We start from the raw sequence: 57842 nt of genomic DNA on the forward strand, positions 1-57842 counted from the left end.
ACCACTTCCTTCTTTTCCAACAGTTCAATAACTCGGCCAAAAGTCTTGTTTCCATTTGAACCTTCGAAACAGACAACAAGGTCAGCTTATCACGCATACAGTATCTGTTAAAATATTATTTATGGTACAAAGACAAAAAATAGAATAGAATTAGGCCTACGCTGTTTTTGAGAGCTAATAGGCTTAGTATTTATAGCAGAAGGACACAAAAGGTTACTTTTATTATAATTATTATTTAATACTTTATTATTATTACTATTCAGAATTATTAAAAATAATAAATTGTAACAGATTGCCGTCTCCCCTTAAAATATGAGTGCGCCCGCTCCGTCCTGCACCCCAGACATCCTGTCTCTTCAACTATTCCTTTGAATGAAGACGTCAGTGGAGGTCAGCACTTATTAATAACAGCACCTTGTAAATTATATTAATAACATATGTCAGGGCTCGAAATTACCATTTGCCCATCACTGTATGGAAGTCAGGAGAGTAGAGCTGCACAGTTCTGGATAAATTGACAATCACAATTTTCTTTTTTCTTTTTTTAAATATCATGATTCTAAACAGACAACTAAATAAAATAGCATGTAATTTAATGTTCTGACAAAATGATAATTGCTGCAGTCTATTTATTTATTTATTTTGAATTGTTTATTGCAAAATCTGCACCTCTTCTGTGGCTACTGGATAATAATAATTTCATAATGATCCTTACTCTGTGAAGTCAAGCAGAAGTTAAGTGACAGGGTGCAAACACTTCTTACCCATTTTAGGTGAACTAAATATGCAAGATTAGTCTTACATGTCCCTGTTTATAACACAGGGTGTTTATACTTTGCTTGGCCGATTAAAATAAAAATAGAGAATTAGGCATACATTAAGAAAATGCTAAAACCCAGCTAAAGCAATTTTTGTTATTTACTTGCTTTTGTGTGTGTGATTTTTCTACATAAAATCATATAGTGACATTAATGGTTGAAATCAAACTTTGATGCTTGTCATTTCATAATTACATTTTGAGACTTTAGCCTGGATTTTACAGAGGGTCACATCTAGGTTACCCACTTCCAGACACCACTACACCTCATATCCATATAACGTTAATTAACATTCGTTGGGTCAAATAAAAAGAACCAGCCTCAGACCACAGTCTCTCATATCCATAAAATTACTTTCATTGGGTCAAATAAAAAGGAACCAGTATTAGATCACAGTCTTGATGATAGAGTTTAGAGTTACTATAGACCTGTAAATTTTGTAAAGTAATTTCAAGTGTAGCCTACATCTTGCCGCCTGATAATACCAGCCCTTCAACAGTGCCATATTCAGAAAGCTAGAAAGCAGGGTTGCCATGTTTTCACAACAAAACCCTCCCAATTGCTACTCACAAGTAGACCAATCTCTTCGAGGGAGATACCCCGTTAAAAATCGCATTCCTGGGTGGGGGGTGGCTGGGGTAAAATAAAGTTTTTTGCTAGGATTCCCCAGTAAATTTCTCCTTTCATGGGCTAAATATCGTATGATTGGGGTCGCTTCAACCCGCGAACATGAAAAACAACCCGAGGCAACATTGTAGCCCATTTCATGATTATGAGAACATGATTATGACAAATGTACAGAGACAAATGATATAAAATGCTGTTATTGTGGTGGTCCACATAGCGCAGCATATGGAGGATGTCCCACAAGTTAAAGCAAGAGAAATCCAGAAATACAAGGCTGTGCATAACGTTATCTATGCTGAAGCAGTGAAGGTTTGTGACAAGGACAGGAGGAAAGAAATTAGTGTAAAAACCAAACAAGATTCAAGGAACAGACAAAAAGAAGGAACAAAAGAGTACCAATGTAAACATCAGTGTGTCCTAAAAGAGAATTCTCTAATAATGACAAAAGAGAACTTTTTAGCCTTTATTGTCAAGGTGATTAATAACAGCTGTGTTACCAAGTAGATCAGCTAAGATCAAGACAATCTTAGAAGCTGCATCAGAGTTTCTCTGGTATCTATGGAATTTTAGCAAACATGATACATGATATCCTCAATCGAGCAGCTTCAGTAGAAACTTCCCAGGTACAGTATCTGAATAGATATATGGGGATAAGCTTTATGCAGTGCAATGCAAGGAGCCTTGTAGCAAATGGACAAGAATTTTGACAAGTTTGTTTTAGATTTAGAATATAAACCAAATGTTATCTGTGTTCAAGAATCATGGCTCAAGCTAAATATTAAATTTGTATTACCAGGATACAGTAGTTCTGTCCGGAAAGATAGAGAGATGTCACCAGGGATGTGGAGTAGTTACTTTTTTTAAAAGAAGGAACTGTATATAGGGAAATAAAAGAGGGAACAGATATAGAATGTGTGGTGATGGAATTGTTTTATCAAGAAGAATCAATTGTTATATATAATTTTTATAATCCATGTAAAAAGATTTCTCTAAATTTGCTTAAAATAATTGTAAAAAAGAATAAGGAATTATGGTGTAGTGATTTTAACGCACACAGTTGGTTATGGGGGAGTAAAAACGTTTATCACAATGGGGAAATAATATAACAATTTATGGATAATAGGTCATTAGTATGCTTAAACACAAGAGAAGGTACAAGGTTTAACTTAGTAGTATGTTATCACGTATATAGATCTAACTTTAATTACAAATGGAATGGAATAAAATTGTGAATGGAAAGTATTTAGTGAGAGTAATATTGGAAACGATCATTTTCCAATTTTTGGTAAATTAAATGTAAATAGTAATGGTAGTAATAGGGAGTGGTTATTGCAATGGAAATGGAGGTATGAGAAAGCAGATTGGAATTAATTGACTCCACAACAGCAATGTACTGTAGGTGGCGCTATACATTTAGACTGTTTAGCGCCAAAAAACTAAAGAAGAAGAAGTGTGTGCGTGCTGACTTCTTTTACCGTCTATGGCTGACTTGCACCGGTGCTGTGGCGAACGAGCGCGAGGTGCTCATAAAGGAAACACAAATTCGCATTTACAAGTACCGACAGCGAAACGTACAAAGGAGGGAAAATTTATTAAAAGGAGCAGGTTTCTCAATTAAAAGTAAGTACTTTGCGTTTTTGTAAACCATTACGTTTTAGCGTTTATGAATGAGCAGGATGGCCTGCACTGTGACAGCTCAGTGATAATGTCACGCTGTCAATAAACTTCACTCCATGCTGTGGGTTAATAAATAATTTAAATTAATTAAATAAATAAATAATCTCATTGCTGTTTAAGGATATTTTGCTATAATGGTAATACGAGCAACATGCACATTACTTATGTGGTTAAATCTAAAAATATCCATTGACCGTCACCTTGCAGATAATTATGTAGGCGTAAATGAATATACTTTGTCCAAAACTGAAGTTCAGTTTTATGTTAAATGAATGTCTATCTTAGCATGACATAATCTGAATTGATTGTTATTTGTGCTAGAGTTTATACGAATTATTTCTCAATAAGAAAAAGAAAAAAAGGATTTCGCCACGTGCGTGTGAACAGGAAGTGCTAAAGATCTTTGACCTTCAGGTGTTCTCTAAATGGTTCGAAATAATTTTTTTTTTTAGCTTTTTATTGATATGAGAGCTACTTTAAATATAAGTTACAAATATTTAAATTGTAATTTGTCCTTGCTGTGTTACAAAATGTAACTTCCTTGTAAGTAACCTTGTGTTTTGGAAATAAGAATAACATTGAAATATTTAATAAAATTTCAGTGCTCTGCAAGAAGTGGTTTATAACTTGATTTACAATGGAAATCATTATGAACCAGCTTCCAAATCCGTGTCTGATGCTGGTTGTGACTCTCACATGGTCTTCATCAGTCACAGCACACCCTCCTCTTTAGTGTGATGCTCTCGGGGGACTTGACCATGTGCTTGGGGAAAAGATCTTCATTCATCTGTTTAATCAAGCTTGAAATGCATTTATGCTTTCGCGACACAACAATAAGCCCCCCCCCCCAATCACTGGGCCATATCAATATCACATATCCAACAAAGTACTCAAAGTATTTCAGCATCCCCCTGTTATCAGATACCTTTGCTTGCAGAAGAAATGAATAAGGGCTGACTTTGCATTAAAAGGTTTGAATTTCAGGTTTTTCATTTCAAACTTATGTATAATTTTTTTTCCTCTTAAATTTTTTATTAATTTTTTTGAAACGTGATGAATGAATGCTGGTTTGTGTTCAACAAGCTTCAAGTATCATCACAGACAGATCAAGCGTAATCAATGACACAATATAAAAAAAAAAAACGGTTGTGTTTTAGGTGTCCATTCATCTCAAATTGTATTTATTCGGAATTGTCCTGTTATTGTTTAAGGAAGTCTTAACTGAAAAACTGTCCAGTGGATCCGCATACCATTGTAGTGTTGCAAGACTGAAAATGCCACCAATTGTAAAATCAGGTTGTAGGAAGTGGCTAGTCTAAACATGCATACAAACACTTCCTGTAACGCAAGAATTGAGGAAAAAAAGGTACGTAATAAACCCTCAAAGTGGCATTATGAGGAAATATGTCATAAAACTGTTTTGTGGAAAGGTTTCACTAGTTTTTTTTTTTTTTTTACAAAGATTGCCGCAAAAAGTATGCTTTGTTTTTCCCTCCCTTTAAAATCGTTCAGTAGGCCACTACTTTTAAAGTACACCATATTTCACAATTAGTAAATATTTGTGGTGCACATGTTGCATTATCAACATTGTATAATCTCTGTATTGATTCTTACCACCGCTTTAACTAGCTGTGGAGCCTTGGTAGAGGGTGGTTCTGGCTTTTGGATGGTGTTCAGCGAATCAAAAGACTGTCTTTTTTTCAGTGGATAAAAACATTTTTGGACTTTGAACAAGGATGACTGTGTTTATGAATTCAGAGACTTCAAAAAGAGCACTTCGACTGAGTAGGAGCCTGTGTTGATTAAGATATTTTATCTCTTTCATTTCAGATTCCATGGAAGGAGCAATTGATCAGGCCAAAATGAAGTTTTCGAGAATAGTAAGTGCTGTTTTTAACAAACGTGTTGTCTTTAAAATTATTATATTTTTAGTACTTTAATACTGTACTGTATAAATTTCTCTGGAATTTGGATTCTCTTTTTCTCCCTCTCTGTTAATAGGTAAACAGTCGCTCGTACACCCGTTTCAATCAATCTCAGAATCCTGATGGAGAGAGCAGCCATGTGGAGGTGAAGCTTGCTGTGGATGGTGAGGAGGAAATGGATGGAATGGAACAAGAACAGATGCAACGTGATACGTACACAAGACCCAGTCGTTCTGGGCCATGGAACAAGTGGAGGATTCTGGTTTGGGTGGGTGTAGTGCTGTTCATCTTCTGTGTAGGTGAGTGTTTTTGCAGTTTATCCGAATGTATATCATGCAGTCATTATTATGTATTAATGGCCCCTTTGACATCCATTTTAGTTTGTCCCAAATTCTGCTTTCACATTTAAATGGCAGTCCTTTCTCCTTTTCTACGTCACCGTTTGATTTAATGTTTCAAATTTTGTATGTAAATATTAAGAAACTCAAAATGAAATCTATATATGACTAGAAATGATTTTCTGTTAAAAGAGAGAATGCATTGGATGCTATGGACAGTGGTCAGTTTGAAACCCCTGTGAATTATCAAATAAAATCAAATGTTTCAATTAGCCATCTAATAAGTTGGTTTTAGAAGATGTAACCAGTTTCTAGTAGTGCTTATGTGAGAAACCACACATAGTTTTCCTTCTACTTTTTCCCTGTCCCAGGTTTGCTCATTGGATACTCTGTCCACCGCAAGTCTGAGCCTGCTACCTGCTCTCCAGGAGATGGTGAGATCAAGCATGACCCTGAAGATTCACCTTATCAAGAAATTCCACCATTTTATCCACCGGCTTTGGATTGGAGTGACCTTGTTAAACTTCTGAATGATAAACTGTCATCTACAGCCATTAAAGATAAATTAAGGTAACTGTAAGTCATTGAATATTATTGCTCTTGTGAGCATTGTTGATATTAATGTAAAAACAATTATGATTGTATAACTTTAAATATGCACACCTGTTATTGAACTTCGCTGACTTTCTGTTCCTCTCCCATTAAATTCAATTAAATGTATGCATTTAGCAGACGCTTTTATCCAAAGTGACTTACATTGCATTCAAGCTAACAATTTTCTCCTAACATGTGTTCCCTTAAGAGAGTATTCCCAGGTCGAGCGTATAGCAGGATCACCTGCAGATAATAAGATAGCTGATAATATCCATGATATTTTCAAGCAACTGAATATGGACCCCTGGGTTGATGAGCACTATGTGAAGCTACAGTTTCCTAACAGGTCAGTATCAGTTACATTACAGCTAAATCAAACCTCTCAGAACACCACTAGAACACTCTACACACTGCACAGCACAGCCACATGCTAACATGCACTTAACACTCTAAAAACATCTCTGAATACAGTAAAAGCTGCATAGCAGCATGCAAATAATTGTGTAACTCTCTAGAAATCTCTATTATAAACATATCATGACATGCTAACAAATGCATAACACTAAAAGACGTTCTGAACACAATAAAAGCCGCATAGCAACATGCTGAGAACACCATAAAACGCATGGCAACAAGCTAACAGGCATATAACTAATTATAGAAACTCCAAACCGTAAAAAACCTAATAGAAACTCGCTTACAAATTCAAATCATGCTAAAAACTGTCAGAACACCTATTAAAAACTGTATAGCAGCATGCTAACAATCATATAACATGCTTAAACCACACTGAATACAATAAAAAAAAACACATGAATTTGCACATAACTTGCTAAAAACACAGTAAAAAACTAATTCAGCATGCTAACAATTGCACAACACAACTAAAAATCACTCTAAACACAATAAAAGTGTAAAAAATTTATAATATTCTGAAATCTCACTGAACACTAAACCTCGAGACAACAGTGAAAACCACTCTGAACACCTTAGCAAACGAAATCATGGTTTTTACATCTTTCTTTGGATATGTTATTTGTAATTTGGACTGTATGTAACCCTAACAGCTCCAATCCAAACAAAGTGTTCTTTGGTGAAGTGGAGATCGGAATTCCAAAAGGGTTCCTGGCTTACAGTGAAACAGGACGTAGAGAGGTGAGCCTTCCTCTTCCTCTGCAGGAAAAGCTTACCTTTCTTAAAAAAATTTTTTTTGTTAGTCAGCTTAGTGCAATGGTTGTTCCATAATTGCAATTTTTTTTTTTTTAACAATTATGTTCACAGGGCAGAGTGGTGTACGCCAACTATGGTGAGCTTTCTGACCTGCAGAATAAAGAATACAAACTGAATATAAATGGATCTGTTGTACTGATGAGAGCTGGAAAAATCAGCATGGCTCAGAAGGTGATTCATGATTAACGATTCATCTGATCTTGTAGTGTTTTCCTAGAGACTCAAGGCCAAATATCTTTAATAGTAAAAATCTGGTACTTTTTGCTAGTGCTGATCAAATTATGTTTGTTACCGTTGTAGGTTATGAATGCAGCTAAAATGGGTGCCGTAGCAGCTCTGATCTACCCAGACCCAGCTGACTATAAAACTATGTCTTTGGATGCTGATCTTTATGGACATGTAAGTTCCGCCCAAATAATGATATTCATTTGTTTGAGTTTAGGTTGTTTATATTGATTTTGAGTTGAGCTGTTATATTTTATATTTTTTAAAATGCAATTTATTTACTTTATAATATTTTCTAATGTAAATATTATATATATATATATACATACATACATACATACATGCATGCATACATACCGTATTTCCGGACTATAAGTCGCACTTTTCATAGTTTGGCTGGTCCTGCGACTTATAGTCAGGTGCGACATATTTATCAAAATTAATTTGACATGAACCAAGAGGAAACATTACTGTCTACTGCCGCCAGAGGGCGCTCTATGCTGCTCATTGCTCCTGTAGCCTACCACTGAGCAGCATATAGCGCCCTCTTGCGGCTGTAGACGGTAATGTTTTCTCTTGGTTCTAAATAAATGCGACTTATGTTTTTTTTCCTCATCATGATGTATTTTTGGACTGATGCGACTTATACTTAGGTGCGACTTATAGTCCGAAAAATACGGTACATACATACATGCATACATTAAGATGAAGGCAATTTCTAAATGTGGAAAACTGAATGTAAATTTATTCTCATATTCCGGTCTTTAATTATAGGTCCACCTAGGATCAGGTGATCCTTACACACCAGGATTCCCATCCTTTATTCACACACAATTTCCTCCTGCCAAATCCTCTGGTCTTCCAGGAATACTTGCCCAGACAATCACTGCTAACATGGCACAATCAATCTTTGAGTATGATATAGGTTTACCATAATCTTATTTTTAAACATATTTTGAGAAACAAAGCTTGATTGATATTCTCAAATTTCTCACAGAAAAATGAAAGGAGAAGAAGCTCCTGCTAGATTTAAGGGTGCCCTCTCCAGTTACAAGTTGGGAAGTGAGAGTGACAAAGTAGCCGTAGCAGTCTATAATAATCTTGCAGACACCAAGATCCATAATGTGTTTGGAGTCATCAAAGGTTATGTGGACCCTGGTGAGTTTGTGCATTTTTCTTAAAAGTATCTATGGAATTAAATATCTGTGATCTAACTGTGGTGGTGTGAATCCGGCAGATCGTTATGTCGTGATTGGAGCGCAGAGAGACTCCATGACTTTGGGATATGCCAAGTCTGCAGTTGGCACTAGTCTTCTGCTGGAGCTTGCGAAAGTTTTCACAGAGTTAAAAAAAGGTATGACCTTACCAGAGGACGTGTTAACCAAAAATTTTCCGTCATTTACAGAATTTATTTATTTTTTTGTAGCAGTGACAGGAAAATCTGAAGGCTGTCCTTCACTTTGATCGATTACACTAAGGGTGATCTATTGTAAATTGTAACTGTAATTCCCACCCCTGTCCATTTGGTTGTGAGTGCACTCCAGTGTGGCATGAGAGTGAGGGATCATCAGCCTCCAGAACAAAAATTTTTTTGATTATGCACAGGCGAGTACCCAGTTTACGCTACAGCGTTCTATCTCGCCACATTAAAAAAACGCCAAAACGGTATTTAATGCTTGAATTTTCTAATGAAAGTGACAGAGTTTGAAATCAGAAACTTTGTTTTATAAGTAACAAACCACAAAAGTAACAAAGCTTAACCTATTGTGATTTATTGGATGGACGGTGCACTATGTACTGTTTATTCAACAACTGAAAACAGCATAGACCAAAACATAGATTGGAATTTAAGAATTAGTATTTTTTTTCTTTTTCTTTTTTTTTTCTTTTTTTTAAATCTATTAAAATCAAGATTTTTTTTCAAGCTGTTTAAGGGCACTTAATGGGTGTTGCAGTGCTTCAGTCCAAAAAGTTAAATAAAGCACATCCATCCATGATAAAAAAAGTGCCTCGCAAGCCCCGGTGAACAAAGGCCTCGTGTAGCAAATAGTTTTTGTAAGAAAAATATCTATATTCAAAACTAAATAATCAGTTTAATGTAGCTTGCACCAGCAGTTGTACAAAAAGGAAGCAGCTCCAGACTGATGACGTATGAGTCTCATAAAAAACCAACATTCATTAACAGGAGCAAAGGGAGCAAATTTTCCTTAATTTAGCAAAGGAAAACCAGTCTCCTCTTGGCTTATATCGAAAAACATTCTTCTTTACAAATCACGTTTTGTATTTCTAATTCGTGACGTGTTTTGTTTTGATCTCTCCACTGCGTTTCCGCATTCATCACTTCTAAGCGGCACGTGTGCAACACCAACCTCATATGCCATCAACCCGGAGCTGCTTCTGTGTACAAATGTTGGTGCAAACTATACTTTTTGACTATTGATATTTTTCCTACAAAAATGCATTGATTCACTACAGGAGTTCTTTGTTCACCCTTCGTGCTTTTTCACTTCTTTTGGACTGATAACTGTACCTCCTGCTGACTGCCATTTAAACAGTTTGGAAAATCAAAGACAATTTTTGATACAACTCTGATTGGAATTGTCTGAAAGAAGAAAGGCATATATACCTAGGATGCCTTGAGGCTGAGTAATTCGTGGAAAAATTTACTTTTTTGGTGAACTAATCTTTTGAAGTCTATGGCATGGGCTCACTCCTCAACTTCTTTACCACAGAAGGTTACAGACCTAAAAGGAGTATTGTGTTTGCCAGCTGGACTGCAGGAGATTTTGGAAATGTCGGAGTTACTGAATGGCTTGAGGTTTGTGTGCTGATGTCATCTGTGATTGGTTTGAATATTGGCACATAGTTTGAAATGCAGGTTTTGTAACGTGAGGTCTGTGTTTTACAGGGATACTGGTCGTCACTGGACAAAAAAGCCTTTACTTACATTAGTTTGGATGGTGTTGTTACTGGTAAGTTTGTGTTCAAGTGTCAGACATTTTTTATTGTCCTCTGTTCCACCAATTACAGTTTGTTTTTTAAATGACAAAATTTGAGTTGTATTTAGGGTTTTCACAATAAATTAATAGTGTGTTAATGTACCAAGTAGTATCAATTATATTTCAAGTTGAGACTTTTTCTTTTTCTCCTATTCCACTTTATTTATTTATTTATTTATTTGGCAATAAGTTATATAAGAATTTGAGACCATAAATTGATGGGTCCCCAAGATTGGCAGGATTGTCCCAAATATCCAAATCAACTCATGCAAATTCTGATGCACACCAAGTTGTATGAAAATTGCACTTACTTGATATGGGATGCTACAACTGAAAATCCTTAATAATGGCATAACCATATGATCTCCAAAGTTGAAACTTTGGCACATAACAGATAAGGCTGAACTGGTTACATTAAACATATCTGCCAGTAGACAGTCGGATTCCACTGGTTAATAATTTCAAATCTGAATTTCCAACCATTATTAAAATGCAAACATTCATGTATTGTGTGAAAACAAATGTATAACCAATTTTGTGAAAACATTCCAGTACATTACTTGGGTCTGGCCCACTATGACTAATAGATAAATGCGTGTGTATATAAATTTTCTCTGTTGTGCTTTTCCAGAATGGCATTTATTTCTGTGTTTATTAAACCTCTCCATATCAACTGGAAATTCCAAGATTGTTGAGCTTGCTGTAGGCAGAGATAAATTGCACTACTATCATTTAATCTTTCACATGGGACATTGGTTACTGGACATATTGCCCACCGTTTTCCAGAGGCCTAAGGTAGAGGTGGCTCTGGGTGCAAGGGCCCTTTCAATGCTGCTTGCAGCTTTAAGTAACCGTTATTATTTGAATTAATAGCCTAATGTAATTCTATCCTTATTCCTTTTTAAAATCACAGTCCCATTTCCTACTTTTCTCACTATTCGTTGAAATTTTTAGATGTGTTTCGCTTTAAACTACAGGTGCCGATTCCTTTAAAGCTTCTGCCAGTCCTTTGTTGCACACACTTCTGCAAAAGACCCTGGGAAAGGTCAAAAGCCTAAGGTCAAATTCAAGCCTTCTCCAGGTTTATGGTCCTCGTTTTCCATCACTGTGAGTAAATCTGCTTTGATTTGTGTTTTAATAATGGGAATATCAATATAATTGTGATCGTTTCTGTGGCTATGATAAATAGATACATAAATCTATTTTTGTGCTCAGTCTGACACCCATGCAGATGGATGATGGTGCATATCCTTTCCTGGCCCTCTCTGGAATCCCATCTGTTTCTTTCAGTTTCGTCTCTCCTTCGGTAAGCTTTTTATCTGCATAATGTAATAAAAAAAAAAAATAAAGCTTTTAATAATGCGTCCCAACCCTTAAATAAATTCCACAAGCCATTTTCTTACCATTCAAGGACATCACCCATTGTTTTGTTTTGAGACTGCCAGCCCAAAATGTTGCTCTATTCATAAGTGTCATAAACAAAGAGTCATCCAAATGTTTGCATACTCATTTTATTATGTTTTTTTTTTCACCAGAATGAACAGTTCTTAGACACAAGCCTGGATGAAGAAGAGCATCTGAACCGCATCACTGAGCAGAAAGTGGTTGAGTTGTCTGTGAAAGCTGCTCAGGTTGCTGGGCAGATGGCCCTTCGGCTCATCCATGACCACATCATCAAACTAGATGTTAGCAAGTATTCTGATGTGATCGCCGACCACGTGAGCCGCATCATCCAGCGCGTTGACACTCTCAAAAATGACAGGGTAATGCTTTTTGTCATATGAATTGTTTTTGCAATGAGAAACAATTAAAAAATAAAAACTTGATTGTCAATGTTCTTTTAACAGGTCAGTAAAATTGAGCTTTTGTCAACTAAGTGGCTGAATGCGGCAAAGAATTCCTACAGTCGTGCTGCAGCCTCTCTAAATGTTGACATAAGCAATACCGACCTGAATGACTTTGAGATGTGTCGTATAATCAATAACCGCATAATGAAGGTGAAGTTATTCTCTTGGTCTTTCTAGGCTCATCTTGTATTGTTGCTTGATACTAACTGGCCAATTTCTCATGTCTTTGTTGTTTTCTCCTTTTAAGGTGGAGCATAATTTTCTCTCTCCTTACTTCTCTTTGAGAGACGTCCCATTCCGCCATATTTTCTTTGGTAATGGCTGGCAAACCAGCACAGACCTGGAAAACTACTTGGGTGATGTACATGAAAATAAATCAAGCTTGAACATAGACGAGGTCCTAAACAAGTTCGCTCTACTCACCTGGACCATCCAGGGCTGTGCTAATGACCTGGCTGGCGATATCTGGTCTTTGGACAACGAGATATAATGTTTTTCACTGTTGCATCAACCAACTTGTCATCGGCTTTGCTTGAAAATATTTCTAGATGCACAAATATAATCCTGTCACTATGAAGTAGATCTGATTTGATTTGGAACAATGAAATTTCACCAAGCATATCTTCAAATTTAATGATATGACAGCTTTATATTAATCTTTGGAAGAACTTTAATCATATTAAGAACTATAGTGAGATATTGAATGTTATTGCATTATATTATTCTTGCAGGACTAGGGATAAATAATACAATATTTAATCGTTAAAGAAATCAGAGCACAAGGTCATTAACTTTGCTCCTCTGCGTATTGTTCTTAGGTGCATGTCATTTCTGGATTACATTGAAAATGTTTTACTCATCCATGCCTTGTTATTAAGTTGCACATTGTGTGTATTGAGTAAATCTTGTCCTCGGCTGCTACTTGGGAATTTTGGTCCCTTTTGCACTTCATATAAAACCCCAACTCAGCCTCTCTGATCAACTGAGGACAATACTGTATTTATTTCTTATTTATCAGTGACAGTGTTCACTATAAAAGTGTCTCTTTTTTTAATTATCGGAAGCAGTGCCTTCCATAATTGTGGCGGTTATACTGTCAGTTCTTAAAAGCAGCATCTGCTAACAGAAATACATGTTACCAACAGCTAGCATTAGAAATGTCTCTTGTTACAGGTGCTTGAGGAAATAAGCTCAAAAGCACCTGTTTTAATATTACGGAGCAGTTCCTCTTCTTTAAAAAAAATAAAAATAAATTTTTTTGTGTTTTTTTTAAGAAAAGCCCCAAATTTGTCAAATTGAAACCAGAGCATAAAGCCATTTAACAACATGGGCTGGTTAAAGGATGGTTTTATAAATTTTCTTGTATTAAAGTATCTCTTTTGATGATGATGGTGATGTTCTCATTTGTCTGAAATAATTTGATAAATTGGCAAGGCTAGTTTCTATTTTGGCTGAACTTGTGGGCTCGAGCATTTTTGTGACAACAGCATTTCTCTGTAACATTTATATTTCAATTCTAAATCCATTATCGGGAGCAGTGTCTTCCATAATGTGGAGTGTTTGAAGGTAGTTTTTGCCTACCGACGTGTATATATCGAGGACAGTGATCCTCATATTTCACTGTAGGGTGGATCAAATTATCGGGAACAGTGTTTCCCATAGTTTTGTAAATATTTATTTTTCATTGTGTTTTGTGTGGCTTTTTTCCTGCTTTGTTATAACTGTAATCTGAACAACTTGAAGATGCTTTTTACATTTAGTCATGCCGGTTTTGTTTTTCAAGTTCAGTTTCTTTTCAATGTTTCACTGGGTTTTCCCTTTTCTGGCCTGTTTCCAAAAAATTATATTCATTGTGTAATTTATAGAGATGCTCTTTCAGGTGTTTGATTTTTGGTTGCTTATTTCTGAACCTGTTTTTTTTTTTTTCCTTTTAGCCAGGTGTTTGAAAAGAGGATATGGTCGTAATACATAATGATTAGGGTATGATGTATGACTGATTAGCTTACTGCTGATTTTACATAAGGGTTTCATGTTTAAAGGCACAAGTTTTGCTAGTGTGTCTTGCATACTAGTGTGCTTAGTCTTTTTTTTCTCCTCGTGGCACTTAGCAGAAAGTTACAGAATGTGTTTGGTCTTTCATAGCATGTAGATGTGCATGAAATCTAAACATCACAGGTTGTTAAAAACAAAGTGTGTTTCAAGCTGATTGTGATGGTGAAATAAAGTTACTAGACATTTCGATTTGTGTGAATCAACGGTTACTTCTAGATAAGCAGGGTTTGATTTATCTTTATTAAAATGACTAGGCAGTAAAATTGATAACTGAGATATGTCTAGATGTGTTGGGTTTGATTGCGGTTGATTGTTAGAATTGACGTTTGAATCCAATATCTGTCAACCTTTGCTCTGTAATAAATTTAGCTTTGAAAGTATGTTTATTGTTGTGTAAGTCTTCATGAATATTTTCTCACCTCATAGGACAATTTGTTTATGTGACTTTCAAGACTAGAGGAACAGATCTGTAATCATCTAAAATCTTCAATCTAAACGGGTGTATTTGTATTTGGAATAGTTTTAGGACTAATTTAGTGTAATGCAGTTTGTACACCATAATGTTGTGAGAAATATCAACATTGCACCATGAAAACCAATGAGTGTCAGTTGCTGAATGTGTTAACTGCTTTAAGCCTTCTGAAGCGTGTAACAAAACATACCATGGATATCAGTTGGCGATATTGTAGTAAATCATCTTACAATGTGCCAGTTACCGTGAAGAACAGCTTCAATGGACAATATAATGGTATAGTTCACATGTTTAGATTCAGTTCCCAAGAAGAAACTGTCTCCCCCGCACACTTATCTGTGTAAATTGTTTTGTCCCTTTAAGAAAGAGATCAATCCGTTTACTGCGGAAGGGTGTTCCTGCACACAACAACTGGACGCTGCAGTTTCAGGACCACATTTCTAGGACCCTATTTGTTTGTAACAGCGCCACCTACCGAATTGGATGAGACACAAGTGCTGGTCATATAATTAGAATATCTTTATTATATATTGATGAGCTAATTAACTCAAAACCTCGGCATTTAAATGGTCTCTCAGTCCAGTGTTGTAGGCTACACAATCATGGGGAAGACTGCTGATTTGACAGTTGTCCAAAAGACGACCATTGGCAACTTGCACAAGGAGGGCAAGACACAAAAGGTCATTGCAAAAGAGGCTGGCTGTTCACAGAGCTCTGTGTCCAAGCACATTAATAGAGAGGTGCACCCTGGAGAGGATTGTGAAACAAAACTCATTCAAAAATGTGGGGGAGATTCACAAAGAGTGGACTGCAGCTGGAGTCAGTGCTTCAAGAACCAATACGTACAGGCGTATGCCAGACATGGGTTTCAGCTGTCGCATTCCTTGTGTTAAGCCACTCTTGAACAACAGACAGCGTCTAAAGCGTTTCGCTTCAAAAAGGACTGGACTGCTGCTGTGTGGTCCACAGTTATGTTCTCTGATGAAAGTAAATTTTGCATTTCCTTTGGAAATCAGGGTCCCAGAGTATGGAGGAAGAGAGCAGAGGCACACAATCCACGTTGCTTGAGGTCCAGTGTAAAGTTTCCACTGTCAGTGATGGTTTGGGGTGCCATGTCATCTGCTGGTGTTGGTTCACTGTGATTTCTGAGGTCCAAGGTCAACGCAGCCGTATACCAGGAAGTTTTAGAGCAATTCAACTTTATGGAGATGCATATTTTATTTTCCAACAGGACTTGGCACCTGCACACAGTGCCAAAGCTACCAGTGCCTGGTTTAAGGACCATGGTATCCCTGTTCTTAATTGGCCAGCTAATTCGCCTGACCTTAACCCCATAGAAAATCTATGTTTTTTAAAGTGGAAGATGCAATATGCCAGACCCAAGACCCTGGGCTCTCATAACACCTGAGCAGTGCCACAGACTGATTGACTCCATGCCATGCCGCATTGCTGCAGTAATTCAGGCAAAAGGAGCCCCAAACTAAGTATTGAGTGCTGTTCATGCTCATACTTTTCATGTTCATACCTGTACTTTTCAGTTGGCCAAGTTTTCTAAAAATCCTTTTTTTGTGTGTTGGTCTGAAGTAATATTCGACTTTTCTGAGATACTGAATTTGGGATTTTCCTTACACTGTAAACCCTAATAAGTTCACAGAACTCAAAAAAATATTTTGTAATTACACAAAAACATTTAAGTGTTGTTTTTAAATGTTTTAAGTTTACATATAATTAAAAATTAAAATTCCAGTTGCCTTAAATTATGTCAGTTATCTTATAAATATTGATATTTCTCAACTTGTAATTAGAGAGTAATTCACTCAAAATTTTCTCTATTTTTCAACTCATATAATGTGGGAAATATTTTTGTCTAAACCTAACTAAAGGCTCTACTCTTCATGACAATGGTAACACTACAAAACCAACATTTGTCATTTCTAACATAACACAACATTTAAGTACTAACTTATGTCCCTTTATGTTAATCTTGTGTAAAAACACACAAAATAACAATAAATATCTACATTTATTTGCCTTTTTTTCTGATGCAAAGCATGCTGGGAACTAGAAAACGCAATCATTTTAAGTTCACCTTACTACAACAAAATTTTGAGTTTACAGAACTTATTTAAATTAAGTCCAATGAACTTTCATTATTATTTGAGTGCAATTAACTAATTTCATTTGATTAATTTCACTATTCGGTTTTACAGTGTGTCAATTATAATTATCAAAAGTAAAAGAAATAAACATTTGAAATATATCAGCCTGTGTGTAATGAATGAATATAATATACAAGTTTCACTTTTTGAATGGAATTAGTGAAATAAATCAACTTTTTGATGATAGTCTAATTATATGACCAGCACCTGGAGGTTGCAGTTTCAGGACCGCTTTTCTAGGACCCTGGTGGTTTAGTATGTAGTAATATAACTCTGTAATATATATTTCTGATTTACAGAGGTGGAAAGTAACGAATTACATTTACTCGCGTTACTGTAATTGAGTAGCTTTTTTGTGTACTAATACTTTTCAAAGTAATTTTTAAAATCTGTAATTTTACTTTTACTTAAGTATATTTTGTTTAAAATATTGTACTTCGCTACATTTTAAAACACATTAATTACTGAGTAAAAAAAATAAATAAATAAAATAAATCGCTCCCTGGAAACTACGTCAGTAAATAATGGGCAGGAGGGCAAACTGGCGCTAAAATCACAAGAAAGATGCAGACGGTCAAAACAGGTGTTAGTGGTGCAGACACCGCTGAAAACGAAACCCCGTCATATTCTGAAGTTGAACTCGAAGGAAATGAAGTGAACCCCTGGCCATATGTATGCTCTATTATGTAGTGTAAGCTGTACTTGCCTAGGAAGACCAGCAGCTTATAAAATCTCGACAAGACATCAACCCTTCGCAAGAATATAGAGGTAAGCTAAGTAATTGCATCGTTGCATTGGTGGTTAAAATGAAGCTGTGACATTTTAGCAAGAGGTTTTGCATAAATTAGCCAAAAAGACAGTAGTGAGGAGTGTGCTATATATATCATCTGCGATAATATCATGTTTTTTGTTTTAATGATGTGCGCGCGCATTTATAGTGCGTTCTTTCACTGTGTCTCCTAAAGTGCATTTAGAATGATCACAAAATTTAAGATATAGGGGCAGAAAATTCACATATTTATATAATTTCATATATTAAATCAAAATCACACAAAGAATGCCGTCTTTTCCACCAAAAATCATCATGAATATATACATACATATATATAACAGTTCAGTTAAAAAGTTAATTAAGAGACTTGCGTTCAGACACAATATTGCCTTTTTTAGCTCTATTTCTACAACAGAAAATAATTCCAAACACAGCCACCAAAGCACAGTTTTGCGTCTCTGAGCAACGTGACACTGTTTCGTTCCTGAATGAATCAACCGTTTAAATGATTCGGTTCAGTCGCAATGACTCACTTATTAACAGTGACTTGCTGACACATACTGGCCATTTTAATTTCACATTTAAAGTATCTTTTGATTTTTTTAAAATAATTAATTTCTTATCATTTCAAATGAGTATTCAACATTTTATGTCTTGTATATCAAAACATTATTCATGCATTTGTAACTGCAGGTTAAATGTATTCTTGTCCTGCACTAAACAGTGTAATACATCTAAATGCCACTTCCAATGAATCTTCTGCATTTCCTCTGCATTAAAAGATGAGTTTGTTGATACTGATTTGCCTGGTAACAGCCCAAATTTTTTATTATTCTAAATAACTGATTCCTTTAATTAAAAACAACTAGTTTGAGATTAATAGACCTATCCCAGGGGTGTCAAACTCAGTTCCTGGAGGGCCATAGCCCTGCAGAGTTTAGTTCTAACCCTGCTCCAGCACACATATCATGTAGTTTTCAAATAAACCTAAATTATTAGATTAGCTGGATCAGGTGTGTTTAATTAGGGTTAAATCTAAACTGTGCAGGACTGTGGCCCTCCAGGAACTGAGTTTGACACCCTTGGCCTGTCCCATTATTGACTCCCTCCCACTGTTAAAATGTAACTAAGTAATTTTTACTCTGAGTAAATTTTAAATGAGCTACTTTTTACTTTTACTTGAGTTGATTTTTAGACTGGTACTTTTACTTGTACTTAAGTAAAATTTCATTAATGTAATGGTACTTTTACTTGAGTAGAATATTTTTGTACTCTTTCCACCTCTGCTGATTTAACACTTATGCACTACTGGGGTTGTAGAGAGAGAACCAAACAGAATTAAAGCTGCAAGCAGCGATGAACGGGCCCTCGCACCTGGGCTCACTGCCATCGTGTGGCTTTAGTAAAAAGGTGAACGGTGAGAAATACGCATTTAAAGTCATAAATATAAGTGGAATATGTCAGTCATTTATATGTGCCAATTTTCCTGTTGCCAGCAGGTGGCGCTATCATTATAATAAAAAAATTGGCCTTCAGCTGTGTTCAAGCCAGGACTCTTATCGACTGACTCTTAAAGACTGACCAGAAAAAAAAGTTGATGTCATAAAATTTCTAAGAGTAGTTCGTTACAGCGTAAAACATGACACTTCCTGTTGCCAGCAGGTAGCGCTATGACTATAACTGAATACGGGCATGAAAATCTGTTCAGGGCAGAAGTCTTATCTAACATGTGAAGTTTGGGGCAGATTGGACATTGTATGTCTGAGTTACAGCAACTTCCTTTTTCATGGCGAAACATCGAAATTTGTCAGGCCGCCATTGACAAGCCCTTTAACGAAACCTGAAGTCCTTCGCAATTTAACATTGCAAAGGGCTTTATATTATACTGAGCAAGTTTGGTGTTGATCTGAGTAAATCTCTAGGAGGAGTTCGTTAAAGTACAACCCCTGAAAATGGCAAAAACAACACCAATTTTGCAGAGAAAATTAAAAATAACTGACTTCCTGTTGGGATTCGGATTTTGTACCAAGATAATTTTTCGTAGGTAATGGTGTGTTACATATGTGTACCGATTTTCGTACATGTACATGAAACAAAGCTCGAGGCGCACTCCGTTGAAACTGTATAGGTGGCGCTATTGAGCCATTTTGCAACACCTGATGGAATATTGGCCTTCAGATTTGTTCAGGCCTGGAATCTTATCAAACATGTGAAGTTTGGGGAAGATTGGATATTTTATTCTTGAGTTACAACCTTTTTTATTCCCATGGCGAGACTTTGAACTTTGTCACAACGCCATGGACACGCCCTTTCACGAAAACTCAAGATCTTCACAATTAAACATCTCGCAGGCCTTAAGATAAGACTGAACACAAAAAAGACATTGATGTCAAAAATTTCTAGGAGTAGTTTGTCACAGCGTAAAATATGTCACTTCCTGTTGCCAATTGGTGGCGCTATGACTATAACTGAATATGGGCATGTCAATCTGTTCAGGTTAGGAGTCTTATCAAACATGTGAAGTTTGGGGCAGATTGGACATTGTATGTCTGAGTTATAGCAACTTCATTTTTCATGGCGAATCATCGAAATTCGCTAGGCCACCACGGACACGCCCTTCAACGAAAACTCAAGATCTTCGCAATTTAATATCGCAAAGGCCTTTAGATTAGGCATACCAAATTTGGTGTTGATCTGAATAAATCTCTAGGAGTTCGTTAAAATACAATGCATGGAAATGACAAAAATTACACACAATTTGCTCATAATATTAAAAATAACCGACTTCCTATTGGGTTTAGAATTTTGGTCCAAGAGTCTTTTTGTAGGTATTGGTGTGTTACATGTGTGTGCCAATTTTCGTGCATGTACGTGAAACATAGCTTGAGGCGCACACCATTGAACGTCTATAAGTGGCGCTGTTGAGCCATTTTGCCACACCCTCTTCTGAATCCTATATCAGACGAAAATTTTCACCAGGTTTGACGTGTGTGCAAAGTTTCATGACTTTTTGAGCATGTTTAAGCCCTCAAAATGTGATTCATTTTGGGGAAGCGGAAGAATAAGAATCAGAGCAGAGACAATAGGGTCCTCACACCATCGGTGCTCGGGCCCTAATAATCATATAACTGACATCTAACTCCAAACTCTAAATGCCAAATTTATATAAGAGCCAACCCCACCAACTGAATGTTCTCCCTTTTTTCATTTTGGAATGTTTTCATGTTATTTTACATTAAAGACACTAATAAGATGTACTACGTTATTGTGCAGATCTTAAACAATGGTAAGATATAATACATTATAACTTAATTGGATTCAACGTGTTTGTGTTATAAATCATTATACACATAACCACAAATAAGTATTAACTGTCCTTATGATTCTTTATAAGATGCCAAAACAGTTATTTTAAGGAAACTGATATATTTAAGATAAAAATACAAGAATTTGCATCATAGTTAAAAGATATTGTTATTAATTTTATTCTTAAGACCCTCGAAATGTGACACACAGCCAAGTACAGTGACCCATACTCAGAATTCATGCTTAGGAGTCAAACTCTCTAACCACTAGGCCATGACTTGGTGTTACCTTAATGCGTTAGTCTGTAATGATTAATACATGTGAACATTGTTAAAGTACCACTAGATGCTCCTCAGATCCTTAATTCTTTTCACTGAAGTCCAGCAGTCTCTTTACCTCTACGGTGCGGTCATCGACAGATGGCCTGAATGTGGATTTCCTCAGAGATAGCACTCTGTACTGCTGAAGATTTCCTTGAAGCAAGTTTCTGGCCTCATCAGTCCAGAATGCATGCTGACTAAGCCTTTGAAACATCAACAAGATTAAAGTACTGTACTGCCAAAACGACAGGCTAATAACACATATTGTGGTGCAACCAAGCAGTAAGCCTAGTTAAATTATCAAAAAATGATTTAAATGCTATTTAACTAATATGCTAAAACAATGAGTATTAAACAAGTTTTCACACTAATTCAGTAAGCTACAGCCTACAGGTATGACACATCTCACATCAACATGCTTTTATCATCTTTTTAAGTTTAATGAATATTCTGGCTAGATTTACTTATTATAGTCATCATGTCAACAAGGTTTAGCCTAATTAAATCATGGCCACGAGGTAATTATTATTTCTTAGCAGTTCTCTCGTTGGCTACGTAAACATTGCATCGTTTTAATGTTATAAAACAACGAAACGTAATTGAAAATCGGTAAATTTAAGTGATCCAATTCGGTAGGTGGCGCTGTTAGAAAAGAATAGGGTCCTAGCACTGCGGTCCTGAAACTGCAGCCTACGGTTTTGCAGGAACATATTATTTGTCCGAGGTGGAAGAAGGATTACCATCGCCGAGCAGCTAATTCACTTTCTCTAAAATGACTGTTTAAGATGTAAGTAACTAATTTGACTGTATCTGATATATCAAAATGAGCTCGGACCGCGGTACTGAATGTCCGGGAATCTTTGCACCTCTGCGCTGCTTTAGCCATCCTAATGACTGCATCACTACAGAGCCTCTGATCAGTACCAGCCTTTGATGCCTATTTGGTTGTTTATATATAGAGAGGTTACTTACGCTTGTTTGAATTAGCTTGTTATATATGTCCGATTCTGTATCTGAATATTTAAGAACACAGTGGATGCGTCTCAAACCCTAGCGCGCTGCCTACCTAGACAGCATGCCCCGAGCGGACTCAAAAACGCTAATGGGAAAATAAAAACGATTCTGTATTACGATATTATATTTTTAGATCGGTTCTGATTTTTTTTTTCTTTTGTGGAAGCTCTAAGCTTAATTTCTCTTGATGCTATAATAAAAGAAATAGGCTAGTGGTATCACATCAATATGGCAAAAACGCGGCTGTTAAGTAAATAATGTAATTTATTAATTGTTTTGTTACATACAATAAACAATTAACAGTTATAGCCGCAGCTCATTACCCCAATTATCTGGTTGGAGGTGTATTAATATCTAATCTGGTGTGTTTACAACAGTACTTTAAACAAACCTTAACTGAAATAAAATATTGGAAAATCTTCAACTTATTTTATATCAACTTGTTGCCAAAGCTGTATTTCTTCAATTTGGTCCAGTTTAAATTAGTGTAGGCTACTAAAGTAATTAAAACCAAAACTTAAAAATTAATAAAAACTATAATGACATATAAAAATATAACTAGTAAAATGACAAAAACAACAAAATTACTAAAACTTTAACTAAAATGCTGAAAATTCAAAATATAAAGAAACAGTAATAGTATTTTAATAAGACTAACTTAATCAGTTCTCCAAAGAAATATTTTTTCAAATTGAAATGCTAATTTGATTTGAAGGCTATGTTTACGCCAGTGTGGTGTTTCTTGCATTATGAATGAATGCCTCATTAAATAATTTCCTGAATATATTCATCACAAAACAATCATAATTAAATAGCATGTCTACTAATTTACAGACTACAGAAACATCACAAATCACAATGAAGCACAATAGATATGAACAAATGAGATGTCCCAGTTCAAATTGTTCAACTTTGCTCAAATTCAGATTGAAAACACTGACTCATTCAGTGATGGGTGTGTGTTCAGTCAGCTCGACCAATGAAATGCTCCTTAACAGCCTGGCCTTTATTGCTATTTGTTGTTTGTATTATCAAGGCAGGAAAGTAGTCACTTGATGCAAAAGAGAGCGCTTCAGTGATGATTCACCAGATGATGTTGAAATGATTCACAATCATCCTCCTGTATACACGTGTGTGACTCTCTGCAGTGATGTCAGATGTTTGTAAAATGCATTGTAACCAGGTTATAACACCTCACCTCCTTTTATGATAATTAATCTCCGCAGTTTTGCAGCTTGATGTTGACTAGTCAGAAGCAGCTTTAATTTGGCTCATATGTGCCTGTCATGGCCCTGTCAAAAACTGGACCGCAGGAGGACGCTCCCTGACATCAGCTTGTATTTACTGGACTATATCTGAAGACCACAAGAGCAAGACTAAGTTCCTAGACTAAGGTGAATAAACACGACTGTATTTTGTTCTCTAAATTTAGAATGTCCTGAATAAAAGACTGAATTGTTTAAATGGGTTATGAAATATATTTAGGATTCTGTTCATATATGTGCTACATGTCTTAATGAGGCCAGTGTGAGTCTGTTAGATATCTTATTCTTCAGTATCAGAGTTTGAAAGGGTGTACGTTTCCAACCACCCTGTCTCCTACAACTGTGTCCTACATTGGACGTCCTCATAAATGTGTGTAGGGCATCTCTAGAAGGGAAAGAGATGCCATGTGGTGTTCTGTCTGCTCCTCTTAGTCATGCTCTAGCTGCCAAGGGTTACCGCGTCATTGACATAGTTATGATGTACCGCATCACACACATCACAGCGGGTGGTTTCTGACGGTTTAGGTGTTTGGTGAGAAAGTGTGAATTAATATGTTTATGTCCATCTGTGGACAGTTTTAATTCTGGGAGTTTGACATGCTGTCTCTTACTCACATGGGAGGCTGCATAATTCATCAGTGAATGGGTCATCATGTCCTGATGTACATTTCTTCAAAATAATCAGTGACATTTTGACAGCCTTTCTTTATATTATACGGCTCTCTGGAATGGAATTGGTTCTGATTGTTAGGGTAATTGTGTAATTGTCTGTGTATATTTATGTCAAATCTATCTGTCTAGCTAATAGGTACAAATAAAAGCAAAAGGTCAATCTGATAATGTTGACATTGATGTTGATATACAGTATTTCAGTTTAACACTTTCATGTTTTTTTTTCTTTATTGGGGGTGTGATGTTAAGCAGTGTGACGGTAAGCACTTAGAGCACATTCAGGTTTATACAGCAATAGTGCATTTAAGGATTGTGTCTGAGGTCTGCTCACTCGTACTGCTGCTGCAGTGACTCAGCAAGAGAAAGCACTAATAATGGATGGAAATACCTTACCGTTAACAAGCTGTGAAATTCTTTTCATTCTTCTGACTGAGACTGGAGACTTAAGGAGATGAGACTGAGGATGGATGCTGACATGTTTGGAAGACAAGAATTAACTGGATTTTTTTTGTGCACAGTCTGCACTGATTCATTCATCTAAAAGGGTGGGAATAATCTTTCACACTAATACTCCGGAGGCTGGGCAGAGGTTTTGCAACAGAAGACACAATTTCACATGAGACTGCAACTATTGTTTGGTCGAGGAATCAGATTACTCACTTTATTTTTGACTTTAGCTTATAGAAGAGAGGGCTTTTGTAGCTGCTGATGGGAAGAAGAAGAAGAATCAAACAAATAGATCTCGCAGATTAGAGGAGACGCTTGACAGTTTACTGTGAAAACAGGGCACACCCCGAGGGAGTACGGTTCACTCATAAACACACTGCCTGAAAGCACTGCTTTACATGTAGAAATGGCGGCGGTCTCTGAATACCAGCGGCACTATGATGTAAAAGATCAGGTAAAAGATTAGGTCTACTGTTTTCACAACAAAGCAAAGAAGAACTGTATTCTTGTCTGGTTTTCCAATATATATGTCCAAAAAAGCTTAAAATAAGATAGGTTTGCTTGAGAAGCAGAAATGTGGAAGATAAGATGTTTATGCTTAAAACAATATGTCTTATGTTTTGTGTGTGCAGTCGGACGGTGGAGACATGCAGTCTGAAGAGGGAACCGAGTGGCTCATGGAGCTGCTCACCGACGTGCAGCTTCAGCAGTACTTCGTACGCATTCGTGATGAGCTCAATGTCACACGTTTCTCACACTTTGACTATGTCAAAAATGAGGACCTTGAAAAGATTGGCATGGGCCGCCCAGGTGAGTGGGGTAGCATGTGTTTGGAGTGTTTGAGAGGAGTTTTGAATGTTGGAAAATTTATTTATTTATTTATTTTATATTTTATTATTAATAATTCTGTACAGGTGCATCTCAATAAATTAGAATGTCATGGAAAAGTTCATTTGTTTCAGTTCAATCCAACTCAAATAGTGAAACTTGTGTATTAAATAAATTCAGTGCACACAGACTGAAGTAGTTTAAGTCTTTGGTTATTTAAATTGTGATGATTTTGGCTCACATTTAACAAAAATCTCAACAAATTAGAATATGGTGACATGCCAATCAGCTAATCAACTCAAAACACCTGCAAAGGTTTCCTGAGCCTTCAAAATGGTCTCTCAGTTTGGTTCACTAGGCTACACAATCATGGGGAAGACTGCTGATCTGACAGTTGTCCAGAAGACAATCATTGACACCCTTCACCAGGAGGGTAAGCCACAAACATTCATTCCCAAAGAAGCTGGCTGTTCACAGAGTGCTGTATCCAAGCATGTTAACAGAAAGTTGAGTAGAAAATCTGTGCAAGAATTTGAGTGAACATCACAAGGAATGGACTGAAGCTGGGGTCAAGGCATACAGACGTGTCAGGGAATTTGGCTACAGTTGTCATAATCCTCTTGATAAGCCACTCCTGCACCACAGACAACATCAGAGGTGTCTTACCTGGGCTAAGGAGAAGAAGAACTGGACTGTTGCCCAGTGGTCCAAAGTTCTTTTTTCAGATGAGATCAAGTTTTGTGTTTCCTTTGGAAACCAAGGTCCTAGAGTCTGGAGGAAGGGTGGAGAAGCTCATAGCCCAAGTTTCCACAGTCTGTGATGATTTGGGGTGCAGTGTCATCTGCTGGTGTTGCTCCATTGTGTTTTTTTTTTTAAAACCAAAGTCACTGCACCCATTTACCAATACATTTTGGAGCACTTCATGCCTCCTTCTGCTGACCAGCTTTTCTGAAGATGCAGATTTCATTTCCCAGCAGGATTTGGCACCTGCCCGCACTGCCACGCACACCTCAGCAGTGCCACAAACTGATCACCTCCATGCCACGCCAAATTGAGGCAGTAATTAAAGAAGACCCTAAGTATTGAGTACATGTACAGTAAATGAACATACTTTCCACAATGCCAAAAAATCACTAAAAAGGTTTTTTTATTGGTCTTATGAATTATTCTAATTTGTTGAGATCTGTTGAATTGATGGGTTTTGTTAAATGTGAGCTAAAATCATCACAATTAAAAGAACAAAAGACTTAAACTACTAAAGTCTGTGTGTACTGAATTTACTTAATACACGAGTTTCACAATTTGAGTTGAATTACTGAAATAAATTAACTTTTACATGATATTCTAATTTATTGAGATGCACCTTTATATGTTTATTATTTATTTGGACTTATATTTTGATTTATTTATTTATTTAGACAGCACTGTATAATATTATATAATATAAAAGATTAGGTGAATATTATAGTACGTTTTATCATATTGTATACTGAACATATCTATTATATTTAGACCTCCTGGCATTTTTTCTTCTGTCTCTGGCTCTGCAGGTCAGAGACGGCTGTGGGAGGCTGTGAAAAAGAGAAGGGCAGTGTGCAAACGGAAGTCATGGAAGAGCAAGGTAAAGTGTGCATCCAGAAATTAAAAATGTCTTATTGTACGTAAAACTGACTTCGCTTCAGTCAAAAGGGGGCGCAATAGAGCCTGCCCTCCACATCCATTTATTAAATTTTGGCTACGCCTAAGTGAATCATTGTGTGTGAATTTCATGAAATTTTAATCATGTGAAGAGCCAAAAACATCCCAGATGAGTGTTCAAATTTGATGTGTTGCCATGGCAACACTTTAAGATCAAGAAATTGCATTTTACATCAGCTAGTAATTTGTGGAAGATTTCAAAGTCGTTTGAGCATCTGAGCCTCATGTCAATAATCACAGATGTCTTCCAGGCATGTGAATGACATGTTTTACTGATTGAGGAGCTATTGCATCTTTAAGACAGAGGCAGGTGGAATCACCCTCAGCTGTAGTCTCTGTGCTTGGGCCAGCAGGTGTTCACCGGGAAACGGCCTGACTCTGATTCCCAAACCCCAGTGGTGTTCCGCAGCTCCTCCCCATCCTCAACCCAACCAGACGGCCAGCCAGCCAATCTCACCTGTCTCATCAATGACAGAGACATCACCCTCTACGAGAAACTGGGAGACGGCTCTTTCGGAGTGGTGAAACGTGGAGAATGGCAGGCCCCGACTGGAAGAGTGGTAGGAAAAATGGAAAATAAGTGACACTAGTAATGATGAGATAGCAATGATAGTAAATATAATGAATGATTTTTTTTTTTCCTGTGCTGTAGCTGAATGTGGCTGTGAAGTGCCTGAAGACAGACCTGTTGGAACAGGATGAAGGTCTAGATGATTTCATAAGGGAAGTTAACGCCATGCATTCCCTGGACCACGAAAATCTCATTCGTCTCTATGGGGTTGTCCTCACACACCCCATGAAGATGGTGAGGAATGATAGAGTAATTGAAGTACTAAAAATGGCATTTTGGACCAGCAAAAAAAAAATAGTTTGTTTCAAATACAACCACACTACTGGTCAAAAGTTTGAGGTCACTACATTTTTATACAGGTGCATCTAAAAAAATCTGAATATTGTGAAAAAGTTTTCTGCTTATTATTTTATTTATTTATTTATTATTTTCTAAACTTATTTCAAAAAGTGAAACTTCCATATATTCTGGTTTCATTACATGTAAAGTAAAACATTTCAAAAGTGTTTTTTGTTTTTTTTGATGATTGAGCTTATAGCTTATGAAAGTTAAATATCCAGTATCTCGAAATATTTGAATGTTTCCTAAGATCAATCAAAATTAGCAAAACAGAAAATCCCAAGTTCTCTAAAGTACGTATGTTTATTTATGCAGTCAATACTTGGTCGGGGCTCTTTTAGCACAAACTAAGATGCATATATATATATATATATATACATATATTAGAATGATTTCTGAAGAATAATAGGACACTGAAGACTGGAGTAATGGCTGCTAAAAGTTCAGCTTTACCAACACAGAAATAAATTACATTTTAAAGTTTATTAAAACAGAAAACTCTTATTTTGAAATTGTTATAATATTTAAAAATATTCCAGTTTTTACAGTATTTTTGGTTAAATAAATGCAGCCTTGGTGAGCAAAAAATTAACAGACTGAAACATTTTAGTGTAAAAGATGTTCCATTTGTATGCTTTTAAATCATTTTGTCTGTTATTTTTGTGTTTCAGGTGACAGAACTTGCCCCATTGGGTTCTTTGTTAGACCGCTTGAGGAAGCGTCAGGGTCATATTTTGATATCAGTGCTGTGCCATTACGCCGTTCAGATTGCCTGTGGCATGGCGTACCTGGAGTCCCGACGATTCATTCACAGAGACCTGGCTGCACGCAACATCCTTTTAGCCTCCAATGACCTCATCAAAATTGGTGACTTCGGCCTTATGAGGGCCTTGCCTAAGAACGATGATCATTATGTGATGCAGGAGCACCACAAAGTCCCCTTTGCCTGGTGAGAAGAATAATATACCACCTTCTACTTACTATTAATTCCCTTAGCCCATGTCAACATGCTCTGTGCGTTGCAGGTGTGCTCCAGAAAGCCTAAAGACCCGAACTTTTTCCCATGCCAGTGACACTTGGATGTTTGGAGTAACATTGTGGGAAATGTTCACTCATGGACAGGAACCTTGGGTTGGACTCAATGGTAGCCAGGTATACTCTCATACCTGAGCCTCACATCTGTTTTTCTGTAAGTAAAGTTTGTGTGACATTTGTATGCGTGTCCTTCTGTATAGATTCTCCATAAGATCGATAGGGAGGGAGAGAGGCTTATCAAACCAGAAGACTGTCCGCAGGACATTTATAACGTCATGCTGCAGGGCTGGTCGCCCAAACCCGAGGACAGACCGACATTTGTGTCCCTCAGGGACTTCCTTGTGGAGGTAAAGTGTGGATAGTAAAAGCAGATGGCGATACAGGATAGAACATCCTTTTGTCAAGGTCTTGTATGTATACAAGAATGTCAAAATAATTATTTGTTGTTTTAATTAATTAAGTCTTTCTAATTTGCTTTTAGACAATGCCCACAGACATGAGGGCACTGCAGGACTTTGATGAGCCAGACAAGCTTAAAATTCAAGTTAATGACATCATCACCATAATTGAAGGAAGGTGAGGTCATATTTTGGTGGTTTTGTCAATTAGTTTTTTTGCTCAGCCAGAGCAAAGTCAGTTCAGGAAAGAAAAAATAATCTTGAAAATAAAAATAGAATAAGGATGTTGACATAAGCTTGTTAGCGTAAGTTAAAATTAAGATACAATTTATATTTAGTAACTCATATTAACTTAAAAATATTTACAGAATTTGATCAAAACATACATGATGATTAAATGAATCTATTGACTGCTCTAGTTGTTAACACAAAAACTTAAATATTTTATATATTTATATTTATGCTTGTACAATGCTAATATAAAAAATGGTAATTTAAATACATTTAATTATTTGGCTAGCTTTATAAATTACAACCCGAATTCCGGAAAAGTTGGGACGTTTTTTAAATTTTAATAAAATGAAAACTAAAAGACTTTCAAATCACATGAGCCAATATTTTATTCACAATAGAACATAGATAACATAGCAAATGTTTAAACTGAGAAAGTTTACAATTTTATGCACAAAATGAGCTCATTTCAATTTTGATTTCTGCTACAGGTGTCAAAATAGTTGGGATGGGGCATGTTTACCATGGTGTAGCATCTCCTTTTCTTTTCAAAACAGTTTGAAGACGTCTGGGCATTGAGGCTATGAGTTGCTGGAGTTTTGCTGTTGGAATTTGGTCCCAATCTTGCCTTATATAGATTTCCAGCTGCTGAAGAGTTCGTGGTCGTCTTTGACGTATTTTTCGTTTAATGATGCGCCAAATGTTCTCTATAGGTGAAAGATCTGGACTGCAGGCAGGCCAGGTTAGCACCCGGACTCTTCTACGACGAAGCCATGCTGTTGTTATAGCTGCAGTATGTGGTTTTGCATTGTCCTGCTGAAATAAACAAGGCCTTCCCTGAAATAGACGTTGTTTGGAGGGAAGCATATGTTGCTCTAAAACCTTTATATACCTTTCAGCATTCACAGAGCCTTCCAAAACATGCAAGCTGCCCATACCGTATGCACTTATGCACCCCCATACCATCAGAGATGCTGGCTTTTGAACTGAACGCTGATAACATGCTGGAAGGTCTCCCTCCTCTTTAGCCCGGAGGACACGCCGTCCGTGATTTCCAACAAGAATGTCAAATTTGGACTCGTCTGACAATAAAACACTATTCCACTTTGAAATAGTCAATTTTAAATGAGCCTTGGCCCACAGGACACGACGGCGCTTCTGGACCATGTTCACATATGGCTTCCTTTTTGCATGATAGAGCTTTAGTTGGCATCTGCTGATGGCACGGTGGATTGTGTTTACCGACAGTGGTTTCTGAAAGTATTCCTGGGCCCATTTAGTAATGTCATTGACACAATCATGCCGATGAGTGATGCAGTGTCGTCTGAGAGCCCGAAGACCACGGGCATCCAATAAAGGTCTCCGGCCTTGTCCCTTACGCACAGAGATTTCTCCAGTTTCTCTGAATCTTTTGATGATGTTATGCACTGTAGATGATGAGATTTGCAAAGCCTTTGCAATTTGACGTTGAGGAACATTGTTTTTAAAGTTTTCCACAATTTTTTTACGCAGTCTTTCACAGATTGGAGAGCCTCTGCCCATCTTTACTTTTGAGAGACTCTGCTTCTCTAAGACAAAGCTTTTATAGCTAATCATGTTACAGACCTGATATCAATTAACTAGATGTTCTCCCAGCTGAATCTTTTCAAAACTGCTTGCTTTTTTAGCCATTTGTTGCCCCCGTGCCAACTTTTTTGAGACCTGTAGCAGGCATTAAATTTTAAATGAGCTAATTAAGTGGATAAAAGTGTAAAATTTCTCAGTTTAAACATTTGCTACGTTATCTATGTTCTATTGTGAATAAAATATTGGCTCATGTGATTTGAAATTCCTTTAGTTTTCATTTTATTAAAATTTTAAAAACGTCCCAACTTTTCCGGAATTCGGGTTGTAAGCTATTTGTGATGATGTTAAAGAACCCATAACTCCTTAAAGTAATACACTTCATTGTGTAGGTGTCCTGCACCATTTATGCTGATCAGCCACCTTTACAAGGTTTTAAATCTATTTTTATGCTGCAGAGCAGAGAACTACTGGTGGAGGGGTCAGAACAGACAGACCCTGAAGGTAGGGCAGTTCCCTAGGAACGTGGTGACCTCTGTGGCCGGTCTGTCTGCTCACGACATCAGCCGACCTCTCAAGCACAGTTTCATCCACACAGGCCATGGAGACACAGACCCACATCGTAGCTGGGGTGCCCCTGACAAGATTGATGAGTAAGATACAATGACCATTTATGAGTGATCTTTTGTTAACAGACTCTATGGAATATTGATCTCTCAAGGAACAGACTGCTTTACTTGTGTTCAGTTTGTATTAGTCTAAACTAGCAATTCTCAACCCTTTTGCCTCAAAGTCCCCTGTTAGCACAACATTACTTCTCGATACGAGCTATTCTCTTGTTAAAACTGACGTCACGTAGCACCCCTTCCGTGTCCAAACTCTCTATCAGTTACCACGAGAACACAACAAAGGGTGCTAATGTAAACTCACAATGTGATATAATACTACTGAGAAAGTTATAATCCTAACCTTTAACTCCATACTGAAGTACCAGATAGCCAGACAATGAAAATATAAATATAAAAAAATATATATACAAATTATTGGTGTTTGGGACGCTGTGAGCACGGAGACTGTAGTAGTGTTACTGTATATACCGTAAGTTTGAAAACGTTTAGCTTAAATGATTATCATAAATAAACAGTGCTCATAAACGACTGCTGAGGTAGTATTCTCAAGTGAAGCGAGTTGAGGCTTGGACCCGGAAACAGCGCTTCTTACGTCATCACTTAACAACCGAATTGTCTGTATTTCTACTGTAATTTCTGCTGTTTTTAACCTTTTTGGATTCGCAGTAATTGGAAGCTTTGATAGATTAATAAACCATGTTTTGTGATTTAAATTGTTTCAAGGACTAAATGATATTAAATAAAAAAACAACAGTTATTGAGGGGGAAATTATATTATATTATATTATATTATATTATATTATATTATATTATATTATATTATATTATATTATATTATATTATATTATATTATATTATATTATATTATATTATATTATATTATATTATATTATATAAGAAATCATTTTCAGTTTACTTTTTTATTTTCTGTGTTTTTTAGATTTTTAATTTAGATTAGGGGTCCCCCTAGTGGGCCCAGGCCCCTTTGTTGGGAACCACTTGGAAACTTATATATAGAGGTGGATTTTGTTATTTATCCAGTGTGCCTTGTGTTCAGTCTGTACCTTGGTAATCCCATGGACCCACCAGATGTTCTTGGGATGGATTCAATTGCTGCCAAGCCCACTAAACTTCCAAACCGGACTAAAAGTAAGCAATCACTTGATATTGTTGAGCTGGGCTGTTCTGTTCATCTTCAGATTCACGACTTCTCTCTTTTGCTCTGCTTATCTTTTTTTCCATCTGATCTTTTCTGCTTCAACTGTTGTGTCAGAACAACCTCCTCCTAGACCTCCTAAACCAGCCATTGCACTTAAGAGTAAGAATCATTTATCTTCTTCACTGCATTACAAAAGCAAATTTCCTAAAGTTTTGCCTGATGGCTTGTTCCCAGAACCATTTTACAGCTCTGTGCTGGATGATGATGATGATCTGATAGTGACAGGCGTGAAGAAGCTCTCTCTTAAGACTCCCACATATCTGAGTTTGCGCCTCCGCCCTTGGGAAAGCACTAGTCCAAACGACCGCCTTAGCGAAGTCTCGCTTATTGACTTTGGAGATGACAGTTTCAGCTCTACATCACCTTCCCCCATTACCGAGACACCCAAGCCTAGCACAGCGAAGCCACCTGCATCCTATGCTGCTTCAATCTTAGATATGGCACCGCCGCAGAGCCCCATTCGAGCCCTGCCAAACCCCATGCACCCTACTCCAGTGGTGGATTGGGACACGTGGCCCCTGCCTCCTCTTCCGGCATACGACGAGGTGGCTGTTGAGTGTGCAGAGCAAGAAGACATGGAAGTAAGCTCCATAAATGCATCTGTGTCAAAGGAAGACGTAGTGTCTGAACAGACACAATCAGAAGATGGCGTTAATATCAATGGTAAACGCAACGTTGAGGACAATCTCTTTCTACCAACCAAGCGTGCTGAGGAAATACATTCCTTTTCACAATCAGCAGACATATTCAAGGAGCTTCAAAGGGAAGTGATGGTAAAGCTTCGGGTCCCTCCAACCGGACGTTCCCTCCCTTCTTCACCCCTCCCGACTCCTTCAGCTCTCGCCCCGCACCGCCAGATCATCCTGCCCTCCTCCTATGAGGACAAGCCTCAAATCCCTCCAAGAATCCCCATCCCGCCCATGCGACCCTCTAAGCGGGCAGGAATATACGGCAGCAGATTGTCAGTTTCTCTTGGAGACAATGAAGACGGGAGCCGATGTCCACCTCAGATACCCCCAAGGGATCACGCTCTATCTCAACCCAACTCTCGGGCACCAAGCCCTATGGCGCCGCAAAGCGGCTCCCCTCAGCAAAGGTCCAGCCTCTGTTGTGTTGGATCTCTGGGTTCCTGCCTGTCCCCGTCTTCTTATTCTTCTGCACCATCTAGTTCCTCCACCATGTCTTCTACATCCACGGCCACCACTACAAGTTCTCAGTACGGCTCTACTCAAGTGGCCCAGACTCCAGCCAAGAGTCCTTGCATCGTTCCTATTGTGTACGGTGGTGAGAAGGCCAGCAGCACTCATTACTACTTGCTACCTGAGAAACCGGCCTACCTGGACAAGTACGACAGGTTCTTAAAGGACTCTGAAGGAAACGAGGAGAAAAAAACTACAAATTTGGCCACTGTGAGACCCATGGTTCAACAGCGAGTTAACAATCCCAATGCCTCCCCAAGCCACACCAGTGGGACATCCAGCAGTTTTGCCTGGCCAGGCAGCACCCAAGTAGGTGCCTACAACCGTGTAATGCTCCAACAAGTAAGCAATTCAGTATGCTTTCACCATTGGCTACTCGATGTCATGGTATTCTGAGATGACCGACTGAGTGTTTCTGTAGGTGCAGGAGGCAGTACATGGAGTGACTGTAGAGGAGTGTCAAACGGCCCTTCAAGCACACGGCTGGAATGCTCAGGAGGCCGTGAAATATCTGAAGGTATCTGGTTGCTTCTTTTCAGACTGAAAATAGGGAAGTACTCATAGATAATAAAAGAGCATTTACATGTATACTGATTTCTGATGTAGGTGGAGCAGTTGTTTCGACTGGGTTTAAAGGCACGGCCTGAATGCATGGAAGCTCTGGAGAGATGTAGCTGGAATCTGGAGCAAGCCAGCACCCAAATGCTGGACTCCTACGGTCCATCTAGACATAGGTAGTAAATGATGATTAAATGGATCAAAAATTAAAAGTGTCACCATTTTCTTACCCTTATATCATTCCAAAACTGTTTGAGTTCTGTGAAACATAACAAAGAACATTTGAAAAATATTTCATTTTTTTTTTTTCGTTCACACAATGAAAATCAATAGATTCCAGTGTCATGCATGTAAAAAATCAAATGTCTTCTTTTGTGTTATGCAGAAAAAAGAAAGTAGAAAGAATACAATCATCTTCTCACTGATATCTCTCTTATTTGCATCAGATTATAATGGCAGGAAGTAGAAGAACAGAGCTGATCTCAATTCCACTGCAGCTAATGAGAATTGAGTTTCATCTACAGCTCATTGACTCTGGACCAGTAGATATTTGCAGGTCATTTGAATATTCATTGCTTTACTGCTTATAATCAATGCAAGACAAATGCAAAATTCACTTACTTGAAGTACAACAGTGCAATGTGAACATTTGAACCATGTACATTAGATTGTGTTTTATATATTTGCTAAAAAGTTTGCTTTTCACTGCATCATATGTGACTTTCAGCCTGTAAAATGTTTGTGGTTTATTTATTCAGAATATTTTATTCAGGGGCATAGGTGATAATCTGAAAATTGGAGACAATGTGAATCTTGTGAGCACGGCTAATAAATATTATTGAGTTGTAATAGTCACTATGTCATTGATTTTATGTAAAGACATTGCAGGGTATACTATAGAGACACAATAACCTTTTGAATGGATGTATTGACCATTAAGGTGTGGTCACATTTACAGTTGTTCGATAGATTTTCATGGGCTAAATCTGTCATTTCAAAAGCAATCCACATGACCAGGAATTTTCCATAAGAAAACACCTTAGAAAGCTGCTTGGTGTCAAAGTAACTTCTACGTGAATTTCACAGGAACTTTGCTAATGTGACCGCACCTTTCTGCCCCTGTTTATTCATAATGCTCATACATCTGTTAACTCTCATTCATGATGTTGCATGCAGATCACAGGCCTTGTTGTTGCTTATTTAAGCCTTTACTAGTTCATTCATTTTATTCTGTTCAATGGTGTTATAATTAGTCAGAGAGCCTTAGATGGCACAGCCACAGATCCCCCACAGTTGGTAATTTTAGATGGTCTCCGAACGATCTCTTCCCTTCTAAGTGGCTGGTTCCTGGCCAAAATAAGTTGGAGTGAGGACAAGATATGTCAAAGTTTTGTGTAGCCAGATATATGTTAGAATAAACCCATTTTCATGTGACATGATGACTGCAGACAATACACCTATAAATGCACCTACTGTAATATATTATTAATTTCTTTGTTAGTTGTTGGTCTTAATTTTCTTTTTGATAACAAGAACACTTAAGACAAAATGTCATTTGTCCTCAGTTGTTGATTTAGCTTACTTTTAAGTAATTTTGAACTCCATTACGCATTTTGCGATTTTGCTCAGGTTCATAAATCACAGAAACTTCACTTAGTCTCTGTGTGAAGATGGGAAGTTTGTGTTAATGAAATAACCTTATCTGTTACATGAATGGAACTGAATAACATTTCTTTTTGTGCATTTTTCTTCTGTCAGAACATGTCAACCGTATGTCAAACACTTTAAATCAATCACACACAGACGTCTGGCTAAGCAAATTGAGGCTTCTGCTCTGTGCTCTGTAATTTTCATCTGCCTCTTGTCCAGATGCTCAGTATTGTTATATTTTACCTGCACTGGTTTTGTGTTCGTGTCTATGCAATTGCTGTTGCAATTCAGTTTTTGGAATATAGCCTGTGTCAGTGCTCACCTCATGTAGGTTGCATCCCACATTTTCTGAAGTGAATGGCAGAATGTTGGGCTTACTGTAAAAGCTTTATACATGTTTGTTGTATAATTATCTATCTGTATTTTTGTATGAAGTAAATATTTAAAACTGTTGTGTTTGGGGTTTCATTATTTCACATTTCTTTCACTTGATTTTAAACAATTATGGCTGCTATTTAACATCAAATGTTACATGAATGGAACATTTGATAAGATCCTAATTAAATCAAACAGGACTCAATTAACGTGGATGTATGGCCCACTGAGCCTGGAAGTGTTGGTGCACCATTAGGCCCACCTGCCACTGAGCCTTTATGTTAGTTTAAGGCATCAAAATGATATCACCATTATTTCTCAAATCCACCATTAGATGTCAGTGTAATGCCAAAGAATGAAAGATTGCTATGCATTGAAAGTTACTCATATCATATTTAATATTTCCAGACTCTAATTAATTCGTTTTCGATTACACTAATAGCAGCTATTTCAATTGTCTGTGGAAGCCCATTTCGGGTACACATTGGGGAAAATAATTTTTTATGGCATAAATAAATATGTCAAGCCTTTTTAATGTAATAAATATGATTTACCAAATATAGTTTTAATAGATAGATATTTATTTTATATATGTTTAATATGTTAAAATGTTTAACAGAAAACCACAACTCCATGGTGTGCATATTTAAATTATTGTAAAATATTTTCATCTTGCAACAGGGCCCTCTGGAGCGGGTGGATTAATTCAGAATAATCCTCAATAATTCAGGTGTTGTGCCCAATTTCGACCCCCTTCCGAATTATTACCCCCCCCTTGTTCAAATCGCTACTTGCCTAATACTAACCCCACCCCTAGACCTAACCCCTTCCACACACCCACTCCTAAAGCTACCAATACTAGGGGGTAATAATTCGGGCACAACAATTCGGGAAATTGGGCACAACACCGGCAACTATGGATAACTGACCGGAAACCGATTATTCCTGTGTTATGTATCACTCCGCGGTCTCATCTTTGCTAGTCTCCAGTATAGTTTAAGCAAAAAAATTAAAACTGATTTTTAATTTTCCGACTAACAGTGAACAGGTAAGAGGTACAACAAGCTGAATGTGAGAAATTTTTAAACAGAGAAGTAACTGATTTTAGATTTTAACACAAATTAATGTTTTCTGCAGAGTTCATTTTGTGTTAGGTAAGTATCGGGCTTATTTTTCTAAAGCTTTGGATTGCTCTACAGTTAGAAAACTAAAGTCAAATAGTTTATCATGTGCATTTTTTTTTTAATCAGGAAGCTGTTTAATAAGTGGGATAATGTAATTTAGCCAGTTATTATAACAAAATAAATCCCAACAACAACGACCCATTTGACCCACCAGAACTTTATGACTTTAGGACAGTAACGTTAGTAATGCAGCTTTAACCTTTCTATAGCCTACCATTGTCAGAGTTAATATTAGGTTGTTAATTTTATTGTACTCAGTGGAAATGTCTCCCTTGTGTTTAAACTGGTGTGGTTAGGGAAGTAAAGTAGCCAATAAATCATTTGACACTCAGTAATTTATGACTTCCAAGTTTCGCGTTGTAAGATATTTATTTGTTTTCTACAGATTTATTTTCCCAAAAGTCTACAAATTTGTCTTGTACAGATTTGTTTTCCCAAAAGCCTATGTAAACTAATTCAAATCTATATGTTCTCCTTTTAAAATAAACTGTTTTATATATGTAGTTCAAATTAAAATGTAAAGTGTGGTTATTATAAATTATACATTTTCGACTATATAGAAATTATCTATTATTATTATTGTTATTATTTTTAAGATGGTAAGACATGTTCCTACATCAGTTAAACCTATAACAATTGTTAACCTAAAGTCATGTTTAGTGATGTAATTTATGGATTATTTCACTGCAGGCCCTAAATAATTAAATTACACTTATTTGTTGGTCTGCTAAATCAATACTAAGGTGGGCAGGCTCTCAGCTTAATCAGTAATTGATTCGAAGGGCCTTAACACCCAAGACTGCTGTTTTGGAGGCTGATTGATTAATTTAATCCATATTTAGATGATACAGCTGTGAGTACAAGTTTGATTCAAACTGGACTGGTTAAACTAGTATACTTTTATTATGTACTCTTTGCAAACCAAAAAGAATCTTAATATAACTTTAATCTCTTTATGCTTTCCATAAGCATAAAGCATTTTTTTTTTTTGATATATACGTTTGCATATCATGATAAGGCCAAGAAAAATTACCAAGAAGTGTTTGTGAGAAGAGAGTATGTGAGAGTGATAACGAGGCTCAGCTAGCCTTGTGACTTGTAACAGTTTTGCAGGTGCTAGTACTGTAATTCACCAGAGTTTCTTAATTCAATGGTGCCGCTGACTTTGCAGTCCTGGAGGTGTTGGTGTGAATGTGTGTTTGGTTGAGGTGAGCAATTTTGTAAAAGCATATGTACTTTTGAATGCGAATACACTCCTGACTTCATAGTTTGGTGATCTTATCATTCTCTGCTAAATGTCTAATTTAATGAGGTGACGGTTTTATATGAATTTGCATGATTTGATTGGTTGATTCCCAACAGGACATCTATGTTGGGTTGACGTTGGACATGACGTGGGACAGACAGTTAATTTTTAATGTTGAATTTTGGTTACACAACCTAAAAACAACAAATATCAACATCATCTGACATCGCTATTGAAATCAAATTAACATTGACATAAAAGGTCACCCGATGTGTGCCTGCTGAGTTTGCTTTTTTTGTAAGAAAAAGCAGGAAGCTCCTCCCCTAACCCCACCCCCACCCCTAAACCTAATCGTCAGTGGATAAATTGTGTGAAAACATAAATGTGATTGTGCTAATTCATCCACATTAACTGCTAATTTGCCAAAATATTCAATAGTATTACGAATTCCAAGTACTCACAACATTTTTTTTTCTATTGGTTCTAATTGGCATGGGTTGAAACTATTAAGTTTTTCAGGACGTTTTTATTTACGTTTGCATGACAAATAATTTAAGTTCCTTTTCAGGAACTCGAGCTGCGTCGAAACGCTTTTGGGGAACGTCCCTGACGAGACCGACTCTGAATATCGTGTGCAATCAGTCCATCGGAAAGGTGTGACGTCACGGGCGGGGTGACGTAGCGACCAGGAAGCTATAAAAGCACGTGCCGTGCAGCTGGCTTCAGCTTCGAATCTGTCAGCAAGCGCTCTGTGTGTGCATGTGCAAAAGTCTGTCCTGTTGGTCCTATTTATTGTTGTCTGTCCCTTAGCTTAAAAAGATCGCTAAAACAGCTCAATATGCCTAAGCAGAAGCTAAAGACCAAACATTTGAAGGGCGATTCCAAGCCGCGTTACAGACTGTGTGTTCCTCCCTGCACTCGCTACATTACGAGTGGGGATACACACAGGCTGTGCGTGGCTTGCCTGGGATCGAAGCACGCTGAGTCGGCTCTCGAGGGGGCCGACTGCCCGCATTGCGAACGTTTGCCAATGCGGACGCTTCGATCCCGGAGGGCTCTCTTCGAGGAGGGAGCCTTCACCAGCGTTCCTCGCGGTGCTGGCCCCGCTTCTGCCGAGGCAGAGCGGCTGCTGCACTCGTGGGGTTCGCAGGTGGATCTGTCAGAAGGAATGGAGACGGGCCAGTCCTTATCTCCTTCCTCATCTGCCAGATCCGGCGCCCAAACCCTGGGTTCGGAAGCACGCTCGTCGGTTTCTTCCCCCCAGGGTGAGGGATCAGCTCTTCACCTCTCGTCCTCCGAGGAGGTCGGTGTGGAGACTGTTGCTGGGGATTCGCCACCCCTGTCGCCCCAGTATGAGGAGCTTTTGGAGGTGGTCACGCGGGCAGTAGATAAATTAAAAATCGACTGGCCTGCTGAAAAACAGACTGAGCCGCAGAGAAGCAGATTAGACGAACGCTTTCTGCGGCCGAAGCAACCACCTCCACGTCGGAGCCTTCCATATTTTCCCGATCTCCATGATGAGTTATCGAGATCGTGGAAACACCCGTATTCGACCCGCCTCTTTGGCCCTGATTCACTATATTATGGCAACGTGATGGGGCTGGGAGAGCGTGGTTATAGAGCGATGCCACGGGTTGAACAGACGCTTGCGGGCTATCTGTCACCCGGTTCGGCCTCGTCTCTAAAGGCTCCGACATTGCCCACTAAGCCGCTTCGAGTTACATCATCGCTAGTGGGCAAAGGTTATGTGGCAGCAGGTCAGGCTGGGGCGTGCCTTCATACTATGGCAGTCCTGCAAGCTTATCAGGCTGACCTGCTGAGAGATGTCGATGAGGGGGAGGGGATTAAGTCTGAAGAGATTGAAGAACTCAGAAAGACCGCTGATCTCTCCCTCCGCGCCACTAAGGAGACCGCTCGCACAATTGGGCGGTCTATGGCAGCTTTAGTGGCCGCGGAGAGGCATTTGTGGCTGACCCTGTCAGAAATTAAAGAACGAGACAGGGTCTGCCTCCTGGACGCCCCGCTTCAAGCCTCGGGCCTGTTCGGCGACACAGTTAATACTGTCGTCGACAGGTTCCAGGAGGCGCACAAGCAGGCGGCGGCGTTCCAGAGTTTCCTCCCTCGTCGCTCTCGTGGTGCATCTGGGCGGGAGATGACCACGCCACATACCGGCTCCTCACACCGGGAAGCGCAGAAGCAGAGCGTCGCCACTCGTGCTCCCCCACGTCGGGACCGAGGGCAACAACGCTCTGAGTCGGGGGCTTCTAGGGCGAAAGCCGATTTAAGATCTGTCATCGAAGCCCGGAAGTCCTCGACGAAAAGATCCTGACGCCAGGATCCAGAGGGTAGCCCCTGCTGGGGTAGAGCGCGGTTCACCTCATTACACGGTGCCCGTCTCACCTCAGTACCCTCAGGAGGTCGGTCGGCCAACCCTGCCAGAGTTTCAGGGCGCAGCGGCCTCCAGCGAGCGCCACTCCCAGTTACTTCCGCCCGTGAGCGTAGCGGAGCTGGGATGCTCGCCGCCCCTTCGGGGGCCTCTTACACCAGAGGTCAGTCTCGAGAGACTGATTCCCTTAGTAGATTATTTAGCAGCGTGGAAGCTACTGCCAAATGTATCTCAATGGGTCCTGCGTACAATAGAAAGAGGCTATTGCATTCAGTTCGGTCATCCACCACCGAAGTTCAACGGGGTTACACCGACTGTGGTCGGCCCCCAGCAGGCTCTGGCTATGGAACAAGAAGTGAATACCCTATTAAGGAAGGAGGCCATCGAGGTGGTCCCTCCTCTAGACAGGGAATCCGGATTTTACAGCCGGTATTTCATAGTTCCAAAGAAGGATGGGGGGTTGCGTCCGATCCTAGACTTGCGTCTCCTGAACCGCTCAGTTATGTCACTGAAGTTCAAGATGCTCACTGTCAACCAGGTTGTAGCTCAAATCAGATCCGAGGACTGGTTTGTCACAATAGATCTCAAAGACGCATACTTCCACATATCCATCCTTCCACAACACAGGAAGTTTCTGAGGTTCGCTTTCGGGGGCAAAGCTTATCAATATCGAGTACTTCCCTTTGGCCTCGCACTCTCACCCCGCACGTTCACAAAATGTATGGATGCGGCTCTGGTATCCCTCCGTATGCAGGGCATCCGCATTTTAAATTATATCGACGATTGGTTGATCCTAGCTCAATCAGAGCAGATGGCGGCTCGACATCGAGATGTCGTTCTCGCACACATGGGGGAGCTGGGTTTGAGACTAAACGCCAAGAAGAGTGTACTTTCTCCAGTTCAGAGAACCACCTATCTAGGCGTAGTGTGGAATTCGACCACGATGCAGGCACGTTTGTCTCCTGCTCGGATCGAGTCGATCCTCACATCAGTCGAGAGAGTCAAAGAAGGCCAGTCACTCACTGTCAAACAATTCCAGAGATTGTTAGGGCTGATGGCAGCTGCGTCCAACGTGATACCTTTTGGCCTGCTGTACATGAGACCCCTACAGTGGTGGCTCAAGTCCAAGGGCTTTTCCCCGAGGGGAAATCCACGTCGAGTTATCAAGGTCACGCGGCGGTGCCTTCGTGCCTTAGACATGTGGAGGAAACCTTGGTTCTTGAATCAGGGCCCGGTGCTGGGAGTTCCTTGTCGCCGTGTAACGCTAGCGACAGATGCGTCCCTCACCGGTTGGGGTGCGGTCATGAGCGGCCACCCTGCCCGCGGTCTGTGGAGTGGTCGCCATCTAACATGGCACATCAATTGCCTAGAGATACTAGCGGTCTATCGAGCATTGAAATATTTCCTCCCAGACCTGAGAGGTCACCATGTGTTGGTGCGCACAGACAACACATCAGTGGTCTCTTATATCAATCACCAGGGGGGTCTGCGTTCGCGCCCCTTGTACAAGCTGGCACACCAGATCCTTCTGTGGTCCCAGGGCAAGCTCCTCTCGATCAGAGCAGCGTATATTCCTGGGAGATTGAATGTGGGAGCAGACATACTGTCGAGACAGGGGCCGAGGCCCGGGGAATGGATGCTTCACCCCGAGGTGGTGAAGCAGATATGGAGAGTATTTGGTACAGCCCAGGTGGACCTCTTTGCGACTCAGGAGACATCGCAATGTCCCCTCTGGTTCTCTCTAGTTCATCCAGCTCCTCTGGGACTGGACGCTATGGTACAGACCTGGCCGAGGCTTCGTCTGTACGCTTTTCCCCCTATCGCTCTGCTCCCGGGAGTTCTGGCGAGAGTACGCCGGGACGGGGCCCGTCTACTACTAGTAGCCCCGTTCTGGCCGGGCCGAGTATGGTTCTCAGATCTAGTCTCGCTCCTCGACGGCTCTCCGTGGGAGATACCGATCAGGACAGACCTACTCTCACAGGCGCAGGGCACGATAATTCACCCTCGCCCGGAGTTGTGGAAGCTGTGGGTGTGGCCCCTGAGGGGGCACAGCTGTTAGCAGCTGGTCTCTCAACCGAGGTTGTTGAGACCCTACTCCAATCCAGAGCTCCCTCTACGAGGAAACTGTACGCCCTGAAGTGGAAGCTCTTCACTTCATGGTGCAGAGACCGCCAGCTTGACCCAGCAGACTGCCCAGTTGGTACAGTTCTGGAGTTTTTACAAGCCAGGCTCTCTGCGGGGTTATCCCACTCCACCTTAAAGGTTTACGTGGCGGCCATAGCTGCTTTCCACGTCCCTTTCAATGGTCAGTCAGTGGGTAGACACCCCCTAGTTACACGTTTCCTTCGCGGTGCGCTGAGGCTGAGACCTCCAGTACGATCCCGTGTTCCCCCCTGGGATTTGGTTGTGGTTCTAGAGGCTCTTTGTAAAGCTCCATTCGAGCCAATACAAGATATCTCAGATAGACATCTGACACTTAAAACTGCCCTATTACTGGCAATCACCTCACTAAAGAGAGTTGGAGATCTTCAGGCCCTTTCGGTGGCCCCTACCTACTTAGACTTTGCCCCTGGTATGGCCAAAGCATTCTTATACCCTCGAGCGGGTTACGTTCCGAAGGTTCCCTCTGTTACACCACAGCCTATCGTACTGCAGGCCTTCTGTCCTCCTCCCTTTCGGGAGCCAGACCAAGAGAAGCTAAACTGTATGTGTCCAGTGCGAGCATTGGACGCATACGTCCACAGAGCTGCCCTGTGGAGGAAATCAGACCAATTGCTTGTTTGCTACGGTCCTTCTAACAAGGGTTCTCCTGCCACCAAGCAGACCCTTAGTCGTTGGATAGTCGAGGCTATCAACTTCTCCTATGAGTCCTCTGGTCTTCCCCCTCCTTTGGGGGCCAAGGCTCACTCTACTCGGAGTATGGCGGCCTCCAAGGCCTTCTCAGCAGGTGTGTCCCTCTTGGACATCTGCAACGCTGCGGGGTGGTCCACGCCCTCCACATTTGTCCGATTTTACGATCTTGACATGCGAGCCACGCCGGGCTCTTCTGTTCTCTCGTCTTAGCTGTGCTCTTTTGACTACACACTAGGCAGGGATTTGGAAGTCTGGCAGCGTGGGCACATCGTTCCCCAAAAGCGTTTCGACGCAGCTCGAGTTCCTGAAAAGGAACGTCTCAAGGTTACGTATGTAACCCTAGTTCCTTGAAGGAACGAGACGCTGCGTCGCAGAGCCTTACTCCCGGCACCCCTGCCGGCGCTTGCTTCCCTACTCGAAGCTGAAGCCAGCTGCACGGCACGTGCTTTTATAGCTTCCTGGTCGCTACGTCACCCCGCCCGTGACGTCACGCCTTTCCGATGGACTGATTGCACACGATATTCAGAGTCGGTCTCGTCAGGGACGTTCCCCAAAAGCGTTTCGACGCAGCGTCTCGTTCCTTCAAGGAACTAGGGTTACATACGTAATCTTGAGACGTTTTTTGTGATGGGTCGACACTTGATGTCCAAAGTAAAGCCCTGAAGCAAAAAAAATTGAGAACCACTGATCTAGAATATTCTAGAAGGCATTAGAGCAAACCGTTCAACAAAAAATTCCTTTTGATAATTCCCTTGTTTATTAAAACCCTGTGGCAAATAAAGGCTGAATATATTGAAATGGCCCTGAATCATATTACTGAAAAAAATTCAAATCAGGATTGAAAAACTCTAGGAGTCCCAAGATGTTTCTTTAAACTCTTATCGAAAAATGCCCACTGCATTCTTATAATATCCTATGACTCTTGTTCATGATGAGAGATTATACACTAGAAGTGATGCCACAGGTCAGATCGCTGTCTACTGCAGGTTTCTGCAAACCACTATCACAGAAACATCTTAGACAGCTGAGAGTCAAATCGATAACACTCCTATTGTAAACAAAGCTGCCATGCTTCCCTTGGCCAATGACTTGCCCTGGTATATCAAGGCAGCTGGTGATTCTTCAAACCTTTTATATTTTATCATCCTCTAAATCTCGGGAGCAAGATGATACAGTTGGATAAACTAAAGAGTGTGTGTTCATTATTACCAAGAGATCTGAAAGTGCTGTCTGCAGTGGTTGTTTGCCCATACAGGGAGGGGAAGAGGACATATTCCCAGCTTTATTGTCTTGTCTTTACTGGAGCTTTAAAAGCTGTGTCAGAGACCTAAAATTTCTGTGACTCACTGTCAGACTTGGTCCCATCCAACCCGATCTCACTGCAGTTTGTACAAATTTGATGAGGTGGCTAATTCGTACGAATTCATAAGATTTTTGCCAAATCGTACGTATTTTACGAGTTGCACAATTCGTATGAATTTGTACGAATGACCTATACCTAACCCCGCCCCTAAACCTAACCAACACAGTGGTTTAGACAAATCATATAAAATCGTATGAGTGAGGTCATACAAATTCGTACGAATTAACCACCTCGTAAAATACGTATGATTTGGTCGTGAGATAGCGTTGGTCCCATCACACTCTTCCCTGAGCACCAGAAAGGTTCATTTAAAGGTGTTAAACCCAAGGGCTACAAGTAGGGCTGGGTGACAACGATAATTATCATGACATAATTTCCCTCCATATTAAAAAATAACAAGAGTTGGATAAATGTGTGCTATAATGTTTTCGCACCAAAAGCTGAATGAGACTGCGCTAACGGCGCCACAAGAATCATTTATCCACTAAGCTCGAAGTTTCAAAAGCTCACCAGAACAGATGCGTTTACTTGCTGATAAATCTAAATGGTTAAAATGGTTTATAAACATCCAAAAAATTGGGGGGATTTTAGGGGATATAAAATATCATTAGCTTAGTATATTTTTTTTCTTTCTTGCTGCTCTTTCTAACATTGTTCATTTGAATCTATCTATCTATCTATCTATCTATCTATCTATCTATCTATCTATCTATCTATCTATCTACTGTATCTATCGATCACTATGTTCTTTGTACCTTGACAGGCTAAATAGCTAATTTTATTGAATCCCTCCTGAAGGTGAAACGTTATTCTAACTTAACAGAATTACTTTTTTAATAACACTCTTGCCATTGGTTAGCCAAACAGATAGCCCCGCCCCAAAATAACTCCACTGGTTGAGCCTGTTGCTATCTAAGGCTGGTCAGAATGTTCAAACAAACAGGACAAAGTTTTGATAGTGCCAGTGTAGAGACTGGGAACACTTTTCGGTGAAGTCGAACAATTTACTTGTCTGGAATATAGGAAAGTATTTTATCTGGAAACTGGAATAGGGGAATGTATTTTTATCTTTTTTAATCAAAAACATTCAGATCACCAAAATGTAAAAGTTGTGGAATCCTAATATGTTGTGTACTAATAAACGGCATGAGTCATACAGTCTAGCCATTTTATGGATTTATGATGTAACATTTCTTGTGAAGCAAGAAAAAAAGCTATTTTATTTCTGTCTATATTGTGAAAGGCCTGAGGGGTAGACAGAGAGCATTGAGTGACATTTTCTTTGCACTTTAATGTCTGACGGTCAGACCTCAGATATTAACATTTGGGGGAGGGACACAAATGTGAGGGCGCAGGTGGCTCGTCTTAAGATAAGACCATGGCTGTAGTTCAAACAGCTTTACACCTATCAATTCCCAAACTGTCATTTTCATAGCAACAGATAACTGTGGGTCACCAAACACGCGCCCCTATTTCTTACTGCTTCTCTGCTCCCCTCCAACCTTGATGAAAAGCCGACAGCAAATTAATTTACACCTTGATGACAAACGGATACAAACGCACCCATCAAAGTTTTTGATTATCTCTAAAATGTGTGACGTAATGGATGTTTATCATTCAGTCTGCCTCTCTCACTTAGTCATCGTCTTCTCCTGTTTCACCTCTCATTAAGCAGAAGCCTTTGGCCAGAGCATTGACTTTTGGTTGAACGTGTTTGTTTTCTTCATTCTGTGCTATGTGATGTGAAATTTTAAGTAGTTTCTTTTTCACCTCTGCTCATCCACGTCCACTGGGCTTTTTCAAAATTTATGTCATAATAATTAGGTTCTGTTCCTCAAGGTGTGATATTGTGCATCACCAGTGTGAAAAGGGCTTTATGTTGTCCTGATGCATGTATTTATGAACATGCAAAATAATGTCTTGACGTTCTGTTGAAATTCTACAAATTTAGGTGATGAAAAATGTCCTTAGCTTAGTATAAAATTTCTTGTTTGCTCGCTTGATTTTTCTTGCTGCTTTTCTTTTGTCTTTCTAGCATTCTGTCCATTTTTGTCTGTCTGTCTGCTCTCTGTCTATGCTCTTTTTTTTCTTGCTTGCTTTCTTGGTGTCTTGCTTCTTCTCTTGCTGTATTTCTAACAATTCATTTTATCTGTCTGTCTGTCTGTCTGTCTATCTATATTCATCTATTCTTTTGTCATTTCCATTTTTCGTGTTCTGTCCATCTGTCTTACTGTCTTAAAATTTTCTTTGAATTTTAGTTCTTTCATTTTTCTTCGTACCATCCAAATTTGAATTGTAATTCTGTGTCCATTTCAGTTTAATTCGTTTAGAGTTCAAGAACTGAATGCATTCTCAATTCAGTTCTGAATGGACAAAATTTGAGGTTTCTGGTCATGTGCTGTTTAATAAGCACAATGAATATCTTAATGAAAATGTAAAATGCAGAAAGGTTTCTATAAGTGATAATGGACAAAAAATATGATTAGCTCCATCTAAAACAATAGAAGTCAACAGAAAGTCTCCTCTTGTTGTCTCTCTATGGGTATTCTTAGCATCCCGGTGTTTAATGAAGACAGATGCCTGTAATGGGCTGTGGAAATGGACACAGATGCATCACTAAACAAAATTGCACATCAGCGACTGAGATGGTCATTAAAAAAGCACAGAGGGACTTCTTTAAACATGAATAATGGCTGCTGAGCACCCCCATCTCTTTCTGACCTCCAGTTTCTGTATTACCTTTGAAGACAGACTGAAAACAGTACATCCACCTTGTTCTCTGTCTCCCTACTTAGTCATTATTAGGCATTACAGTTCTTGAGTAGGTGACTAAGCAAGTGTACAGGGAATTTGCGGTAAGGGTGGGTTTTTTTGCGGGGAGACTCCAGGCTCAGGGTGAAACAATGATTCATGGTACAGTGACTTACATTGACCCCACTTTTAAATGCTATGTTGTTGATTTTACCGTATTACCATACGCCCTGCTCCAGTTTCATGCTGCTCAGCTGCACATGAGAGCAACTTGTCAAAAGCTCTTAATGCCCCATCAAGTAGAAATGATGATAGGCACATTCTACCAATGGTTTTTTTGTCACTTAAATTTGAGCTGTAAAATAACGCGCAATATATCTGAATATCAGATTCTTAAAGGGGTAGCGCACTCAGAAATCAAATTTGTTTTTATAAACCAAAATAATGAAGATATTTTGAAAAGAAAGCTTGACAGGCTATGATCTCTATATATTTTTACTGAATTCTTTTGTTTTTTTGGTGAACTATCCCTTTAAGTTCAGTTTGTCAGACTGGGAACGATTTTCACCACATTATCAGTCGCAAGAGAGGAATTTGAAGTATATCAAACTTATGTGTTTTGTGACTCATACTTTTGTGAGTCTGTGTCACCTCACCTTGCCCGCCTCTTTCCCGACCCTACTCATAATGGTGATTTATGTATGCACTTTCTCTTTTCTCCTACAGTAATTGACAATGTGATGAATGGCTTTGGAAAAGAAGGCAAGGTGCTCTAGCAGAACGGTAGTTTGTTCTTCTTGACTAGGAAGCAGACTCCGATGTCCTTTAAAAAGTGAGTGTTGCATTAATTTGCAGATAGCTGTGTGGAATGGACAATCATTAGCTGACAGCGAAGCTGATTTCTCTTTAGTTGGTTAAAAATTTGAAAGGCAGGAATCTAGTTAAATTAATCTGTTGGAATACAGCACACTTAAACTGATGATTTAAATAGTGAAGCCTAATTAAAAGGAAAAAGCCTGTTAAGATACTTTAGTCTTTATTACTGAAAAAACTGACGTGCAACATTTTAACTATGATGAACAAAACATTTTGAACACTTTTCTTAAAATGAACTAACTTTTCAGAATTATTCCTACGAGGTTCAGGCCCAAAGAAAATTAGTAAGAAGTTTAATAATGTATAACCTTTTTCCCCAAAGGAGACTTTAATGCTTTTAAATGTAGCTTCTCTGTGTCTATTGAACATTATATGTGAAGGATAGCTCAGCGCTATCACTTTTGATCATTATTGAATTTCCTTCAAGGCTGGCACTGTCATTATTGGAAAATAGTTCCAGTATATTGTTTAATTTTGTCTGCAGAGATGGGAACAAAAATATATCGGTCACTTTGAATAAAAATGTCTGCTAAATGTCAATGACAAGTATGTGTACGTGAGCAGAGATTCCGTGCCTGATGTATCTGAGATCGTCTCAGGGCACATTTCTCTTGCACATATATCCTTCCACGTACACACACACACACACACACACACACTCACATACACCATCTGTCTTGCCAGATATGTAATCCAGTTTAACCATATTTACAGAAATAATGAATATTCCAGCTTTAGCTCAAGCTCAATAAACCGCATTTTTGGCATAATGTTGATCACAGAAAAATAATTTTGACTCTTTGAATTTAACTGAATCTGGAATTTCCTTTAAATTGCCATTGCCTTTCTTTTTGAGCACACATTTTTGTTGTAGACATGCTGAACACACTGGAGAGGACAGAGAAGTGTTTATCCATTGTATGGCTGAATGTCTGCCGACTGCTCGGTTGTTCTAGTTAAAGTTTTCATGGAAGCACATGTTAATGTCAAGGACTAGTTCTGTCTTTCATCATGTCTTTTCAATGGCTTGTGAATTGTCAGAAATGATTGTCTGAACATCTAAAGAGAGTTTGTTGTATAAGCCGCACCTGGTATAGAGAAGCTTTTTTTCCCCTCAAGCTGATTTCAGTAAAGAACAACTCAAAATAATAACAATGTAATCGAAAGGTTTAGTTTCACCCCAAAATCTAAATTCTGTCATTTACTCACCCTCATGTCATTTCAAAACCATAAGACCTTCATTCTTCTTCAGGTAAACAAATTAAGATATTTTTTATTAAATCTGAGCTTTCTTACCCTGCATAGACAGCAACGCAACTGACAGGTTCACGGCCCAGAAAGTAGTACGGACGTTGTTAAAATAGTCCATGTGACATCAGTAGTTCAACTGTAAGAAAACAGAAATAAAGACTTTATTCAATGATTTATTCTCTTCCAGGTCAGTCCACCACCATTCACCAGAGTACCATGATGCATGCATTAATATATCTTAATATATATTTCCTCATTGCCTTATATATAGTGATATATGTTCAGCACTGCATACTTTTCTAATGTGATTTTGGCCACAAAACTCAAATATCAGAATATTTTCTGATTTCTTTTATTTCTAAATAACTTTGCCAACATTAATGCCAATTTATTATCGTGGTTTTTTTTTTTTTAGCCATCTCACGCAATATCAAATGAAAAATACACTAATCTCTACACAAGGTCTGTTACCACCAAAAATAATATTTTTGAAATTAGAATTACATTTTAAAATGAGAACTTTAATGCAATGAAAATGTAGTTTGTTTCCCCTGAGTTTGAACCATTTGAGGCTTTACTTTTAGCTCAGTTTTGAGAGACATTCTAGAAAACAAGTTGTCAATCCATATTTGTGAGTAAAGAGTCACAGTTGAACTGTCATATTAATCACCCTAGTGATGTGTTAAGCTAATTAAACTAATTCCATTAAAAAAGTGAAACTTGTATATTATATTCATTCATTACACACAGACTGATATATTTCAAATGTTTATTTCTTTTAATTTTGGTGATTATAACTGACAATTAAGGAAAATCCCAAATTCAGTATCTCAGAAAATTAGAATATTGTGAAAAGGTTCAATATTGAAGACACCTGGTGCCACACTCTTATCAGCTAATTAACTAAAATCACCTGCAAAGGCCTTTAAATGGTCTCTGAGTCTAGTTCTGTAGGCTACACAATCATGAAGACTGCTGACTTGACGGTTGTCCAAAAGATGACCATTGACACCTTGCACAAGGAGAGCAAGACACAAAAGGTAATTGCAAAAGAGGCTGGCTGTTCACAGAGCTCTGTGTCCAAGCACATTAATAGAGAGGCGAAGGGAAGGAAAAGATGTGGTAGAAAAAAAGTGTACAAGCAATAGGGATAACCGCACCCTGGAGAGGATTGTGAAACAAAACCCATTCAAAAATGTGGGGGAGATTCACAAAGAGTGGACTGCAGCTGGAGTCAGTGCTTCAAGAACCACTACGCACAGACGTATGCAAGACATGTGTTTAAGCTGTCGCATTCATTGTGTCAAGCCACTCTTGAACAACAGACAGCATCAGAAGCGTCTCGCTTCAAAAAGGATTGGACTGCTGCTGAGTGGTCCACAGTTACAGGTATGTTCTCTGATGAAAGTAAATTTTCCATTTCCTTTGGAAATCAGGGTCCCAGAGTCTGGAGGAAGAGAGGAGAGTCACACAATCCACGTTGCTTGAGGTCCAGTGTAAAGTTTCCACAGTCAGTGATGGTTTGGGGTGCCATGTCATCTGCTGGTGTTGGTCCACTGTGTTTTCTAAGGTCCAAGGTCAACGCAGCCATATACCAGGAAATTTTAGAGCACTTTATGCTTCCTGCTGCTGACCAACTTTATGGAGATGCAGATTTCATTTTCCAACAGGTCTTGGCACCTGCACACAGTGCCAAAGCTAAAAGTACCTTGTTTAAGGACCATGGTATCTCTGTTCTTAATTGGCAAGCCTGACCTTAACCCCATAGAAAATCTATGTTTTGTAAAGAGGAAGATGCGATATGCCAGACCCAAGAATGCAGAAGAGCTGAAGGCCACTATCAGAGCAACCTGGGCTCTCATAACACCTGAGCAGTGCCACAGACTGATCGACTCCATGCCACGCCACATTGCTGCAGTAATTCAGGCAAAAGGAGCCCCAACTAAGTATTGAGTGCTGTACATGCTCATACTTTTCATGTTCATACTTTTCAGTTGGCCAATATTTCTAAAAATCCTTTCTTTGTATTGGTCTTAAGTAATATTCAAATTTTCTGAGATACTGAATTTGGGATTTTCCTTAGTTGTTAGTTATAATCATCAAAATTAAAAGAAATAAACATTTGAAATATATCAGTCTTTGTGTAATGAATGAATATAATATAAAAGTTCACCTTTTGAATGGAATTAGTCAAATCAACTTTTTGATGATTATTCTAATTATATGACCAACACCTGTATATTACCATGCAAACATTACATGTTCATTTCCGGACAAATGACTGCTACACTTTATGAAGAGAAATGAATGTGAATGAATCAGCTATGGTTCGGTTCTGTTATTGGTTCCCAGTGGCTTTGGAGAAGAGTGGCACCACCAGCATAGCTGACATAGCTCAGAAGAACATGATTAATGGTGGAAATGGCATCCTTTTGACCTCTCAAGCTCCTCTTTACTGTTATTCCCCTAATCATATCTCCTCCCGTCCCCCAGGGGAACCAGGGAGAGTGGGAGCAGACAACTCCCTACGCTGTGCTGTAGGTTTGGGCCTGAAAGTGATTTCCTGTGTCTGGATGGAAGAGATAAGTATGTTGTTATCTACACCATGGCATTAGATCTGGGGCCTATGGAAAGTGAAGTTTGCCTTCAAACCGAATTTGCTGTCACTATGGAAAAAGTGTATTTTTTATTATTGCTGTCAAACAATTAATCGCCTCCAAAATAAATGTTTTGGTTTACATAATGTGTGTGGTGTGTATATTTATTATTTATATATAACACAACATGCATGTACAGTATATATTTATGAAAAAAGTTTATATATTAAATATATTAATTAATAATAAAATATGAATATATAGATGTAAATATTTTCAAAATATATACTGTATGTGTGTATATAACAAATATACATAGAACACACATTATGCAAACAAAAACATAATTTGAATGTGATTAATCGTGATTAATTGTTTGACAGCACTTTTTTTTTTTATGTATTAGTATTATGTTTTAATGAACTCACATTTCTGATTTATTCTGATTTCAGAAGTGAATTATATTGTGAACTCTGGCAGTATTGACTCAGACTTTGAATAGGAGTGGCAATATTTAGCTTCAGTGTGTACTTGGACCTTATCTGAGGTGCCTAGGTTCTTGGCCTCCTGAATGACACATATTAAACCTAATTTTTTTTCTCTATGTCTATATGTTTCCAGTTATGAGGGTTTGAAAAAAAGTTCTTTTTTTTTCTTAAATTTGCTTATTTTCTTGTTCATGTCCAGTCGCCGTCTATAGATGATTGGATGTCTGGATGAACAATGGTTTTACATCAGCTGTAACACTTTACCTTTCCATTTCTTTAATCGAAGGAAGTTTGTTTATGTGTGATGGTGAATACAAAGCTGGCATGATGCTTACATGTTGTCTTTGGATGTTTTTGGTTTAATGAGAGTTTGAAGAAGCTAATCAAGACTATATAAGACAAATTTGTCCTCACCTCACTCATGTCCACCCATATGATCTAATCAGACCTCATTATTATGACCTTTGCCAGCACACTCCACTCTGAGGAAACTCAATATACAGCAGGCTCCCAGCTGATAGCACACTGGATGGATTTCATATCATGTTAGACAGAACACTCCCGGCGTGATGAGAAATTGATATGTTTTGGTGAAAATCATGCAGTGTAAGGAGGGAACATGTCCCTCTGTTCTTATTTGACATAAACGGTTAGTTTCGCTTCTCTTATTCAGCATTTCTCTTGGGCTCTGTCTCAAATAGCAAAGAGGTCCGTGAAAAATTTCAGAACTGAGAGGAAAAATCTCACTGCAGAACCATGACAAGCAATATAACATTTGTTGACTTTTAGTTTGTTGACATTTGAAGTGTTGTTGTTACTCATTTTCATATATTCACCATTACTTTAGTCTTCAGTGTCACATGCTCCTTCAGAAATCATTCTTATATGCTGGTGGTCAATGTCTTATTAATGTTGGAAATAGTTGTGCTTGATATTTTGTGGAAACCATGATATGTTTTATGATGAATAGATAGTTTACAAGAACAGCACTTTTTGTAACATTGTAAAATTCTTTGATCATGGCATTCATGAATGCCCAAAGAATATAATCAAGAATTGTATTAAACTTTATTAGTTGGGAACTGATGGGCATGTGAGTGGTATCTGTATGATGCGGTTGGGGGGGAGGGGCTTGATGTGAAAGTGACGTGACATTCAGCCAAGTATGGTGACCCATACCAATTCGTGCTCTGCATTTAACCCATCCAAAGTGCACACACACCCAGAGCAATGGGCAGCCATTTATGCTGCGGCGCCCGGGGAGCAGTTGGGGGTTCGATGCCTTGCTCAAGGGCACCTAAGTCATGGTATTGCCGGCCTGAGATTCGAACCCACAACCCTAGGGTTAGGAGTCACACTCTCTAACCTCTAGGCCATGCTATGTCCAAATCATGTCCATTTTGATTTCATGTTGAAAATCCCAAAATGATGTCTGTGTTTGTCCTCATCAGATTTTCACATGTGTACAGAGATTTGGTCTGAGCATGACAGTTATAGCTTGTGGAGTAAAGCTTCAATGTACTGGTTAATTGACTGTTCATTGAAGCATTGTTCATGTGTTCTCTGACTGCACTACACTTTATTGCTTTTGTGCAATCATGGATAAGCCTTTGGTGTTATCATCGTCAACACTGATGGTTTTGGTGAATTATCTAGTTGAGACCCTAACCTAACTAAATCCCATCTACTCCTGTAGGATTTCTTATGGGTAATCTCTTTGGATGGTTTCTGTCTTCTCTTTTTCTCCTTTCTCATGGTTGTGCTGTAAGGTATCCTGCTTTCCAGAACAATGCAGCTTTTTTTCTGCCCTGTTATTCTGAGCCTGTGCATGCAAAGGGACATTTTAGTGTATTTTGTAACCCTGTCACAATTCACTCTGGGACTATTTGAAGAGACCATCTTGAGGCATAAGGCAACGTTGATGGAAATCTGTTGCGACAGTCACTATACACATACGATACACTTTAAAAAGAGAGCTGTGGCTTGTTGGTTTGTTGCAAAGACCCATGGGATGATTGGCATACTGAAACATAGTTTAGAAAGATGGTGTTTAGGCTTGTCATTGACTTAGGCTTTGGCATCAACATTCTTGATCTTCTCAAGGTTGTGGACAAGCTGTACCAACTAGGATCCACTTTGAAAGCAATGGAAAACATTTAAAATGTTGTATGAAAAATAGATATTCAATTGTAGGTCACAGATTACATTTAGATTACATTTAACTGTCACATGATCCTTCTGAAATTATTCTACTATGCTGATTTGGGGGTCAATAAATATTTCTTAGCTGTGTGTTAAACAAGAGTTTTGTGGAAATCATGATACTTGTTTAAGATTTGATGAATAGGATGTTTGTATTGATTCATGTGTTTTTTGTTTTTTTTTACCAGTAAATTAATTCTGTAATATTGGTGAAATAACCAATGGTAGCAGTATGTTGTGCACTTCTAGCAGTGCTGAGACCTCATGGGGAAATTTCAGTTTTTTTAGTTCAGTCCCCATCTGTAGGCGTTTGGATAGTATTTTATTGTTGTCTCAAACTTGTATCACTCTCATTTTCAGGCTTTCAATTTCTGCAAGAAAACCTAGAACACCTAAAGTGTGATGGTGAATACAATCTGATGGAATCTGTGAAGCTCGTGTGGATGTGATTTGTGTTTGAATGGATGTATGTTCATGCATGAGGTTAATGTGTAAAAGAAGAAGCTAAACAACACACAAACCAAATCCCACTCTATACTGAGGCCTCTTCACCTCACTCATGTCCACCCATATGAACTAATCAGACTTTATAATTATCACCTTGAGCAGCGCAACGCACCACACACAGAGCAAATTCAATAATCTGCAGCACCCAGCTGATAGCACACTGGAGGGATGGATTTCTTTTGTAATGGTGTTGCCGTCCCAACATTATGAAAAAAATGTTTTGGCTAGGAGGTTTCTTTGCAGAGATGATGGGTATGAACAAAAGATTAAAAAATATCCATATAATCAATGAGTACTTCACCTGGTTTTCACACCTACTGTGTCAGTCAAACTTACTTTCAGCTTATGATCAGTAGCATGTTAGATCAGGCTTGGATATTTAGTAGTAATGCTGAAATGTTTTTTGAAAATGAATTTTAATACCTTTTCACAACCTTTCAAAAATTTGTCTTTTTTTTTTTTTTGCATCTCTTATGTTTTCTATTTTGATATATTTTAAAATGTAATGTAACAAATTTTTTAGCATCATCACTCCAGTCTTTAGTGGTACATGATTCTTCAGAAATCATTCTAATATCCTGACTTGGTGCTCAAGTAACATTTACAAATGTTGAACACAGATAGATGTATTGCTTTTTTTGTGGAAATCATAATCATTGTAGAAGATCTTTTGAATGATCCATAACTACTTTACACAAACTGTACAATACGATTCCAGGTTGGGATAAAAGTTAAACCAATGCTAATTTTAGACAGTTGGAAGTAGTTAATAAGAGGAGTCATAGTCTTAATGAAAATCAAAATTTTGCTGATCAGCACTATGAAATGCTGCGCACCACAAGAAATCTGTCCCTTAGGAAACTATAAAAAGAAAAGCAGGGAAAAGGCGACACCCCCTCTGTGCAGCTTCATGGGCTGTATTGAGCCCTGAACAATTCTCTTAAAGTGGTCATATATTGCGATTTAAATGTTTTCCTTTCTCTTTGGAGTGTTACAAGCTTAGAAGTTGCAAAGACTAAAGTCTCAAATTCAAAGAGATATTCTTTATAAAAGTAAAAAAGTCTCATTCTAACATGCCCCCACATC

General features: G+C 38.6%; 2 protein-coding genes across 6 annotated transcripts; both read left to right on the forward strand.

Annotated features, from left to right (window-relative positions):
- Positions 1-2934: 2934 nt before the first annotated feature.
- LOC132116176 (transferrin receptor protein 1-like) lies at positions 2935-13543 on the forward strand. Its single transcript, XM_059524836.1, has 18 exons — positions 2935-3065; positions 4953-5002; positions 5124-5346; positions 5757-5955; positions 6188-6325; positions 7047-7134; positions 7261-7380; positions 7510-7608; positions 8209-8348; positions 8432-8592; positions 8672-8788; positions 10167-10252; positions 10343-10406; positions 11411-11540; positions 11649-11739; positions 11969-12196; positions 12281-12430; positions 12528-13543. The coding sequence occupies exons 2-18, from the start codon at positions 4958-4960 to the stop codon at positions 12768-12770; spliced, it is 2322 nt and encodes a 773-aa protein (XP_059380819.1). The 5' UTR covers positions 2935-3065; positions 4953-4957; the 3' UTR covers positions 12771-13543.
- Positions 13544-22027: 8484 nt separating this feature from the next.
- Positions 22028-37125, forward strand: LOC132116177 (activated CDC42 kinase 1-like). 5 transcript variants are annotated; one of them, XM_059524841.1, is made up of 16 exons: positions 22028-22148; positions 25392-25569; positions 27138-27208; positions 27618-27845; positions 27938-28090; positions 28867-29144; positions 29221-29347; positions 29431-29577; positions 29712-29806; positions 31881-32075; positions 33109-33200; positions 33325-33369; positions 33445-34811; positions 34891-34986; positions 35076-35203; positions 35474-37125. In XM_059524841.1, the coding sequence occupies exons 2-16, from the start codon at positions 25407-25409 to the stop codon at positions 35478-35480; spliced, it is 3192 nt and encodes a 1063-aa protein (XP_059380824.1). In that variant the 5' UTR covers positions 22028-22148; positions 25392-25406; the 3' UTR covers positions 35481-37125. The 5 variants fall into 5 exon arrangements, with proteins under 5 accessions (XP_059380824.1, XP_059380820.1, XP_059380823.1 ...); XM_059524837.1 differs by lacking the exon at positions 22028-22148 and adding an exon at positions 24986-25213; XM_059524838.1 differs by lacking the exon at positions 22028-22148 and adding an exon at positions 24987-25213 and having other exon boundaries at positions 27639-27845.
- Positions 37126-57842: the final 20717 nt, after the last annotated feature.

This window comes from Carassius carassius, chromosome 35 (assembly GCF_963082965.1).
Source record: "Carassius carassius chromosome 35, fCarCar2.1, whole genome shotgun sequence".
Classification (NCBI taxonomy): domain Eukaryota; kingdom Metazoa; phylum Chordata; class Actinopteri; order Cypriniformes; family Cyprinidae; genus Carassius; species Carassius carassius.

Coding starts and splice junctions, on each gene's coding strand:
- LOC132116176 (XM_059524836.1), top strand. CDS start 4,958: ATGGAAGGAGCAATTGATCAGGCCAAAATGAAGTTTTCGAGAATA. Junction 5,347..5,756: donor GCTGTTCATCTTCTGTGTAG/GTGAGTGTTTTT, acceptor TCCCTGTCCCAG/GTTTGCTCATTGGATACTCT. Junction 11,541..11,648: donor GGTCCTCGTTTTCCATCACT/GTGAGTAAATCT, acceptor TTTTGTGCTCAG/TCTGACACCCATGCAGATGG.
- LOC132116177 (XM_059524837.1), top strand. CDS start 25,166: ATGGCGGCGGTCTCTGAATACCAGCGGCACTATGATGTAAAAGATCAG. Junction 29,807..31,880: donor ATCACCATAATTGAAGGAAG/GTGAGGTCATAT, acceptor TTTATGCTGCAG/AGCAGAGAACTACTGGTGGA. Junction 34,987..35,075: donor AGGCCGTGAAATATCTGAAG/GTATCTGGTTGC, acceptor TTTCTGATGTAG/GTGGAGCAGTTGTTTCGACT.